The 72,089-nt window shown below is 44.8% G+C and overlaps 1 protein-coding gene across 1 annotated transcript; it reads left to right on the top strand.

Annotated features, from left to right (window-relative positions):
- Positions 1-12,237: 12,237 nt before the first annotated feature.
- On the top strand, positions 12,238-65,693 carry adamts18 (ADAM metallopeptidase with thrombospondin type 1 motif, 18). The gene is made up of 23 exons (XM_014126501.3): positions 12,238-12,641; positions 12,754-12,832; positions 13,584-13,903; positions 31,074-31,341; positions 31,862-32,061; positions 32,278-32,361; positions 32,469-32,619; positions 33,480-33,585; positions 34,642-34,779; positions 34,922-35,075; positions 36,039-36,134; positions 36,663-36,811; positions 46,035-46,207; positions 47,929-48,059; positions 48,288-48,411; positions 49,196-49,440; positions 55,340-55,460; positions 56,000-56,126; positions 60,641-60,845; positions 61,607-61,801; positions 62,205-62,438; positions 62,790-62,976; positions 63,080-65,693. The coding sequence occupies exons 1-23, from the start codon at positions 12,540-12,542 to the stop codon at positions 63,196-63,198; spliced, it is 3,708 nt and encodes a 1,235-aa protein (XP_013981976.1). The 5' UTR covers positions 12,238-12,539; the 3' UTR covers positions 63,199-65,693.
- The last annotated feature ends 6,396 nt before the right edge of the window (positions 65,694-72,089 follow it).

Genomic DNA, 72,089 nt, shown 5'->3' with positions numbered 1-72,089 from the left:
ACCAGCTTGCACAGCTAACTGGTCATTCTGGGAAAGCTGCAACAACAAGGGTAATATACTTCCTGTATAATTGTCAGGGTATCAGGGCTCTGGGGTGATCAGTTTCTATTTCTACAGTTAGCTATAGGCATTCAGCAAATGCAGCTTGCATACCAAAGAGACCCATTGACTAACTGGGATGTTACCCAATCCGGAATGATGCTGGGGATACTCCAGTAGCGGAAAGGTTGGATGTCTGGTTGTGAAGTAAAGTCTGTGAAAGGGCTGTCACAGACAGACTTGCCTTTAGATATTTCCAATGCCTAATTGGCCTGCGGGTGGAGTTTTTTTTTATGTTGAATGAGGCAAAAAGACATAGCACAGCTCCACAAACATATACATTTGAAGATGATCCCTGGGCTTTGATGGAAAGTAAAAGGGTTGCAGAGGATCAAGCATGGTGCACAAAGGCCACTATGTCACAGTCAATCCCCAGCCACCATAAATAATCACATACAGCAAGTTGTACCTCTTGTTTGCCATAAATGGCATACTGTACAGTACCAGTCAAAATATTGGACACACCTACTCATTCAAGGGTTTTTCTTTATTTTTACTATTTTCTACATTGTAGAATGGTAGGGAAGACGTCAAAACTATGAAATAACTAAAGGAATCATGTAGTAACCAAAAAAGGGTTAAACAAATCGAAATATATGTTACACTTGAGATTCTTCAAAGTAGCCACCCTTTGCCTTGACAGCTTTGCACACTCTTGGTATTGTCTCAACCATCTTCATGAGGTAGTCACCTGAAATATATTTCAATTAACAGGTGTGCCTTGTTAAAAGTTAATTTGTGGAATTTCTTTCCTTCTTAATGCATTTGAACCAATCAGTTGTGTTGTGACAAGGTAGGGGTGGTATACAGAAGACTGCCCTATTTGGTAAAAGACCAAGTCCATATTATGGCAAGAACAGCTCAAATAAGCAAAGAGAAATGACAGCCCATCATCAGTCCATCAAGACATGAAGGTCATTCAATCTGGAAAATTTCAAGAACTTTGAAAGTTTCTTCAAGTGCAGTCACAAAAACCATCAAGTGCTTTGATGAAAAGGGCTATCATGAGGACCGCAACAGGAAAGGAAGACCCAGAGTTACCTCTGCTGCAGAGGATAAGTTCATTAGAGTTACCAGCCTCAGAAATTGCAGCCCAAATAAATACTTCACCGAGTTCAAGTAACAGACACATCTCAACATCAACCTTTCAGAAGAAATTGCTTGAATCAGGACTTCATGGTTGATTGCTGCAAAGAAACCACTACTAAAGAACACCAATAAGAAGAAGAGACTTGCTTGGGCCAAGAAACATGAGCAACAGACATAAGACCGGTGGAAATCTGTCCTTTGGTCTGATGAGTCCAGATTTGAGATTTCTGATTCCAACCGCAGTGTCTTTGTGAGACACAAAGTAGGTGAACGGATTATCTCTCGCATGTGTAGTTCCTACCGTGAAGCATGGAGGAGGAGGTGTGGTGGTGCTTTGCTGGTGACACTGTCAATTATTTATTTAGAACTCAAGACACACTTAACCAGCATGGCTACCACAGTAATCTGCAGCGATATGCCATCCCTTCTGCGCTTAGTGGGACTATCATTTGTTTTTCAACAGGACAATAACCCAACACACCTCCAGGCTGTGTAAGGGCTATTTGACCACGAAGGAGAGTGATGGAGTGCTGCATCATATGATCTGGCCTCCACAATCACCCGACCTCAACCCAACTGAGATGGTTTGGGATGAGTTGGACGGTAGAGTAAAGGAAAAGCAGCCAACAAGTGTTCAGCAGATGTGTGAAGTCCTTCAAGACTGTTGCAAAAGCATTCCAGGTGAAGCTGGTTGAGCAAATGTCATCAAGGCAAAGTGTGGCGACATTGAAGAATCTAAAATCTAAAATATATTTTGATTTGTTTAACACTTTTTTGGTTACTACATGATTCCATATGTGTTATTTCATAGTTTTGATGTCTTCACTATTATTCTACAATGTAGAAAATAGTAAATATAAATTAAAACTCTTGAATGAGTAGGTGTGTCCAAACTTTTGACTGGTACTGTATGTCCTTATAGGGTTGTTGGAATTACTACACAGGACGCCTACACAAGATGCCATATTGAATAGGGAATCAAATCTAGGGGGGGCGGGGGGGGGGGGGGGGGGGGCTAACCAATGTTCCCTCTGAGCAAATTTCAGGTCTGTTGAGTGCAAACTTTAACATGAAAATTCTGTGCAACTTCCAGGGCGCATTTACTGCCCTGATGCTGAGCTTGCCTGCCGTTCTGTACCTTTCGAACTCTGCTCTGGACTACTGACCTCTGCCTGCCCTTGACCTGTCGTTCGCCTGCCCCCCTATTTCTGTAATAAACTTTTGTTACTTCGAAACTGTCTGCATCTGGGTCTTCTCCTGAGTCTTGATAGTACAAACTGGCAATGATGGACCTAGCAGACTTGAACCATCTCCGCAATACCGTCTCTTCCCAAGGAGCCACCATTGGAAGGTACGAGGAGTTGCTTTGTGGTCTTATGGAACGGTTCCAGACCTTGGCCGCCACACATTGCTGGAGTAATTCCGTGGGTTGTCTGCACTAAGTGGTAGGCGTTTTCTCGAACGCCTACCACCTGGTGCAGATACATGGCCAGCAGTCACTACGAATATCTGATCATGCCATTTGGCCTTACCAACGCTCCAGCTGTGTTCCTTGGCCCTGGTCAATGATGTTCTCTGTGACATGTTGAACCCGTTGAATCTTCGTCTACCTCGGCATCATCCTCGTGTTCTCCCACTCAGCCCAAGAACATGTGCTCCACGTCCGACAAGTCCTCCAGCGCCTCCTGGAGAACTAGCTTTTTGTGAAAGCGGAAAAATGTGAATTCCATCGATCCACCATCCCCTTCCTTGGTTGCAACATTTCTGTAGGGAATTTACAGATGGATCCCGGGAAGGAGAGAGCGGTGGTGATTGGCCCCAGCCTATGTCCAGAGGGCAGCTGCAACGTTTCCTGGGATTTGCCAACTTTTATCGCCGGGTTACAGCATCCTGGCTTCCCCCCTGTCTGCACTCACCTCTTCCAAGGTTCTGTTCACGTGGTCCCCAGCTGCGGACCGGACGTTCCCGGGACCTCAAGCACCGCTTCACCACAGCTACCATGTTGGTTCATCCTGACCCGTCCCGTCAGTTCGTGGTGGAGTCCGATGCTTCGGATGTCGGAGTGGGGCATGTCCTGTCTCAGCGTTCTGCCCTGGACCTCAAGTTACATCCCTGAGCCTTCTTCTCCCATCGCCTCAACACCACGGAGAGGAATTACGATGTGGGGAGCCATGAGCTTTTCGTGGGGAAGATGGCATTGGAGGAGTGGAGACACTGGTTGGAGGGGGTGGATCATCCGTTCATTGTGTGGACGGATCACAAGAACCAGGAATATCTCTGCAACACCAAGCGCCTCAATTCCAGGCAAGCTGGGCCCTGCTTTTCACCTGGTTTAACTTCTCCCTCTCCTAACAACCGGGATCAAGAATATCAAGCCGTATGCGCTGTCAAGCCGCTATAGCCCCGTGGCTACAACCTTGGACACCGAGACCATCCTTCCCACCTCGTGCCTGGTGACGGCACTCAGCTGGGGAATAAGGAAGCAGGTCTGTGAGGCGCAGCGTTCCCAGCCGAACCCCGGGGGGGGGGGGGGGGGGGCAGATAATCAGATGTTTGTTCCTGATGCTGTCTGCTCCTTGGTCCTGGAGTGGGCTCACTCCTCCAGGCTTGCCTGCCACCCAAGCTTCTGTCGGTCCCTGGTCTTTGTGTGGCAACGCTTTTGGTGGCCTACCATGGTCCCGTCTCCGCATTTGTCGCCGCCTGCATGATCTGTGCACAGAACAAGACTCCTCGGCAAGCTCCGGCTGTTCTCCTTCAACCACTACCTTTCCCTCACCGTCCCTGGTCTCACATATCCCTGGACTTCGTCACGTGTCTCCTGCCATCTGATGAAAACACAGCCATTCTGATAGTAGTGGACCGGTTTTCCAAAGCCGCCCACTTCATCCCTCTCCCCAAGCTACCCTCTGCCAAAGCGACGGCTCAGCTCATGGTCCGGATCCATGGACTCCCAGTGGACATGGTCTCCGACTGGGGTCCTCAGTTCTCCTCCCGGTTCTGGAAGGCGTTCTGCCCGCTCATTGGGTCATCGGCCAGCCTGTCCTCCGCACACCTCAGTCTAACGGCCAGTCGGAGCGAGCCAAGCAAGACCTGGGGACGACTCTTCGCTGCCTTGTCTCCGCCAACCCCACCACCTGGAGCCAGCAACTCGTGTGGGTTGAATACGCCTGCAACACCCTCCCCTGCTCTGCTACTGGGCTCTCGCCTTTCAAGTGTTCCCTGGGTTATCAGCCCCCACTCTTCCTGGAACAATAGGAAGAGGTCGGCATACCCTCGGCCCAGATGTTTGTCCCCTGCCGTCGCTGTACCTGGAAGAGAGCCCGGTCGGCTCTTCTCAAGACCACTTCCATGTATCGACAACAAGCGGACCGCCACCGGACTCCGGCTCCCCGATATCATCTCAGGCAGAGGGTAGGCTGTCCACTCGATATCTGCCCTCCGGGTGGAGTCCAGCAAACTTTCCCCCCATTTTATCGGCCCTTTCCCCGACTCCAGGATTATTAGCCCCTCTGCTGTTCGTCTTCTGTTGCCCCGTACCCTACATATACATCCCACTTTTCATGTGTCTAGGATTAAAATCTATGTCTCACAGCCCTTTGTCTCCTGTTTTTAGGCCCACCCCTCTTCCCCGTCTTATCGACAGCCAACCGGCGTACACGGTGAAGTGCCTCCTGAAGGTTTCGCCGCGGGGCAGGGGATTCCAGTACCTGGTTGACTGGGAGGGTTATGGCCTGGAGGAGAGGTGCTGGGTCCCCGCTAGGGTCATCCCAGACCCAGGCCTCACCGCTGAGTTTCAATGCCAGCACCAGGTTCAACCAGCTCTGCGCCCAGGTAGGATGTCAGGTGGCGTCCCTAGAGGGGGGAGGGGTACTGTCACACCCTGATCTGTTTAACCTGTCTTTGTGCTTGTCTCCACCCCCCTCCAGGTGTCACCCATCTTTCCCATTATCCCCAGTGTACTTATACCTGTGTTCTGTTTGTCTGTTTCCAGTTAGTTTTGTTTTGTCAAGCCTACCAGAGTTTTCCCCATGCTCCTGTCTTTCTCTAGTTCCAGTTTTTTAGCTGTCCCGGTTTTTGACCATTCTGCCCTGACCCTGAGCCTTGCTGCCATTCTGTACCTTGTCACACCACCCTGGATTACTGACCTCTGTCTGCCCTGACGCTGAGCCTGCCTGCCGTTCTGTACCTTTCGGACTCTGCTCTGGTGTCAGTGGCGTCGTAAGGAGTGGACCAAAACGCAGCGGGTAAAGTGATCATTTTCTTTCTTTATTAAAGAAAACACTTAAACAAAATAAACTGACGACGAAAACAGTCCAGTAAGGTGCACAGACTATACTGGAAACAACCACCCACAAAACACAAGTGAAAACAAATCCAACTAAATATGGCCTCCAATATTGGTGTGTGTCATTTGTATTTATTTGCTAGTAGTAGTATTGCTGTTGATTGGAGGTCATTGCCAAAACCCCAACATAGAAATAGAAAACTAGATATACACATAGAAATAGAGAACATAAACCAAAAACACCGAACCACACAAAACAAACACCCCCTGCCACGCCCTGACCAAACTACAATAACAAATAACCCCTTTTACTGGTCAGGACGTGACATCTGGACTACTGACCTCACCCTTGACCTGTCGTTTGCCTGCCCCCCTGTTTCTGTAATGAACTGTTTTTTACTTTGAAACTGTCTGTCTGTATCTGGTTTTTCTCCTGAGCCTTGATTAAAAAAAACTATGGAGAAAATGCCTCACATAACATTTTAACATGGAAATAGCACCCAATGTGTGGTGTTCAATGTAGGCTTTTGAAAAAACATGCTGGGCTTAACATTTATCCACTTGTCCTTCAGACAAGGAGGTGACTGAAAATGTTGTTGTGGTGTTTGATGCAAGAAACCACTTTACAAAATAAAACACATTATTATTCCCATACCATTATTACAGAGAATCAGACAAATTATGCCTGTCTATTGGCTACTTACATTATTCAAGCCTGTCTCCCATTACACCACTGCCCCTTTAAGTTTTTCAAAGATGTACATGTGTTGTGCTCTTGCAGGAAGGAATCACTTGTTGACTTCAAATGATCTATAACTGGGCTAATAACTCACTAACTAGCAAAGGATATTAACAAAATGTGTGCACGTAGCTACATGCAGCTCTCGCTTTGATCTCAAAACAAGCACATCTACTCATGACTGCTCATGCTGTAAACAGTCCAGTTCAAAGTAAATTTCACAGAAGCCATAAATAGCAATGGTGTATTTAAGTGATAATGCCCAAGAATCTGGTGTTTGGAGGATATATTGGTACGGCAAACTGTGCCAATATATCCTCCAAACACCAGCTTCTCTGGGATTATAACTTTTATATAACGGGTTACCAACATATTAAAATAATGATTTAGATATTTTCATTAAAAAATATATTTTTATGAATTTATTCATACTATTTCATCCTTCCACAAGATATAGTCCCGAAACAAATGTAGGGTTGCTACCCAAGATGGCTGGTCGTTCATTCTACTGGTTCGGTTGCCAGAGACGTGACCCAGTCGTTCAGTCTTTTTGTTCTGTATCTATGGACGCGACCCGGTCGTTGTTTCTAAATGTTCCAATGCCATACTGGCTGGCAGCGTTCTTATCCCTTGATTGCTAGCTAGCCAACTACGGCTAACATACAGTCATGTCAAACAGTGCAGACAGAATAACAAAGTAACTGCATTTGTGTAAGCTGTTTTCTAGAGACATTTATTTGTATGCATCCATAACAATGAGCTGATGAGGCACGATTTCACCTGGCAAAGAAAATTCATTAGGGCACTGTTGTTCAGAGGAGCTAGCCAACAACACAACTAACACAATATCTTCAAACTGAAGCTGGAAAGACTGCAAACTAGCTGCACTTTGTTTTGTTTGACCTTTTTTCAATTGAGATTTCTTTGTTTATATCCATAAAAATGATGCCAGCTGATTCATGGTTTCGACTGGCTGAGAAACGCTGCCTGCCTCTCTCGTCCCGACTCCTGAACCCTACACGTTCATTACTCTGTGACAGTTGGAGATCGAATGGCCAATATACCACAGCTAAAGGCTGTTCTTAAGGACACAGCCCTTGGCCGTGGTATATTGACCATATACCACAAACCCCCGAGGTGCCTTATTGCAATTATAAACTGGTTACCAACGTAATTAGAGTAGTAAAAATAAATGTTTTGTCATACCCGTGGTATACGGTCTGATATACCATGGCTGTCAGTCAATCAGCATTCAGGGCTCGAACCAACCAGTTTAAAATTGCATATAGGCCTACTTCAGCTCTGATTGTTTATACCGCACCGGTCTGTGTAGATTACGGGCTGAGTCGTGCGTGTCAATCCAATAGAATCCTACAACAAAATATCCTGCATAGTTAGTTTTGCATACTAAGTCTTGCATAGTTTGTTTTGTTTCAGTATGATGCATTGAAAGTGGCTAATAATTGAGTTGATTCTATCACAATTGCCACAGTAAACGGAAACGTTGGTAGTGTTAACTAAACTAACATTAAATATTGTGCTTCTCTCCATGGGTTGATACTCTATTTATTCTGCGCGGCAGTCCCGGGGGAGCTGCGCGGCAGTCTCGGCGCTATATGGAAGGCCAAGAGTTTCAAAACGTCTTAATACATGTAATTATCATTTTTCACTTGCTTTTTTCAAGATTCAAATGTTGTTTTTTGTAAACATGATTTTTTCACCTGTCCAGTGTGTGTGTTTACAGGTGATTTAAATGCTTGTTATGGTAATTTTTTACATGCGTTCATTACACCTGTTCAGGTGATTCGAACGTTTGAATATTGTACTTTCAGACACATGAAATTGTGCCACTGCACACGTTCTGAACGCCTGTGTAGTAACGGGTACATTTCATGCGTCTGAAAGTACCACATTGTAGCCCCTCTCACATAAATTTCTGTGAGTTTGACTTTGTTTGACTTCCAGCCTGTTGCGACGAATCGCTTACTCAGGGAGAGAGGAGATGTTTCTAAATATGGATCAAATTGTTAAAATGAGTAAATTACATTTACAGAATGTAAACGCTACGGCAAGGCGTTGGTGAGAAAAATGGAGGAAGAAATTAAAACAACTATTTCCACATAGCATTACAACTACTAAGCTGACACTGGCTAGATAGCTTATTTTCATTGAAATAGCATGGCTAGTTAGCTAGCTAGCAATATACTTCTGTTTAGCCTGTAACTAATGGTTGTTACGTTGTGGATCAGAGCAATAGTTCTTTGTACTTGTCATTTGGTTGAGACTATCTTTATTTTGGAAAATAATTGTTTACTTTGTGTATATTTGTTGTGTAATTGGTTGGCTAGGCTAGTTAGCAAGCTGAGATTTATTTGCTCAACTTGGCTAACTTAGCTATAAAGCACGACACTACGCGGAGTGCCTGGATACAGCCCTTAGCCATGGTGTATTGGCCATATTTTATTTTATTTTATTTAAACTTCATTTAACTAGGCAAGTCAGTTAAGAACAAATTGTTATTTACAATGACGGCCTACCAAAAGGCAAAAGGCCTCCTGCGGGGACAGGGGCCTGGGATTAAAATAAATAAATAAATAAATACAATATGAATATAGGACAAAAACACACATCCCAACAAGAGACCCAACACAACACTACATAAAGAGAGACCTAAGACAACAACATAGCAAGGCAGCAACACATGATAACACAGCATGGTAGCAACACAACATCACAACAACATGGTAGAAACACAACATGGTAGGAGCACAAAACATGCTACAAACATTATTGGTCACAGTCAACAGCACAAAGGTCAAGAAGGTAGCGACAACAATACATCACACAAAGCAGCCACAACTGTCAGTAAGTGTCCATGATTGAGTCTTTGAATGAAGAGATTGAGATAAAACTGCCCAGTTTGAGTGTTTGTTGCAGCTCGTTCCAGTCGCTAGTTGCAGGGAACTGAAAAGAGGAGCTGCAGTAGATAGGGCTGCAGTAGATATCTCAGATAGGGGGTAGTGAGGCCTAAGAGGGTTTTATAAATAAGCATCAACCAGTGGGTCTTGCGATGTGTATACAAAGATGACCAGTTTACAGAGGAGTATAGAGTGCAGTGATGTGTCCTATAAGGAGCATTGGTGGCAAATGTGATGACCGAATGGTAAAGACCGTCTAGCCGCTCGAGAACACCCTTACCTACCGATCTGTAAATTATGTCTCCATAATCTAGCATTGGTAGGATGGTCATCTGAATCAGGGTTAGTTTGGCTGCTTCGGTGAAAGAGGGGTGATTACGATAGAGGAAACAAATTCTAGATTTAACTTTAGCCTGCAGCTTTGATGTGTGCTGAGAGAAGGATAGTGCACTGTCTAGCCATACTCCCAAGTACTTGTATGAGGTGACTACCTAAAGCTCTAAACCCTCAGAGGTAGTAATAACACCCGTGGGAAGAGGGGCATTCTTCTTACCAAACCACATGACCTTTGTTTTGGAGGTGTTCAGAACAAGGTTAAGGGTAGAGAAAGCTTGTTGGACACTACGAAAGCTTTGTTTTAGAGCATTTAACACAAACTCTGGGGAGGGACCAGCTGAGTATAAGACTGTATCATCTGTATATAAATAGATGAGACAGCTTCCTACTGCCTGAGCTATGTTGTTGATGTACATTGAGAAGAGCGTGGGGGCTAGGATTGGGCCTTGAGGTACTCCGCTGGTGACAGGCAGTGGCTGAGACAGCAGATTTTATGACTTTATACACTGCACTCTTTGAGAGAGGTAGGCCAAAGACCCAGGCCAAACCAGGCCAAAGACCCCTAAGAGACACCAATACTCCTTAACCAGCCCACAAGATTGGAATGGTCTACCGTATCAAAAGCTTTGGCCAAGTCAATAAAAATAGCAGCACAATATTGATTAGAATCAAGGGCAATTTTGACATCGTTGAGGACCTTTAAGGTTGCAGTGACACATCCATAACCTGAGCGGAAACCAGATTGCATACCCGAGAGAATACTATAAACATCAATAAAGCCAGTCAGTTGATTATAGACAAGTTTTTCCAACACTTTTGATAAACGGGGCAAAATACCGTATACCACAAATCCCCAAGTTGCCTTATTGCTATTAAAAACTGGTTACCAACAGTAAACAGGTAATATTGACTCATACCCGTGGTATACGGTCTGATATACCATGCCTTGCTTACTTGCTATCTGTCTCATGTTGTACCGATCATCAACAAGAACAAGACTGAATTCTGTTGAATTGTCTAGTCTAAATTGTTGTTAGGAAGATGTTGATGTTCACAGGAATCTCCAAATGCTATGTTGAACGAGCACCACGGATGAAGGAGGGGGAGGAAAATGGACAGCTTCTTTCTACCACACCTTCACCAAGTAATACAATGTTTGCTTCATGAACAATTGTTACATCAGAAATAAAGACAGAATTATTTTAGTTTATTCTGTTTCTAATGTTTTTTATTCCTGATGTGAGTAATTTTGTATTGTTTTGAAACATTTATTAAATATATATTCAGTCAAAACTCACTTATTATTTTATGTTTGCTAAAATAATGTATGTTTTGTACTGTTACTTTTTACATACTGAAACAGTCTCATTATTTTTGAGCAAGACTATGGTCAGGGAAATGTCTCCTGTAAAGGTCTACTACCATTTTTAAAATGTTGTAGATGAATGAAATTAGCACCTTTTTTTAATAGTTTGTTGCTACTGTCTGGTTAGGAAGTGGGCAATATGGAATACATTGGAGGAGGATGGGAGAATTCATGAGAAACCAGAACTTGCACCCTGGTCCTTTCCTCCTCTGCCTCCTTAACAGTTTATAAATTCCTTTTTAGAAAACATTTTAATCCAGCCTTTGTGGTTTGGAAAGTACAGTGACTATTATTGCTTTAATTTATTTATCAAACAAATGGGGTTTTGGAAAAGTAGGTACTTTTCTCAAAACAATCCCATCTGGTGGATGGAAAGTGTCATCATTTGTTTTTTCACATGGACTTAAACCTCACTTCAGACAAGGAAAAATGATGGATAGCTAATTAAAATGAAGCTACATTTATGAATTATGAAGCCTTTATGTGTTTTTTTTCCAATACATAAATGCTTAAATTCTAGCAAATAAGTTTTTTTTGGCAATTATCCAAAAACAACTACAAAAACGCCATTACTTACCTAATAGGCTGAACAGGTATAATAAACGTGTGTAAAAATGACCATAACAAGCGTTCTAGTCACCTGTAAATGCACTCTGGACAGGTGTAAAGAACACGGGAACAAAAAATGCCATTTGACACTTGGAAAAAGCAAGTGCAAAATGATCATAACAAGTGTTCAAATCAAGTGTAAACACACACTGGACAAGTGAAAAAATATCACGTTTGCAAAAAATAACATTTGACAATTCAAAAAAGTAAGTGAAAAATTATAATTACATTTCATACAAAGGTCAGTCAGGTGGGCAATTTCTTATAAGACTCCAGAAGTGGAATGAAAATCTGACCTTGAATTATAGGCTACACAATTCGCATCCAATCAAATACTTTCTGTATCTTCCTTGATGTGGAAAGTTGCTTCTACCTGCAATATTCATTTAAAATCTCTATATCATTTCCACTGGGCATAGACGTCAGTTCAACGTCTTGTTTTGATTTACATTTGGCTAGTTGTCAACTAAGGTCAATTCAACGTGAAATCAACAACAAAAAAATCATCATGTCATTGGATTTAGCTCTCAAAACTCGGTGACAAAAATATGAAATTATCTTATGATGATGACTTTTTGCAAATTACATTTGTTTTCCACGTTGATTCAACATTATCACATATATTTGTTTGGGTTGAAATTACGTGGAAACAACGTTGATTTAACCCGTTTTTGCCCAGCGGGGTGTGTAGGGAGCACGAATTTGTTCAACTCAACACTGAGCCAAAGAAAGTTAAGAGCTTCCCTACACAACAGTAGGCTACTTATCTCAGAGAAGATGATGCTCTTTGCTGATTGGCCCCGCTTCGTTTCCACCCGCGGGTGCTACTGCTGCTTTACAGTCTGCCGGAGCTGACTGTCACTGTTCACTATAGAGAGCACAGTCAGCACTCCGGCGATTTGCTACCTGTTTCAGAAAGACGCACGAGTGCGCTTTACCTCTCCATGCACAGCCAAATGGACCCGGCGGACTTGACGTGATTATATGTAAAAGGCACCTAAAGAAATTAGCAATGTCTTACAGTTGCATTATCCGCTGCCACAGGTTATTACTTCTGTGTTTTCTGAGGAGGTAACAGAGGAGGTATTGCATGCCAACATGGATTGCCTTTTTCTTTTGATATGGACTTTGCCTATCCCACTTGTCAGCTGCACATCAGTGAAGATTTTATCCACTCTGTGGTTCTGGAACACATTGAAGGCAGGTGACAACTGTATAATCAGATATACGTTTAAATTGCAGTAGGCTGCCTGTTACACTAAACTGTTGCGCATGCTGTGCCATTAACTTGTTCCTACCTGTCGTTTTGCAGACGCTGCATATCTACTGCTCACATTCCATTTACTCAGTTTCGTCCACTTTTGCCAGTGACACCAGTGGACTGAATCACGGTTCGTATTTTGCACGGGCCGGTTGTTTACTTCTCTCCATAACTGATAAGAAAATGTTTACTAACAGCATTGTAGTCTGCAACAGTCTGTAACTTTTATAATCCTTTAGAATGAAACAATAACATAGCTACTGTTCAGAACTAATAAAACGCATTACTTGTATTTGGTGTGTCAGGTTTATCGATGAGTCGCCAGGTAAAGCGCTCATGGTGTCTTGCGCTCATGGTGTCTTGCGCGCATACTGCCTCTCATCTTCTTGGCTGGTAAACTTTAGCCACGCGCCGGTGAAGGAATTCCCTGCAGAAGCGGCAGTTTCCTCCTTGAGCAGCCGGGTACGGGGCGGGTCTAGTTTAGATGATTTACATTCTTTGATTTACCAGTGAGAGTGGATGTGACTGTAAAAAACTATCTGGATTTGTTTCTGGGCGTTCCTATTAGGCCTACGTGGCGTCTGATACGGTTCCTCAATAATGGGTGTCTTCGTGTTCTTATTGAATAAATGTTTATTCGATCGATATAGGCTTTGATTGGGGAATAACGTTAACGACTTTTGGATCTGAAACATGATTTGATGATGTCTAATACTCCCCTCATAAATCAGTTAAATATTATGACACTGTTTGACCAATTACACTGTGATCAGTATAATTAGACTAGAGGGAATTGAGATTTGTGCAAATGCTTTGTGCAAATAAGATGAACCCATTGGATGTGGGTTTGGTAAGTGACCTTCTCTGTGGTTCTCCTCCAGATTATGTGTTTGTGACGCCAATTGAGGTGGATGCTCAGGGTGGGTATGTGTCCCACGATATGCTGCGGCGAGGCCGGAATAAGAGGTCCCTACCGTCCATGGGGGGCCCTGTACACTACAGACTATCTGCATTCGGGTGGGACATGCACCTGGACTTACAGCCTTCCATGGTAGTGGCAGAGGGCTTCACAGTACAGGTACTGGGGACAGAGGGCATCACCACATTGGCACAGGAGCCAGCCCATCAGGACTGCTTGTATCAGGGATTTATACACAACCTCACAGCTTCCTCTGCAGCCATATCTACATGTTCTGGCTTGGTAAGTGTCCCCTTGAGTCGTTACACTTTATCCTGTGTCAGGAAACATACACCAGTTTTTTTTTCTTGTGATTTAGACTTTTCATGGATTACATCTTGTGTCAAACCACCTTTATAATATGCAATGTAAGCAATGAAAGAGGAAAATAATGTGTTTGTGGGGGGGGGGGGGGAGTGGAGAAGAGACAGTTCTGTTTTTTAAATTGCTGCCCTTAGTGCCTCTCTCACTATTTCCTCCCTCAGGTTGGACACGCAGATCACATGTCCCACCCCGGACACTAGGCCTCCATAAAACATACCTTTATTTTTGCCAATAGCCTCTACCTCCTCTGCTGCCTGCTATTTTGTCCCTTGTTTGCCCTGCTTCCCCATTTCCCTTGTTCAGTGCAATTAAACCCAGGGTGAAGTTTCAGCCGCTTGGCTGGCAGTGCTAATCTTTGTATTGTCCCTTTCATTAGTAGTAGCTTCTCCACAATAAAACAGCAGTGACCCATTCTTTTAAAACTGTGCAAGGACACAATGTAATTTGGGAGCAGTAGCATTTGAATAGACTGGAAGGACTCTTTGATCTGTTTTCTCCTTCCCATTTTCTTTTTTTCCCCAAGGATGACCTGAGGGCCATCAGAAATTCACTTAGTCCATCGTTTCTTAAAATGTGCTTCTACTTTTAGATTTCAGACGGACAGGAGGGAGAGCTACATTCAAACACCTACTTTTACAGTAGTACATTAAAACTGAAAAAAGGGGAAGATCGAAAAAATGCACCGGAAAGAAGGTTTGTCTGTTACACTAAAAGAGTGCATAGCCTGGAGGAGTTTAACCCCATATGTCATTTCCCCTTCACGAGGAGCTTTGGATTAAGTACAAATGAGGACCCATTCATCCCCCATTGATCCTCAGCAACTTCTTTTGCCTGGAAACAGAGGATAACTGGCAGCCAGTTTGGGTGAGAGCTTGATTGTTTTTGTGCAAGAAGAAGAATGTTCATTCCAAGTTTGGAGTGGCGCTCCTAGGGGGGATGGTTGATCTCTCTATGGGCCTATGGAGGCCCTCTTTGTGGTAGTGTACAGTAGGTCCCCACTGCTGGCACACAGACAGACAGGCTCACGGTCCGTCAGTCTGCCCACGCTGGTTCTCTTAACTACTGTTTGACAGCATCATGCCCCTAGCAGATGGAGGGGGATTCTGTTTTTAAATCAAGAACAGGCAGACTCTGTATTAAGACCGGGGATAGGGGATTTGCTTAGTAAATCCTGAATAATTTAACATGGTGTTTTTAATTACATTCCTCATGAGAAGGACATGTACTTCCTTTGTGTGTCAATAGTGTTTTCTCTTTTTCTCTTTTCTGCTGACCTCAAATGACTTAAAGACACCAGTTTTTTTTAAACTAGTACAGCTATTGCTGGTTGCACACAGGAGTTCTCTGCCTGCATTCTCTGGTACCAGAGGTCACGGTGGTTGACGTCAGTCACTCTCTCTTTCAGGGTCGTGCTGGTCTCAGTTCCTCTGTAGTGCAAGTTCAAAACTGCTCTCCCATTCCTCTGTGATGCAGGGAGAGATCAATTAGAGCTCTGCTGTCCTCCTCAGGCCATCGCTCCGGACACTGGGTGACAGAGCCAGCCCTTCCTCACAAGGACCAGTCCCCAAGAGCTGAACTGAACTCAACAAGAACTGTTCCAGCCCACGACCAGTAGGCTTGGATGCACTCTCTGAGACCTTCCTTAATATGTCATTTATTATCTTATTGGACGGCGGGAGCATTGGTGTGTGGACCAGCTATATTGTTTGGCTGTTGAGCCATTAGATTGCCCCTTCAGCGGATTCCGGCTCTCTGGCTAAGCGTGTCCGACCATGACAAACTCGACCAGGACCTTTCCCAAGCCCCCTCTTCCACATTAGGGTGCGTGTCTCTCTAGTCTATACAGTTACAGCCACACCCTTTAAAGTTGAAGTGTTAGCTGAGAAAACGATGAAACACGCTTCTGATAAGACTTCACGTTCGTCTTGGGCGCATATTTTATGTGGTTGAAATAGTCTGCTTGCATAACAGCGTCAAAGATAACACGTTACGCACGCATTCACGTTTTCTCAAGAGATGCTGAAAGAAAGAAATCCGATTTCACCACTCCTGTTGCCGAGACAAAATTAACATTTGTTGTATAATTTTACAGCAAGAAATGCATAATTCTGCAAGAGTTAATGTTTTATTACTCTACATGTGAGAGGTTATAGGCCCTACAGTCAGTGTCCATATTTCAGTTAATATTCCATTTAACCCATATGAACCAATTAGGAATATTCTGTTTATTTACAGATACAGGGATACTCGTGAGTGGGTGCATGTAAACAGCTTATCCCGAGTAAGACCAAAACCGGGATATGAGCTATCATCCGGAATACAGGGTGCATGTAAATATGGTCACTGTGTGTCATCTCTCCTTTCAGTGTTTCCTGTGGTATTAAAGCAGGTCACTTTCTCTTAGGTAACCACATATATTCTGAGAACACGTTTTTTGTTGTTCTTTGCTTTAGAAATTAGCCTGAGAGGGCTAGGTGTATTATTTTCCCACAACCCCTGTGGAGTTGTAGACCTGTTCTAATTAGGGGGGTAATTGAGTCTGTTTGGATGTGTACTAGGGGTCTTTTTAATGACCCTCAGGTACTAGGGGATGAGTGTGAAAACAAACCTCCCCCTTTTCCGTTTCTTTCTCTCATTCCCCAGCTTGTTGCTCTCAGACACCTCAAAGCAAGTTGTTTATTTAGTTTAGTGCCTTATTGTTGTCGTTGACACCCTAACGCGTGGAATACCACTCAGGGACAGTTGTGATGTCCATTAACAATGATCTGAGGGAAGGAAACATTTCAGCAAACATGCACATTTGTCTTTCTCGACGAGGTGTAAGTCGCAAGACGTTTCTCTGTGTGAAAAAAATACACTCATTCTCTTCCCGTGGTGTGGTATTGGTCATTTAACCGGTTTATTGGGATTTTTAAAGTCCTACATATATTACAAAACATGAGTTATAGGTGATGTGGTGGCCATAAATGATTGTCCTGAAGTTAACTTTTCTCTGGAGAGTATCATATTTAAATGCTGTGCACAGGCCTGAAATAAACAAGATGGCTGTAGATCAGTTCTTTCTCAGCACCTCATATGACCTACTGTAAACCACAACTCTCTCTGCTCAGTGTCCCATGGGCTCCATCTCCCCACAATGGGCTCCATATGGATGCAGGGCATACAGGGAGTAGGGCTGAGCCTGATACATGAGGAGGGATTCTTAGGTAGGGCTTTGGGCATTTGTACTTGTCCATTTTCATAAGAGGACTGGACAAATTGGAACGTCTGTTGGGCCTCTGTAGTTACAATGGCTCCCTCGTCCCTCTCATAACTCATAGGCTGTTATGCCACATACGACGTGAGCCGGTCGTGTTGTGAGCGCTGCAGAGGGCGATTCCCTGGTGGTCTCTGTGGTGACAGTGATGTAGTGCCCACTGCTAGATGCCAGTAGGAGAGGGAGCCAGGCCCTCGCCATTCTGCTCTTGTCACAGGCTTGGGTTTTCTCACGCAAGACGAATGAGAAGCGCTGAAGTGGTCGTCACTTCAGAAAGCAGAATCCATACATATTCCTCGACCCGTCTGTGTCAGCACAGTAGATGCAGTACAGCTTTTGTTAGACAATATGTTATTTTCCAACAGTGGTTCTGGCTTGTCGTCAGATGAGGATAGTGTTTTGACCGGTATGGCTGCTTTAGTGAACATTTTTCTCTGTGTATAAGACGTGCACAAACATGGTTGCAGAACAAATCAAATCAACGTTTATTGGTTGCGTACAAAGATTTTGCAGATGTTATCACAGGTGCAGCTAAATGCTGGTGTTTCTAGCTCCAACTGTGCAGCAATACGATGCAATACAAGGCAATACACACATAATCCAAAAAGTAAAAATAAAGAAATTAAGAAATGTCATAACGAATCCAATTAACAACCCAAATAGCACTGTAACAGTAATCCAAATGCAATCTCTACGTATCTACACTGGATACATTTACACAAGATATTCTAGGAATTATATGTACAGTTGTAGATATACTAGAGTGAGCTATGTCAAGAGTCCAGTATATAAAAAAATATGCGGTGTGCATAAACAGTGTAAATAAAATGAAATGTACAGTATTAGAAATATTAGAATGAGAGAATAAATGATTGAAATAGACAGAACAAAACCCAATAGTAAAATGGACAGAGTTGCAGGAAATTAGCTTCCGGATGTGAGTCCAGAATCGAAATAATATATATGTATGTGAATGGTGTGTATTGACAGTATGGACAGTATATGAATAGAAAAAGTGTGTATAGCAGTAAATATTTATTTTAATTTTATTTAACCTTTATTTTATCAGGGAGTTATACTGAGACCACGGCCTCTTTTACAGAAATTACAGAAAATACACACATCAAAATATAAATACAAAATGCAAGCAGAAAGAAAAAGCACATTCATCAGTAATAAGGTCCCCAATCAGCTATATAGGATGAGCCATGACTAGAATACAGTATATACATATATAAAGTGGGTAAAACAGTATGTACACATTATTAAAGTGACCAGTGTTCAATGGCTGTACAAGGGCAACGGTCTCTAAGGTGCAGGGTAGAGTACTGGATGGTAGCCGGCTAGTGACAGTGTCTGAGGTTCAGGGCAGGGTACTGGAAACAATGGAAATAGTAAAGGTGTTAGCTAAATTGAACACAGAACCATATACAGTATATCCCATATTTACTTTAAGATTCTATCAATTTCTCTTTTCCCCTCATATCCTTTTCTTCTCTCTATTTCTGACCTCTTGTGAGTTTGGGAGTGACTGAGTGCCAGAAATAGTGGACTTCCCAACTTGGCCACCTGCAGAGAGTCATCATCCACTGTCAGAGGAAGTTACTTGGTCGCAACTGGTCTGACAGGAAAATGAGTTGAACCTTGCCCATTCGATTCAGCTGATAAGGGGGCTGTATAACATCATTACCCATGGTGTTTCCAGGCCCACCTCTGCTTTATTTGGAGAACAAGGGCTGCTCAGTGGGTGTCTATGCTCTTTAAAGGCAATTAGTGACGCCACACACTCTGTGGAATGCTCTATGCTAACGCTGAGGCAAACTCAAATCATTATGGGCCAGGTCGAATGATAGACATGGAGACATAGGCCGCTCACACAGAAGTGGGCTGTATTTTGGACTGATAATGGCCTGTATCCTTTTACCATAGCTGACAGAAGCTGAGTGATGTGGATGCTCTGGTCTGCATTCGCCGACACTGTGGTCACATGTAACGCTGAGCTGGAGTGCAGATGTGTTTTAGAGCTTTATAATCACTGGCTTTGGGTTTCTCACACATCTCTCCCAGTCTTTAACGGCATGTAAGCACTTACTACTTTAAAATATAATGTCATGGTTGGGAGCCTTAAAAGCAGCTACAGTTTACACAAAGACAAACTAATTACGTTTTCCCCCGCGACAGATCCTAAGGAACGAGCTATAAATTGTGTCCCGTACTTACACTGAAAACATGCATGGTCGAAATGTGTAAGGTTACAGTATGTAGTCACAGGCCTCAGAAAACCACATGAAAGCAAAAGCAAAGTCATGTTGTAATAGCTTCCATAGGGAAGTCCTCTGAGACCATTGGTGTATTAGCTAACTCTCAACATGTAGACTGTTGGGTTCGGAAAACTGTCGACTCAGAGTAACCATGTGCATGTTATCCTGTGATCTGAGAATGGTGGTGGGGGGGAGAGTCGTCTGATGTCTGCAGGTCTGAGGAGAAATAGACTGGCATTTAACAGAGGACATCTCCCTCTAATCTGTGTAACTCTTACAAGTGTACATTTAAGGAGATCACTAGAGGTCTGCCACATCAATGTGCCAGCTTTCCCTGAAGTCTGAGGACCTGGTGTCTCTCTACTTCCTGTGAAATTCAATACATCTCAAGTTCTTTTCAGATGAAATATGTTGTCGTGAATATCATCCATTTAACAGCATGTTACTATACATAGCAAAACATGTATTAAATGCATTGCCAGAAAAAATACAGTATATTGAGGTATTAGTATCTAATATGACTGATATTTTACGGCTACGAGTATGTTTATGTTTTCTTTGCATGTTGTCCCTTCAGTGTTGTACTTTTACATTTCATCTTACAGTTCTACTAGTCTTCGCAGGACTCTCACATACATACAGTTCAGGCAGAACAAGAAGAGAGACGCACCACATCTCGACAGATGGAACCAATTTCCTCCCATTATCAAGCATACTGCTAACTGCTGGAAGATGTTGATAGATATTTTATAGTAAAGTGTGGTATGTTTCTGAGACAAATGGAATACATGTGTGATAATTGAGTGGGAGGTAGTGTGTGGGGTTGGCAGACAATGGGAAGCACTAGCTAGCTAACAGTGGATTTGCTCCAGGGTGTTTGTTAACTTTTGTTGTGGGTTAAAGGGGAGGAGGCACATTACAACAGGAAGTGGCTAGCGAGATTCCAGGCTAATCTGCTAACAGACTGTACACAGATAGAGGTTAGAACCTGGAAGAGGTTCTTTGTCTCCTCCATCTCTGTCTCTTTTACAGTTTCAGTCTGTGTGAGTAATTCTGTCGCTGACAGATTTGTTAATGCCACAAGCTTAGTTCAGGGAAGCTTTACAAAACAAATGCAAATGTTAAAAATGGGTTCACCTCCGATGAACTACTACTACTACCACCACTGCAAAAATGAGCAGAAAATATATATCTTTATTGATGTAATGCATAGCAGAGATTTATACAAATAGCATCCATATATCCATGCATAGGCCTATATTGCTTGACAGTTTGCTGTGAGTTAGTTGGTGAGATCCCTAAACTCGTCAGTTCAAAGGGCTGGAGCAGGCACCAGACTGACCAGGCTGCCAGATCTTTACAGTGTAGTGGAAAAGTGTAATGAAATGACAGTGAGGGTTGCACTCAAGTCTTGTGGCTATTCAGTCAGTGGAATAGTTTCTAAATCCAGTATAGCATTGTGTATCCTCACCATGTTTGTCAGTGACTCCCTGCTCTCTGTCCTCACACTGTCTACTCCTAGATTATGGCCTGTGTCGAGGGCTAGCTCTGGCTGGTTCATAGGGAGGGGTCCTGGCTGTACGGTTATTCTTTCTCTGTCTGGACACAGTGTTTTAAGGCCTGTGGGGCTCTGCCGAAGTCATGTTGGTGAACGAGGAGGAAAATGTGACACAGGAAGGCAAGGCACACAAGGTACCCTGTGGCTAGGCCAAAATAGACGTCACTGCATTTAGTGTAAACCCCCTTTTGATTGAAACCCATCAGTCGGAAAGAGAAATCACTCTGCCTCAACAAAGCACTGGAGCAACACAGAGAACGAGGCTGACAGACATCGACGGACGCCCGAAGCCATTACTGCCCATTACTATCATGGGAGAAACAGAACCAAGTTTGACAAGAGCCCCTGGGTCACACACAGGGCCTTTTGATCCTCATCAGGGGAGGAATGAGCGATACGGGGTGGTTTGGTGGTTCTGTCAGGTCCTGGGGGAAGAGAGATGGATGGGATTATGGTGGACTTGGCCTCCCCAGAGTGCCCCCGTTGTCCCCCTGTCCTGTCCCAGGAGGTGGGAGTCTGGGAGCGGATGCCTGTGCATGGTGGCAGTCTGCCATGACCCGCCACTGTTTTCACAACAAGAGCTTCTGCATGGCTCCCCCTTTGTGCGCCTGTGTTTACTTTGCCACCTGCTAGTCTGGGGAAATGTGGATCAGGAGGGTGAAGGGGGAGGTGGGTGTCACACATAGAGAATGGACAGGGGTCATGGGGTGTGAGGGGTTTGGGGGGTGTGGATGACAATGCACAGCTATTTGGGCTGGATTTGGAGAGTAGGAGGTGAGATTAGATGGCATTCCATGGCCAGACGGAATGTGTGAGGTTCAGCACTCTAGTCAACGATCTCAGACATGGTCAGAGAGTTGAATGAACTGCTTAACTTGGTCATCAAATGGGAGAAAGGACAGAGGTTTGGGGAAACCAAACAAAAATGAAATGGCTGCATTCACCTTTCTTCACTCAGTTCTTTCTCTGTCTCATGAAATCACATCATCACATAAACGAATGACTAGGTAATTCATAATAATAGTAGTGCTGACCAAAATAAAATATTTTTTCCCCCCTAGTCTGCCAATGCTTACAGTCCATTCACCATTATCCCTCTGTTTGTAAGGCCAGGTGGATACATCCTGCTCCCCAGCGCTGTCTAACGCTCTCTTACCCTGCTGACATAAACATCCACAGCAGTGAACTGATGGTCTGTCAGAGGCCAGGGTGTTTATCAGCCTGTCTGTTTGGTAGCTCTGCCAGGCGGAATAAACCAAACCACTGCCTCTTCATTCTACAGCAACATGACACATTTCACGGACTGCGATAAATGCATGCTCAGCTAGCACAGCACAGGGAACTCTTCCAGAACTCTTGGATGCGGTCGTTGCTGCCAGATTAATGTTAACTGTGTTCTTGTCTTATATTGCAAATCTTAAACTAGAGTGCTGTTGCAAATTGCTCAACTTTAACTCATTCAAAACTACACTGAACAAAAATATAAACGCAAAATGTAAGTGTTGGTCCCATGTTTCATGAGCCGAAATTAAAGTTCCCAGAAATGTTCATATATGCACAAAAACCTTATTTCTCTCAAATGTTGTGCGCAAATTTGTTAACATCCCTGTCAGTGAGCATTTCTCCTTTGCCAAGATAAGGCTCGGGGTCAGGGCAGGCAGAATGGTCAGAACCGGGGAAACTAGGAAACAGAACTTGAGAAAGCAGGAAGATGGGAAAACACACTGGTAAGACCTGACAAGACAACATGAACTGGCAATAGACAATCAGAGAACACAGGAATAAATACACTGGGGAAACTAGGAAACAGAACTTGAGAAAGCAGGAAGATGGGAAAACACACTGGTAAGACCTGACAGTAGATATGCAAAACCTGGAGTAGGGGTCGAGACAAGCACAAAGACATGTGAAACAGATCAGGGTGTGACCGTAACAACCCCCCCCCCCCCAGGGGCGCCACCTGGTATCCTACCTGGGTCCATAACTGGTTGACCAGGGTGCCAGCGTTGGAACTCAGCGATGAGGCCTGGGTCCAGGATGTCCCATGTGGGGACCCAGCACCTCTCCTCCGGGCCATAACCCTCCCAGTCAGCAGGTACTGGAATCTCCTTCCCCGCGGTCGAACCTTCAGGAGGTGGCTCACCGTGTACGCCGGTTGGCCGTTTTTTTTTTTTATTGAATCCAAAACATACAATATACTTGCAGTGAAGCCGCTCAACAACTACATCACACCAGTCATCTAACAGACTTCTATTCAGAGCGACAGTATCCTGGGTCAATGCCCTGCTCAAGGGCATGTTGACAGATCTCCCACAAGGCCAAAAACGGGGACCCGAACCCTCCAAGATCCCCCCACAGTTCCCCAATAGCTGCCCCTCAACCATCCGAGACCCCTCCCACAGCCCCCCCAAGAAAACAAATGTAATAAAAAATAATTTAAAAAAAATGATTTCCATGCACCATCAACCAAGACAATTAACTAAAGAGAAAAAAGAAAAAGACAACGGAAAATAGAAAACAACAATGCAAAAAAAACAAAGGACATCAAGGACAACTACAAGCGGGAGGAAAGTTTGCGGGACTCACGAGTGGACAGCCATACCATCTGCCCGAGACAATACCAGGGAGCCAGGGTCCGGTGGCGGTCTGCTTGTCGTCGATACCTGGAGGTGGTCTTGAGAAGAGTTGACCAGGCTCTCTTCCAGGTATGGCGACAGCGGCGGACAAACATCTGGGCCGAGGGTATGCCAACCTCTTCCTCTTGCTCTGGGAAGACAGGGGTCTTATACCCCAGGGAACACTCGAAAGGCGAAAGCCCAGTGGCAGAGCAGTGGAGGGTGTTGCGGGCGTATTCAACCCACACAAGTTGCTGGCTCCAGGTGGTTGGGTTTGGCGGAGACAAGGCAGTGAAGAGTTGTCTCCAGTTCTTGATTGGCTCACTCCGACTGGCCGTTGGACTGCAGGTGGAAACCGGAGGACAGGCTGGCCCAATGACCCAATGAGCGTGCAGAACACCCTCCAGAACCAGGATGAGAACTGAGGGCACCCGCCGGAGACCATGTCCACCGGGAGTCCATGGATCCAGAAGACGTGCTGAACCATGAGCTGGGCAATCTCTTTGGCAGGGGGTAGCTTTGGGAGAGGAATGAAGTTGGTGGCTTTGGAAAACCGGTCCACTACTGTCATGATGGTGCTGTTGCCATCAGATGGGGGAAGACCCGTGACGAAGTCCAGGGATATGTGAGACCAGGGACAGTGAGGGACAGAAAGTGGTTGAAGAAAACCACCCGGAGCTTGCCGAGGAGTCTTGTTCTGCGTACAGACTGTGCAGGTGGCAACGAACACAGAGACGTCCGGGACCATGGAAGGCCACCAAAGTGTTGCCACACAAAGGCCAGGGTCTGACGGGAGCATGGGTGGCAGGCAAGCCTGGTGGAGTGGGCCCACTACAGAACCGAGGAGCCGACAGCGTCAGGCACAAACATCCGGTTATCTGGCCCCCCCCCCGGGGTTCGGCTGGGAACGCTGTGCCTCACGGACCTGCTTCCCTATTTCCCAGCTGAATAACGTCGCCAGACACGAGGTGGAAGGATGGTCTCGGGGTCCAAGGGTGTAGCCATGGGGCTATATCGGCCTGACAGCGTATCCAGCTTGATGTTCTTGGATCCTGGTCAGTAGGTTTAACCGGGTGAAACGCAGGGCCCACCCAGCTTGCCTGGAATTGAGACGCATGGCATTCCTGGTTCTTTTGGTCCGTCCACACAATGAACAGATGTTCCGCCCCCTCCAACCAGCGTTTCCACCCCTCCAACACCATCTTCACGATTCCCCACATCGTAGTTCCTCTCCGTGGCATTGATGTTATGGGAGAAGAAGGCGCAGGGATGGAACTTGAGGTCCAGGGCAGAATGCTGGGACAGGACAGCCCCACTCCGACATCTGAAGCATCGGCCTCTACCACGAACTGACGGGACGGGTAAGGATGAACCAATGTTGAAGCAGTGGTGAAGCGGTGCTTGAGTTCTCAGTTGGGGACCATGTGAAAGGAACCTTGGGAGAGGTGAGTGCAGACAGGGGGGAAGCCAGGCTGCTGTAACCCAGATAAAAGTTGGCAAATCCCAGGAAATGTTGCAGCTGCACTCTGGACGTAGGCTGGGGCCAATCCACCACCGCTCTCACCTTCCCGGGATCCATCTGTACATTCCCTTCATCGATGATGTAACCAAGGAAGGGGATGGTCGGGCGATGGATTTCCCCGCATTTCCCCGCTTTCACAAAAAGCTGGTTCTCCAGGAGGTGATGGAGGACCTGTCAGACATGGAGCACATGTTCTTGGGCTGAGTGGGAGAAATCGAGGATGTCGTCGAGGTAGATGAAAACAAACCTGTTCAACATGTTGCTGAGAACGTCATTAACCAGGGCCTGGAACACAGCAGTTGGTAAGTCCAAATGGCATGACCAGATATTCGTAGTGGCCACTGGTCATGTTGAATGCAGTCGGCCGAAGCGATGAGTGGTAGCGGGTAGCGGTCCTTCACCGTGATGTCATTTAGGCCCTGGTAGTCGATGCATGGGCGCAGAGTTTTGTCCTTCTCCACAAGGGCTCGGTGCGGAGGGTCGGTGCGGAGGAAGTGAAGTGGCCCGTGCCTTACTGAAAACCTCCCGGAGGTCCTGGTACTCGGGGTACGCGCGAATGGCGGAGAAGTATGGGGCAACATCCGAGCCCACAGGAAGACGTCCCTGGGCTGGCTGCGCTGACTTCAGACAATGGGCGTGGCGCCCATAATGGCACCAGCAGTCCAGTCTATGATGGGATTGTGTCTTTGGAGCCAAGAGAATCCTAATACCACAGGAACCTGAGTAGACTTAATCAGCATAAATTGGATAGCCTCGCTGTGGTTCCCTGACACTCGTAGGTTGATGGGAGTGTTATTGTGAGTGACCCGGCCTATAGAGCGCACATCCAGCATTCTAACGTCCATAGGAATGGAGAGGGGCTGAGTGGGGATGCCCAGCTGTTATGCCAGGTTAGCATCCAAAAAACTCTCATCGGCCCCAGAGTCGATGAGTACCCGAAGAGATTTCGACTGGTTCCCCCACAGCAGGATGGCATGGAAAGGGGTGCGAGTAAGGGGAGAGGAAAAGTTATCCGTATGGTCCACCAGAGTACTCGCCCCTTCTTGATGAGCCTGGGTTTTTAATGGGCAGGTAGCTACGAAATGTCCCGTAGCTCCACAATATAGACAACTCTGGGTGTGGAATCGGCATAAGCGCTCAGCCGGAGTCAATCTAGCCCTGCCCAGGTGCCTGGACTCCGAAGGAGCCCTCGGCAGCCCTCGGTGATTCCAGAGAGAACTCGGGTGACGTCGGGTTCACTCGGACATGTAGACTTCGGGGTCTCCAGGATTCTTCAGAGGCGAGGTGGGAATCAAAGGCGAACGAGGGCGACAGGGCACAGATTCCCTCTCCCTCCTACTTTCTCGAAGCCGCCCATCGATCCAGGTATAAATACACTGGGGAGAATTAGGAAGATGGGCGACACCTGGAGGGTGGTGGAGACAAGCACAAAGACAGGTGAAACAGATCAGGGTGTGACAATATGATCTGGAACAGTAAAATCTTTGAAATTGTTGAATGTTGTGTTTATATTTATTTTCAGTATAAATAAAACTGTCAGCCTGTGGTGATGTTTGAAATAATATTTTACACCACAATATAGTGTAATGGTATAAATAAGGAATCTACAGTTGATGCATTATAAATGTTTTATTAATTGGAAAGTTGTTCTGTATCTATATGTCAAACTTTCAAAGATTGATCATATTGCTATGGATTTCCAAATGTAGGACTTGGTGCTGAAGCAGTTGCACATGACCCATAGACAGAAAGCTGACTAGTGAGTAAGTCAAATGCATTTTCAGAGGTGTTACAGTAGCTTGGTGCCTTATGTTCTGTTCTTGATTGACCTTTGCCTAATTTATGAAAGAATATTATTACTTTTGAGTTGAACCTAAACCCCTGTCTCCCCTACCTATTGCTCCATGCAATCATCAAACTGCACACACACACACACACACACACACACACACACACACACACACACACACACACACACACACACACACACACACACACACACACACACACACACACACACACACACACACACACACACACACACACACACCACAGGGAACGATGGGTGTTGAAGAAAAGCCTAGCTATCTGCCTCGAAGGAAGACAAAGAGACAATATTGGATCTTTTCAATCAGTTGTTGTCTTGCTGAAAGGGTTCCATAGAGAGGCTATCTCATACATTGTAGCCCTCCTCTAACATGTAAAGGAAATGCCGCTGTGTTCGGCTCTTTTCACTAATCAAATTGATTCAGTCCCCTCCAGTGCTAGCTCCGTCAACAGGACCATGCTGATGCTTGAAGAGTAATGGCCTCCCGCCTTAATGTGTTTTTACAGGCAGTCTTCGAGAGGTTGACTCAACACTTTATTCCTTTCTTTGGAGTGTAATGGAATCCTTTACTTGAAGAGCTGGTTAATTAAAGAACCGTTTCTGGCAGAGGTCTGTTCAAAAGGGACTTTTTCACTTTGGGTTGTTGTTTCTGTTGACCTGCAAACATTTTAGACACTACTAGTTAGGAACTTCTCTGACAACCTTTTACCAGCTACACTCTGACTGCACTATCATCTATAAAGCTGTCTTGCATCATGCTACTTTATATTTTTTTTCACTGTATCTGACCGCTGTATCCATGGTGACTGGCAGTACTTAGGTTGTGCACTGGAGTTTTTTTATGGCCGTGTTTGAGAGGTAAACTACACTGTATCTGAAATCTGTAATTTATACAGTATTGTGGGGTATTATCAACAGTAAAATACTCAAACATTTTACTTACTTCAAATTATGGTCCATTGTGGGAAAATGTTGTGGACGAGGAAAGAATTGCTGTATTTAGAATGGTACTGTCCCTAGAATACTAGGGCAAGGACAATACAAGTTTCACAATACTAGTTAGTATCGTGGCAAGGAAACAAAACACGAAGCGGATTTAACTTCTTTTGGAAAACAGCCCAAATGTTGGAAACAAACATTATGTTGTCATTCAGAGTCACTTGTATTTATTTTCCAAGCTATAGCACACAATATTTTACTTACAGCAAGTTTTTAACCTCTAGGGGACCCCTTCCCATTCTTATCCCGTTAACGGGATTGATTTTGACAACAGCCAGTGGAAAATCAGAGCGCCAAATTCAAAACAGCTAAAATCTCATAATTCCTACTATTTTACACAATTTTAAAGATAAACTTCTCGTTAATCCAACCACATTGTCCGATTTCAAAAAGGCTTTACGGCGAAAGCATAAAATGAGATTATGTTAGGACAGTTCCAACACAAGAAAAACCACACAGCCATTTTCCTAGCAAGGACAGGCGTCACAAATACCAGAAATTCAGCTAAAAGTATGCACTAACCTTTGACGATCTTCATCCGATGACACTCCTAGGACATTATGTTACACAATACATTTATGTTTTGCTCGATAAAGTTCATATTTATATCCAAAAACAGCATTTTACATTGGCGCGTAATGTTGAGAAATGTTTTCCCTCCAAACCCTCCGGTGAATGAGCACAATGAGCACACATATTACAGAAATACTCATCATAAACTTTGATCAATATAGAAGTGTTATGCACAGAATTATAGATACACTTCTCCTAAATGTAACCGCTTTGTCAGATTTCCAAAAAGGTTCACGGCGAAAGCACAATTTGCAATAATCTGAGTACAGACCAGAAGACACCAATAACAGGCAAACAGAATCCCGCCATCTTGGAGTCAATAAAACTAAGAAATTACATTATAAATATTCACTTACCTTTGATTATCGTCATCAGAAGGCACTCCCAGGAACCCCAGCTCCACAATAAATGTTCGATAAAGTTCATATTTATGTCCAAATAATCCATTTTGTTCGCGCGTTAGGTTCACTATCCAAATCCACAATGCGCATGCTTACTTAGTCCAGACGAAAAGTCAAAAAAGTTATACTACAGTTTGTAGAAACATGTCAAACGATGTATAGAATCAATCTTTAGGTTGTTTTTATCATATATCTTGAATAAAATTCCAACCGGACCTATCCGTTCTCTTTAGGAGTGAATATGAACTCAACTCGCTCCCAAGTCCTTGCGCGTGACTGAGCCCATGCCTTATAATGGGACACCTACTTCCTTGGGCTGTTATTCCCATCAAATTCACCATAGAATCTTCAAACACTGTTATAAAGACTGTTGACATCTAGTGGAAGCTTTAGGAAGTGCAAAATGAACCCTAAGTCACTGTATACAGTCAAGGCAATCACTTGAAAAATCTACAACCTCAGATTTTTCACTTCCTGCTAGATTTTTTCTCAGGTTTTTGCCTGCCATATGAGTTCTGTTATACTCACAGACACCATTCAAACAGTTTTAGAAACTTCAGAGTGTTTTCTATCCAAAGTTCTATCTAGTTTCTGGGCCAGAGTAGTAACCTGTTCAAATTGGGTACGTTTTTCATCCGGCTGTGAAAATACTGCCCCCAAGCCCCAACAGGTTTTAAAGGACCAACAAGTTTGGTCTGCTTCATGTTTTCACTTTAGGGTGCTGTATCTTTGTGGAATGCCAAAAACCTTTTGGGTGCATAGAATTGTTGTTAATTTTCATTTTAGTTTTTATTTCACCTTTATTTAACCATGTAGGCTAGTTGAGAACAAGTTCTCATTTGCAACTGCGACCTGGCCAAGATAAAGCAAAGTAGTTCGACACATACAACAACACAGAGTTACACATGGAATAAACAAACATACAATCAATAATACAGTATGAAAATCTATATACAGCATGTGAAAATGAGGTGAGATAAGAGAGGTAAGGCAATAAATAGGCCATGGTGGCAAAGTAATTACAATTGAGCAAATAAACACTGGAATGGTAGGATGTGCAGAGGATGAATGTTCAAGTTGAGATACTGGGGTGCAAAGGAGCAAGATAAATAAATAAATACAGTATGGGGATGGGGTAGATTGGATGGGCTATTTACAGATGAGCTATGTACAGGTGCAGTGATCTGTGAGCTGCTCTGCCACTGGTGCTTAAAGCTAGTGAGGGAGGTAAGAGTCTCCAGCTTCAGAGAGTTTTGCAGTTCATTCCAGTCATTGGCAGCAGAGAACTGGAAGGAGAGGCGGCCAAAGGAAGAATTGGCTTTGGGGGTGACCAGTGAGATATACCTGCTGGAGCGCATGCTACGAGTGGGTGCTGCTATGGTGACCAGTGAGCTGAGATAAGGCGGGGTTTTACCTAGCAGAGACTTGTAGATAACCTGTAGCCAGTGGGTTTGGCGACGAGTATGAAGCGAGGGCCAGCCAACGAGAGCATACAGGTCGCAGTGGTGGGTAGTATCTGGGGCTTTTGTGACAAAACGGATGGTACTGTGATAGACTGCATCCAATTTGTTGAGTAGAGTGTTGGAGGCTATGGTAAATGACATCGCCGAAGTCGAGGTTCGGTAGGATGGTCAGGTTTACGAGGGTATGTTTGGCAGCATGAGTGAAGGAGGCTTTGTTGCGAAATAGGAAGCCGACTATCCCACTATCCTTCTGGGTTTAGAATCCTGTGTTGAGGAGCAGCTGCCCCAGAATACCTCTGATACCCTGTGCTATCATCCTGACAGACAGTAAGTCACATCCCTGTGGGTGCCTGACCTATGGAAACACCTATGGAGACAGCACCTTGTCCCAGGGTTTCTTGTGTCTGTGTCTGGTTTGAGATGACTCCTCTCTATTTTTATGTCCCTTCAGGCCTTATCTAAGAACTGCTGCCAGACCTCTTACTTACACCATTCCTTAACACATGACAATCTACATGACTTATTACTGATCCGACTCTCATCTTCATCCCCCATGATGAATGTTTAATGTTGATGAATAAATCTAATGCCCAGGGATATCTGTGCTCTCCAGTCAGGTCTGATCCGGATGTCTGATGATGAGTACTTCATCACCCCCTTGCCCCAGCACCTAGCTGCAGAGCACAACTACAGCTCCCCGAGTGGACACCACCCACACGTGGTCTACAAACGCTCGGCTGAACACAAAGTCCATGGTGGCCAGGGATCTATCCACAGCTCCCAACCTGACAACCCATATCTACAGCACCATCACCAGCATCACCACGACTACCAGCACGGGAAGCTGCAGAGACAACACTTCTGTGGACGCCGCAGGCAATGTATGTAAGGGAACTTCCTTATTATTATGACTGCCTTTGATTGGCTCACATGAGAAAAACACATTATAGTCACGTGGGACTGTTTGTACAGGACAGTGATAGTAGAGATGGTAGAGAGACATGCATTGTAGTTTTTTCACAGAAACAGAACGATAACAGTGCAATAACAAATATAAAATAAAGGTCAAAATGTCAAAATGTTCCACTACTGATTGTTTATGATGTAATGTGTATAATGTACTATGAAAGAAAAAGCACTCAGATAGTGTAGGGTATAAAGTAGCTGGCCTTTATTGAAATGAATACTCGCAAGCAGCTTGAGGAGTGAATGACTTTGAATATTTCCTGCTCTTTCAACGCTCTGCCGGCCCCGTGCTCTTATCAGGGAAAGGTCCAGGAAAAAGGAGGAGCTGTCATTTGAGATCCTTTCCAAAGCATTTCCCCCCTGTCTCCTCTTTCTCTCTCTTCATATCTCTATCCCTCCCTACCTGCCCTCTATCCCTCTACCATATCTCTGCAGACACTCCCAAGCCCCCTGCTAAGGATCGTCTCATCATGCCTGATGAGTTTGAGCTCCCAGGCAGGGCGAAGCGATCACCCATCACATCTAACAAGGTGGGGGGCCTGAATGTGGAAACGCTGGTGGTGGCAGACAGGAAGATGCTGGAGAAACACGGCAGAGAGAATGTCACCACCTACGTCCTCACTGTTATGAACATGGTGAGCAGGGGAGGGACACCAGTCATTCAGTCAGTCAGTCATCAGTCATGTAACATATCCCGAAGTAGGTTTTCCTAAAGAAAAACCCTGGCCTAATGCTTAAAAAACAATGAATGTCATGATTTATGTATTTATTTCGCACAAAATGTTAAGCAACGATTAATTTGAACCAGACTGTTAATCTCAAACTTCCAATCTGGGTTTGTTTTGTTTTAGGTTTCCAGCCTTTTCAAAGATGGCACCATCGGAACTGATATCAACATTGTGGTGGTCAGCCTGCTTCTTCTAGAGCAAGATCCAGTGAGTCACATCGATCTGAGTGCCTGACAATAAAATCACCAGCCTCCCCAACGTCATGAATCCTCCAGTCTCCCCTTATGATCTATTCCTCTCTGTCTCCTCCCCAGCTCGGCCTGTCCATCAACCACCACGCTGACCAGTCTCTCAACAGTTTCTGCCAGTGGCAGTCGGGCCTGATCGGAAAGCGCCACGACCATGCTGTGCTTCTCACCGGCCTGGACATCTGCTCTTGGAAGAACGAGCCATGTGACACCCTGGGTAAGGTCTCACCCCAGGAGGGAGGGGATGGTGGGGGGTGAAGTAGGTCAGCCAGGGCCCCTGAGGTGACTATTGGAGATTAGAGCCCTTAGTCACGGTGCTGCTGGGGGATTAGACAGCACCAGAGGTCATGGGGTCACTTCCAGGGTGGGCGGGATCCTACATGCTCTGCCTGGACTCCCTCCGGCAAGGGATTTTACCTGCACTAAATACACCCTTGTCAAAACTCACAAACACACACTTACAAAAGTATAGCCATGCATACATGCACGCATGCACTAACACGCACATACATGCACACACCCACCCACCCACATCTTACACCCATCCCGTTCTCTCCTTCTCTTCAATAGTGTGAACGATTGGCAGCATTGTCAGATCAGTTAAAACTGAAGCATCAGCCAACTATAATTAATTAGTCTCAATGGCCCTAAACCACAAGTATGCACTTTGGGACGTACAGTATGAGGAGCAAGCAAGGCCTTGATTTAAATATGCTCTTTGTAACACAACCCACAGCTTTCATGCTACAATACATAGCGTTCATGCTGTCCGTGGACCAATTAAACTGTAAAGACTGCATTTATTGCCATGTAACAGCAGTCTTGGCTCACTCTAAAAGCAGGATTTGCATTTTTGAGGTTGGCGATAGTAATGCCTGAATCGAAATTAAGTTTGTCTTGTAACACTGCCTACGGCCTTCCTTCTCCCAGAACAGTTATTTTGTCTGATGGTTTTTGTAGATAGACATAGTAGCTTTGTATGAATACATATTTGAGCCTGATATCTCCCTTACAATACTCTTTAACTTTACACCTCTCCTCCTCTCCTTCTCCCTCTTCCTCTGCTTATCTCTGCAGGTTTTGCTCCAATAAGTGGAATGTGTAGTAAATACCGGAGCTGTACGATTAATGAAGACACAGGACTGGGCTTAGCTTTCACCATCGCTCATGAATCAGGCCACAAGTAAGTCCATCAATGCCCTCGCTATTAGCACTAGCCATTAGCTTTACCTTCACAAGGAGCAGAATAGACCGCCATATATTTTAGGAGAACAGGAGAACACCTAGTACAGGTGATGAACTTGTTACAATATAACAGTGTATTCGTGCGACAAGCTTTGTTGTTATAGAAAGCTATGCTTAGTTGCAATGTGATGGCTTTAATTTACAGTGCTACATCAAAGAAGGTCCAGTTAAAGCAAGAAATACAGACCGAAACAATAGCATTACGCTAGCAAAGCACTTCATTTGCTCCATGACAATGTGTGAAACCATATAAAGTGCCACAGGCGTTGGGTATGCTCTGTTTGTGTTTACACGTTTCCATCGAGATAAGAGGCTGTTTATATTTGACATTTGACATTGAATTATTATGGTAAAGCCCTTTGTCTGCTTGGCACTCTCTCAACACAAACTGGAAAGAACCTGTTCCTTCGATACGCCGAGCTGGCGTATGTCAGAATTCCTGTAATTTAATGGCTTAATCACTTTGGTCAAATTAATAGGAATCATTCCCAGAATTTGCACATTGTTGAGATGAAAACCACTTCCAGGCCAAATACCATTAATCACTGACAAATTGAGGAGATGTAATTTCTAAATAGATGACGTCGTCTTTTACAGACTAGTGAACCTTTACAGACTAGTGAACCTTTACAGACTAGTGAACCTTTACAGACTAGTGAACCTCAGCTATGTACTGTAGTGTAGGAGGGTAGCGTTTTTAATGCTATATCAACACATGCCTGTTGATAACACATGTTTCTAAACCAAGCGTGAGGCTATGTCAGAAACGTGTGACCCATCACACTCCATGGAGCCTAACGAGTTTTATAAAACTAAAATGTTTTAAGGTTACTAGGGTAAGAGTTCCAACCTGACCAGTAGATTTCTGACCTGAGGTTGGACATTTACAGTCTCTCTTTCTCTCTCTCTCTCTCCCGTCTCTCTCTCTCTCGCTCTGTCTCTCTCTCTCTCGCTCTCTCTCTCTCTCCTTCTTAATGATCTGTCTCTATGGCAGTTTTGGGATGATCCATGATGGAGAGGGGAATCCTTGTCGGAAAGCGGAAGGAAACATCATGTCTCCAACCCTGGCAGGAAACAACGGGGTCTTCTCATGGTCTGCCTGCAGTCGCCAATACCTCAGCCGCTTCCTTGGGTAAGCCTTATAAATTGACCTCTGATATGGCTGCCATGCATGTAATGATGTAGTGTGGTTCTCATGCACCTGTTCGTGTTTATTAGTCTTTAATGATAGGTCCCTGTCTGATTGTTCAGTGTTTCTTGGTTTTACTCCACAGAACAGCTCAAGCATCGTGTCTGGTGGATGAGCCCAGGCAGATTGGGCAGTATAAATACCCAGAGAAGCTCCCAGGCCAGCTTTATGATGCTGACACGCAGTGCAAGTGGCAGTTTGGCTCCAAGGCTAAACTGTGCAACCTGGACTTTGTCAAGGTACCTGACACTGAAAGGCACATTCGTTAGTGGTTTGCACGAAACTGTTTGACAAGTGTGCTACTGGGAAACATAGGTAGGGTTTAAACCAGTATTATCTCATTTGCATTATCTTTGTGGGACAAACCATTATATGTTCGAAACAGCCGTATTTAACCTCCAATTACAGTATTCAAAACGGGTCCAACAGACTTGAACACAACCCTAAGGGAATGGGCCTCTATAACCTTCCACTATACTACATTCAACAAGACATGCATTGACATGCAAATCCAGCATGAATAAGGAACAGGTCAAGAATAGGAGGTTGTGTGTGGGAAATCAACATCCACGCCAGTCCATCTGTAGGATTAGTGCTCATGGTATAGCCTGAGCCATTGTATATCCCCCATACAACCTTCTGTGTTCTCCTGAACCCCAGCCCTAAGTTTGAACCCGTCTCCTAAACCTCGATGTAGGTGACTCTACATCTTAATTAACAAGGATTTGGGATGTTTGCCTCCCTGTGTTTCTTCCCTCTGTTGGGATTCTGCGGTCGTTTCGCATGGTGCAGAGGAGAGCTAATTAGCCACGTGCTCTGCTCTTACGGCTGGCCGTGGCACACTAGCCCAGTCAGTCTGCTGCAGAGCTAGATTAGCACGGGGGGACCAGCTCTCTCATAACCCCGGTCTCGCTAGCTGTCTGCCAGATGCAATCGGGCGGCAGGCCAGCGTGGCACAGGTCCACTGCCTGGCTCCCAATGCCTCATCTCTCCATACTTACTGCTGCATTGTGGGAAGGAATAAAAGATACATGAATAGCGTGTTTCAGGGAATACAATGATTGGTTTTGACAGGTTTTTTGGAAATGGGGGGGTTATTGCTTGTAACCATGGCAGTGGGGTGTTGTTAGTGTAGTGGTAGTGTTCTGATGAGGGGAGGCAGATGCTGGACTCACTGTTTGGTGTGTCTGGTCACTCGACAGGACATCTGTAAATCACTGTGGTGCCACAGGACAGGTCACCGGTGTGAGACCAAGTTCATGCCCGCTGCTGAGGGCACCAGCTGTGGGACTGACATGGTAAGTGTACCATCTGTTTCCATGGCAATGTTGCCCATCGTGAACGGGATGGAAGGAGACAGGGATTTCCATCTAACAGTATCACTCAGTGTAACACACGTTTTAACACACACAGACGTAAAAACACACAGGGACGCTTACAGAAATGCCCAAGGTACAAGCACAAGCACAAAAGACAGGTTCACTCACAAATCCACATATGCACACACCTGCAGGAGCGTTTTGTGCATTGTTAAATGTCCCATAAGAACACAATGCTCCTATTCTTTTTCCGCAGTGAAAGATGATAGTGGGAGAGAGAGAAAGGTGGTGATGTGTGTGAGTGTGTGGTTTGGCTCAGATAGGCCTAGGTCTCCAGGTGTGGTGCTGGGCATTCACCCAAACCAGGAACCTCAGCACTGGGGCAAGCCAAAGATCCTACCACCGATACTAACTCAACATTTTCATTTTTTCTCTCCACCCCGCCCTCATCCTCCCCCTCATCTCTCTCTCTCCCGCTTTCTCTTTCTCTCTCTCCTCTTTCAACAGTGGTGTCGGCGAGGCCAGTGTGTGAAGTATGGTGACCACGGTCCGAGAGCTGTCAACGGTCAGTGGTCAGGATGGTTTGAGTGGTCGGACTGTTCCAGGACCTGTGGGGGAGGGGTTATGTACAGGGAGCGATCCTGCACCAGCCCCAGGTACAGTACTATTAGCCATACTAGGGGGTCAGGTGGGGTCATAAGAGTTCACTGCTAATTTAGAATCTCACTCTGGGCTATTTTAATGCATAGCCTACTAGGGGTGAGTTGAGAATTTTTTTACATTTAGTATCACTCTGTCACAGGAAATATAGTATTCTTTTTAACAAATATACCTACATATTTATTTTACCTGGAGAAACACCTGGAGACCTAGGCATGTCAGTTAAGAACAAATTCTTATTTTCAATGACGGCCTAGGAACAGTGGGTTAATTAACTGCCTTGTTCAGGGGCAGAACAACAGATTTGTACCTTGTCAGCTCGGGGATTTGATCTTGTAACCTTTCGGTTACTAGTCCAACACTCTAACCACTAGGCTACGCTGCCGATGTTGTGTATCCCTAAAAATAATCAGAATTCATGTAAGAATTACAGTTTTGAAAACCTAGCTTGTCCCAAAAAAGTGGTATCTTGGCAGAACTACAGGGTAAGTTAAGCCGTTTACTAATTAACATAGGCTAGGCCCTGTTGTTACCTCATATCCCAGTGATAATGCCTTGCATTACACCTGTGACGAAAATAGAAAAATTTGCTCAACTTTCCCTTGGCGCGACCATTGGCTCAACTTACCCCATTTTGACTATATTAGCCCACACAGCTACAAGGATGCACTTTCATGCTAGGTTTAGGACCTCATATTCACACTTATAGAGACCCCAACTGGTGAATAAAACAGTCTTAAAAATATCTACTTGACACATCTAACACACTAAATTAATTTCACTTGGTGAAAATCTTTTTTTTTTTTTTACCTAGCTTGCTTACCACTTTTTCCATGACTCCTTGAAATTATGTTTGGTCGAAATATTTGGTCGAATAATACATTTTGTGTACAAGGATGGCTCAACTTACCCATTTGGCTCAACTTACCCCACTCTCTCCTACCATAACAAGCCTAGATTTGCACTGGGTGAACTCAACATCCCCTGGTAATACCCCAGAGAGGATTCTTACTGTGATAGTTACTTCTCCCTCTTTTGAGGCACTTTACCTTGTCTGGCAGGGGTAATGCTCCATACAAGACGGCTGATGGATAGATGAGCTTGAGGCATGATTAGCCACATTTTACCTCAGCTGTTGCTTGTCTTCGCTAAGTCTCTACCAGCACTACCATAGAACACATGAAGTGTGTCTGCTCTGTGCAAACAGAACAGGGTTGGATTTGGACAGGTAAACATGGCCTTCCTCCCAGTCAGCTCCCCCTGACGTACTAACTGAGCACCTGAGAGTGTGGCCTGCCTGGCTGCCTGCCTGCCAGTTGGCTGTCAGCCCAATAAACGCTATTATCTGTCAGTCTACAAAAAGACAGCAGTCCAGATTAAAGGGATCTCTCTCATGCCAGTTTAACCTGCTCAGACCACAGTGCTACTCAATTCTCTGCCTCAAGCTACTCGCCCAATCTTCTGACTTCCCTGGGCAACACAAACCTCTTATTCTTCAAGCATTCACAGCCGAGGCAGACACCGAACACACACAAATGTAAATATAGAGACGTAGCACACAAATGCCCCAACACTAGATACAATTCTCAGGTTCATATTAGTTTGTCAGTTAGATCTTCTGTGCACTATGTCTCTTTGCTAGATTGTTCTCATAATACGTCTGGTTGATGTCAGACTTTGGGTGCTTGTTGCATGGTACTCCCACTAGTAGTCAGATTGATGTGAAACCTCAAGTAGAGCCAGATTGCATCTGACCTTTGGCTTCTGGATTAATTTGAGATTACAAGTCCCCCTGAGGACAGGTTTGGCTTCAGAGGGCTTGGCTGCTTCAGAAAAGGACAAGGAGCTGAAAGAAGGAGGGCCATTATTGATGGACAGGTGGCTTAGATATCTTAGCATCTGGCTTGTTCTCAGGTTTGTGTCTTGCAGGATGGGATGTGATCATGCCTATTGGATAACATCCAGGCACTCAACCACTTTGATTGCATCAAGGATATTGAAGACTTTTAACTCAAACCTTTCCAGTGTGTTGAGAACACTGATTTCTTTGTTCCGTAATTTTGATGAGTAAGACGATCTGTTAGCCACACCAATTAGACTATGATCGAGAAATATAATTTAACAAGACTGTGATTTAGAAATGTAATGGCAGATATGATTTCCAGGACAGTTTAGTGTGTGTGTGTGTGTGTGTTTGTGTGAGTGTGTGAGTGTGTGTGTGTCTGATGGTGTAAGCCCAGGTGTTTCCTCCCAGCAGTTGCAGCAGGTTGATGGAGGATATCTCCTCTCAGCACAGGCAGGATAGAGTAACCTTCCCAGGCACAGGTGTCCCTATGCTGTCCCTGTGTGGAAACTATGTGGCTTGGGAAGTCCAACTTACCTTCCTCACTTACGTATGTCTCTTTTTGTTAATGGCGTAACGTCTCAGTGGGTTTTTACTGTTACCTCAAATAAATGCATGCAGACAAAGCAACAAAAAAAAAAGAATCTAAAAATCCCACATGCTACAAGGGGGAACCCTAAATTGGATTGGATGTAGTGCCTCAGCAGAGAATTGGAAACTACTTCTCCCTCTCCCCCAACATTCTGTCCAGTCAACAGGCTGTGTTGGAGGACTGGCATTGGTGAGGTGCTGTCCTCTCTGTTGTACCTGATTGTTCACTTAATCCAGCCTGGACCAGCCTGGGAGATAGAGCCAGAGGCAGACAGAACCTCATATGATGCACATTATACAGTCAGTGATTAGCATACATGGAGCTATAGAATTATAATCCACTTTAAGAGTCATGCAGATTTTTTTTTTTTGGGGGGGGGGGCAATAAAGAGGTATTTTTAGTAAGAAGCAGATGCTGAATCTTGGTTGATGTTGCGAATTGGGAATCATGGCGAATCATGACCTAAAATTGTTCCGAGTCAGTTTACCTACAGATCCTACAGGATCTTAATTTGATTACCCTGTTGCAGGAGAACTTTCCTGCAATGCAGGAAATGTAAAACTTGTATTGTATTTGATGTTTAAATTGTGATTTGTAATTTCCACTTAAAAACTACAGACTGGATTTTCCCTTACGAAAAATGCATCAACCCCTACACAAATGTCCATGAATTATAATCCAGATAATAGTTTACATTTCCTCTTGCTGCAGGATTCTTTTCCTGCTATAGCAAACTGGCTATATATCCATTACAATATTAGAATCATATATAACTCCCTTCTGAGCACAGTGTCTTCCATTTCACCATTGGACTGTTGGATCTGTTTGTCCCCTTAAATCACATTTTAGCTCTGATCCGTGAGAACAGGAGAGTGTTTTTGAAGCAACCCGTCAGATTATTTTGGCAGCCCCCTCTTGGTATAATCTGTGGTTCTGAAGATGGATTACCCTCAATCTGCCCACTTGTTTTGGCTATCAGACTGTAACATCCCCGTGTAGTTTACAGATTAGGGTCGAATATGTTCTCTCCTCAAAAACAACAGAACATATTATACAATGTATTATGCAATTATATTCAGTAAACATTATTTGTTTGAAGACAGTTTCAAAAGTTTCAAATCGATAGCTACCTAACATACATACTTTGCAGGGGTTGTAAAATAAAATAAAATGTAGCGAGGGAATCCTCTCTGAACACAGCAATCACCTGGCAGATTAAATACATTTACAGTCCTGATTAATATGGCAACATAGGTTGGTGTTTGATGGTAAGACCCTTTATAAGTTGGTGTTTGATGGTAAGACCCTTTATAAATTAGTGTTTGATGGTAAGACCCTTTATAAATTGGTGTTTGATGGTAAAACCCTTTATAAGTTGGTGTTTGATGGTAAGACCCTTTATAAGTTGGTGTTTGATGGTAAGACCCTTTATAAGTTGGTGTTTGATGGTAAAACCCTTTATAAGCTTGCATGGGATTGGAGATGATCAGATTGCCTGTTTCACGACAGCATCTGACAGGCTCTTAAAGATGCTTTACAAAGGTTAAAACACAGCAGTTATTGACAGCATGTGCAGCCTGTGATGCTATCAGATTGCAGAGCCCTGGGTTAATCGCAGCCTGGCATAGGGGAGGTCCAGTAGGCCCTGAGGGGATAGGTCAGTAGGGCTCATTGGGGGCTCCGCACCGCACAGAGGGGAGTGTGATCGAGCAGGGAGGCCCAGGTCCCAGCAGGCCTTTGATTCAGGTGGGAGTACTGATGTGGAGTGACTGGGGAGGAAGCAGGGCAGCAAAGTAGGAGGTCCAGTGGTGGTTAAGGGTGGTCAGGAGCCTGAGAGAAATGACCCTGTGCAGTGGTGGTCGCTGTGTGGGGACAGGGAGGAGGATGAGAGAAGGGAGGACAAGGAGGGGGAAGGGAGAGAACAGGTGATGACTAGCCAGACAGGATGACCTCTAGTCCACTGAAGTTTGGACTCATTGCTGCCGCTGGGAGATTTAGTGTCCCTCTGGGATGCTGGAGGTATAGGATCTGTTGAGAGAGAGAGAAGAAAAGAAAAAGGGTATAACAAGAAGTGAAACTTGGCTGGTACCACCCTTAGGCATGTGAGTGAGTAGTCAGCTATCCAAAAACTTTTTTTCAATCTACCGAGTAGGGGGCCAGATACTGTACTGCAGGGTCCCCCAACTGGCTGCCCGTGGGACGAATTTGGCCCGCGTGTGGTTTTATTTGGCCACCCCAAGTTTTCTGGAAATGTCATATATATAAAAAATGGAATTGTTTAACATAAAAGACTATAAAAACACCAGCAAATCAGCTCCAAGTGATTTTAATTTTTTTAATCTGTTCCAAAGTATTCCCACGCATAATAGAAAGATATATGTGATCGCATAAAAATGTAAGCAAGGTTTGAAATTATTATGTTTTAGTCAAATATTATATTTGTTTGGGCTTCTTGCGGTCAGTTTGCAGACTACAAATGATTTGTAATTATGTTCCGGTCCCCTGACTATCCGCTCAAGAAAAAATGAGCCAGCGGCTGAATGTAGTTAATGATCCTTTACTGCATCTCATCTCCCTGAATGAAACAAGTAGCACCCGAACCCCTGTTAGAACCCGACAACGTCTGGTTGTCCGCATCTCTCACAAGCAGTCTAACATATGGGCCTATATGTCTCCATTCCTAAGCCCTAATAGGAGCAGACTGGGAGCTCAGGCCCAGATCTTTTCACACAAAATGAGAGGTGCTCTGCAAACAGGAGGTTTGCACTGATACCTTTAATAGAGCCTGTCATTCTGGGCCTTTCTGGCAGCTCCGGGACGCACCAGAAATACGTTTGCCTTCCGGGTTTTATATGTAACAATCCACTGTTAACAGCACATGCTTTTCTCTGTGTAAGCTCTGCTCAGATAAGTGTTGACAGTAAAATATACTATGGAATGTGTGCCGCTTTGATGCTGAACATCATGCACGTAAAGTTTTCGCTGAGTGTGGTTTGATAGGAGTTAGTGGTATGAGGTCTTTTTTTTCTTTCTTTTTTTTGTGTTTTGTTTTTATAAGTTCTGTGTTGCTTTGCTGTTTAGTGTCTGGGCTGATATTGTTTTGTTCGATTAAATATTTGATCTTGGCAATGAAATCCAATAATATTTCTCAGAGTTTGTCTGGGTGACTGTGACGAGTGTTGTGTCTATTTGGTTGGCATTTTAACACAGACTGTCTACTAATGCACATACAGTTGAAGTCGGAAGTTTACATACACCTTAGCCAAATACATTTAAACTCAGTTTTTTACAATTCCTGACATTTAATCCTAGTAAAAATTCCCTGTCTTAGGTCAGTTAGGATCACCAGTTTATTTTAAGAATGTGAAATGTCAGAATGATAGTCGAGAGAATGATTTATTTCAGCATTCCCAGTGGGTCAGAAGTTTACATACACTCAATTAGTATTTGGTAGCATTGCCTTTAAATTGTTTAACTTGGGTCAAACATTTCGGGTAGCCTTCCACAATCTTCCCACAATAAGTTTGGTGAATTTTGGCCCATTCCTCCTGACAGAGCTGGTGTAACTAAGTCAGGTTTGTAGGCCTCCTTGCTCGCACGTGCTTTTTCAGTTCTGCCCACACATTTTCTTTTGGATTGAGTTCGGGGCTTTGTGATGGCTTCGTGATGTCCTTAAGCCATTTTGCCACAACTTTGGCAAAATGGGACATTTTGAGGACAAAGAGGACATCCAGAGGACATTTCTCCAAAAAGTACGATCTTTGTCCCCATGTGTAGTTGCAAACTGTAGTCTGGCTTTGATTATGGTGGTTTTGGAGCAGTGGCTTCTTCCTTGCTGAGCGGCCTTTCAGGTTATGTCGATATAGGACTCGTTTTACTGTGGATATAGATACTTTTGTACCGGTTTCCTCCAGCATCTTCACAAGGTCCTTTGCTGTTGTTCTGGGATTGATTTGCACTTTTCGCACCAAAGTACGTTCATCTCTAGGAGACAGAACGCATCTCCTTCCTGAACGGTATGACGGCTGCGTGGTCCCATGGTGTTTATACTTGCATACTGTTGTTTGTACAGATGAACGTGGTACCTTCAGGCATTTGGAGATTGCTCCCAAGGATGAGCCAGACTTTTGGAGGTCTACAATTTTTTTTCTGAGGTATTGGCTGATTTCTTTTGATTTTCCCATGATGTCAAGCAAAGAGGCACTGAGTTTGAAGGTAGGCCTTGAAATACATCCACAGGTACACCTCCAATTGACTCAAATGATGTCAATAAGCCTATCAGAAGCTTCTAAAGCAATGACATACCTTTCTGGAATTTCCCAAGCTGTTTGAAGGCACAGTCAACTTAGTGTATGTCAACTTCTGACCGACTGGAATTGTGATACAGTGATTTATAAGTGAAATAATCTGTCTGTAAACAATTGTTGGAAGAATTACTTGTGTCATGCACAAAGTAGATGTCCTAACCGACTTGCCAAAACTATAGTTTGTTAATAAAAACGTGTTTTAATGACTCAAAAACAACTTCCGACTTCAACTGTTTGTCTTCCCAGGGCTTTTGAAATAAAGACATATCACTCACTTACTTGAATGAATCATGGAAGACTTTCATTCTCATTGAACAACACACTGTTCCCCATGTGTAAAAACACAAGCACACACACAAACACCAACACCCACACATTCCCTTAGCTGTAAGTTAATGCTGGCTCTGCTCCAGCAGGAAGAGCTTAACGGAGATTCATTTGTTTTGAGGTTAGGCAGTGGAAGCCTGCCCAAGATGTGCACTGCTCCACTTTAAAACAGCCTGTCAGGCTCACAACAGGGAAACGGTGTGAGTAGGTTTCACAGGAGGTTGGTGGCACCTTAATTGGGGAGGACGGGCTCGTGGTAATGGTTGGAGGGGAATGAGTGGAATGGTATCAAATGCATGATGCCATTCAATTCGCTCCATTCCAGCAATTATTATGAGCCGTCCTCCCCTCAGCAGCCTCCAATGTTAGGTTGTTTCTAAGAACAGAGGCCTTTTCTATTCATGTGGCTGAGTGGAGATACTTGTGGCTGCTGTCTTCACAGGAGTGGTTGGGAACCTGGATGAAAACCCATTAAGCTGAGTTGTAGGGTTGTTTTGAGGCTGTCATTGTACACTGCGTGCACAATTATTAGGCAAGTGAGTATTCTGATCTTATCATTGTTTCTATTCACATTTTCGAACTCCAAACCATATAAACTTGAATGCTTATTGGATTTACTCATTTTCAGGTGATATGTATTTGTGTAATGAGGGATGGTGTGGCGAAAGTGAATAACACCTTATATCAAGGTGTGCATAATTATTAGGCAGCCTCATTACCTCAGGTAAAATCGGCCAAAAAAGAAATTTAACTGACACTGAAAAGCCAAAAATGTAAAATGCCTTTCAGACGGATGCGACACTCTTTAAATAGCTAAACTATTGAGGTGTGACCATCGGACATTCAAACGTTTTGTTGCGAATAGTCAACTGGGGCGCAAAAAACATATGGAGAAGAAAAGGCGCAAATTAACTGCAAAAGACTTGGGAAGAATTATAAGGCAAACTACCAGGAACCCATTATCCTCCAGTGCCACCGTATTCCAGAACTGCAACCAACCTGGAGTGTTCAGAAGTACAAGGTGTCAAGTGCTCAGAGACATGGCCAAGGTCAAGAAGACTGAAACAAGACCACCACTGAATAAGATTCACAAGTTGAAGCATCAAGATTGGGCAAAGAAATACCTGAAGACAGGTTTTATGGACAGATGAAATGAAAGTCTTGATGGACCAAATGGATGGGCCTGTGGCTGGATCAGTAATGGGCACAGGGCACCACTTTGAGTCAGGTGCCAGCAAGGTGAAGGAGGGGTACTGGTATGGGCTGCTATCATTGAGGATGAGGTAGTTGGACCTTTTCAGGTTGAAGATGGACTGAAACTCAACTCCCAAACCTACTGCCAGTTTCTGGAAGATTCTTTCATCAAACAGTGGTACAGGAAGAAGTCCTCAGCATTCTAGAAGGCCATGATCTTTATGCAGGACAATGCTCCATCACATGCATCCAAGTACTCCACTGTCTGGCTAGCCAGCAAGGGCCTCAAAGATGCCTGAATAATGACCTGGCCCCCTTCCTCACCTGACTTAAATCCTATTGAGAACTTGTGGGCCCTTCTCAAACGTGAGATTTACAGTGATGGAAGACAATACACCTTTTTGAACAGCATTTGGGAGGCTATGGTTGCTGCTTCAGCGAAAATTGACCGTGAACAGATCAAGAAACTGACAGACTCATTGGACAGACTCCACTCTAAAAATTGAGAATAAACAAGTGAGTTGAGAGAAATTATTTTTGTAATTTAGTTGCCTAATAATTCTGCACACTAATAGTTGCCTAATAATTGTGCACACTTATATATTTCCCTGAGAAAGACAATACTCACTTTTCCTTTGTTAAACATTCAGGTTTGAGGTTCAATAACATTTTGGATTGACTGAGAGCACTGTGTTTGTTCAACAATAAAATTAATCCCGAGGAATACAATTTGCCTAATAATTGTGCAGGCAGTGTATACTTGGTCTTGACTTGATCTTGCTGAGTCTTAAATGTGATTTATTTCTTTCTGCTTTGAAACTGTCAAAACAGGGCCCTAGAAATGTTGGCTTGAGTCCCTTCTCCCCATGTGTTGAACATGAGAAGAAGAGAACGCCTGCCCTAACCTATGTCACATCTGTGTCGGGTCTACATGTGTTAATTGTGTGTTTCTTTAGGCCACAACACAACGGGAAGTTTTGCCAGGGCTCCGCTCGTCTCAACCAGCTGTGTAACACAAAGCCGTGCCAGCCAAGCGGAGTGGACTTCCGTGCCCAGCAGTGTGCTGAGTACAACAGCAAACCCTTCAGGGGCTGGTACTACAAATGGAAGCCCTACACCAAGGTGGAAGGTATGGCAACTATTTGTTCAATTCCCCCTGTAATTAGGAACAGGGTAAATGTTGAATGAGCCAGCAGAGTACATCAAGAATGCACCTCATTCAGCCAGATTTTATAGATTCGCCGTACCCCCAAGAGGGACATTTATAGGAAATCCAAAAGTATGAGAGCGACTTTATAAATCAAGAGATGTAAGAAAACACAGTCGAGTTAAATACAGTGCTTGTTAAAAATGCATTTAATTAACATTGCAGATTGATCAGAACTTTATGTCCTGTTTATACTTGTAAAACTCTCAAATTAGGCTATATGTTGGATGACTTTGCAAATCTTTTTAAAACTTTTGTGACAAACCTTGTTTACTAATTTGAATAATGAAGCCAAAAATGTGCCTCATGTGCACCATATCAATGTGTCAGTCTACTCATGCATGGGAGTGCTGTGGATAACCTTTCAGTCTAATCTACATGGGAAACATGTAGCCACCCGCTCTCTCTCAGGGAGAAAGAATATATTATAAAGGAAGCCCTTAAGGCAGGTTTTACCTGTGTCTACACCATACATACTGTATGAGTGAGAGATAAGGGATGGAGAGTGAGAGAGATAGATAGAGAGAGAACGAGATAGAGAGTTTGGCTGTCACCCCATTCCCTTTGCGAGACACTGACTTATGAAGATGCCAGCAGCAGATCCTGAAAAGCCTCCTGGGGCCTGAGGTGAACGGTCGCCTCCGTTAATTAAAGGCTGATTGTAGAGTGCTTCCACACCGGTCTCCCTCCTCTCTCTCTCTCCCTGTGGAGAGACACTCCCTATGGTGTCTGACCTTGGCATCTTTTCAGCTGACAAGCCGAGGTACCAGGAGGTAAAGGCAGTCTTACCCTGGTCTAACTGGGCCCTAAGCACCAGATCCAATACACTTTATGAAATCAAGTGCCTTGGCCTACGGATGTGAATTACTAACATGAAATGTCAAATAGAAATCCGTAAGATGCTTCTGGAATGCGTTCAGTGGTACACATCCTCGGTAATGTAAGAGATTGGCATTAAGAAAAGATGGAAGGAATCTGAACAGCCAGAGACAGTCTCAAAACTGAAGCTGGTCAGATAATGATGCCCTTGTGTCCCCAGGCTGCCATGCTGCTGGTAACACCCCTGTCATTAGACTGTTACTGTGTGTTGTACAGTAGAACCCGGGAGCCTATGTCTGGAGCTCTGTGTGAGGTTTGTGGAGAAGCTGCCCTCTCTGCATTCCCTGTTTCATGGGCTCATTTGTAACAGCCTTTCAGGTCTGACGTATGTGAATTGTGCCAGATGTCTGCTACTCCTTCAGTCCCCAGAGGGTCTGCTACTCCTTTAGTCCCCAGAGGTTCTGCTACTCCGTCAGTCCCCAGAGGTTCTGTACATTGCGCTGCAGTGGACATGCACCATTAACACAATAGTACCCTGTATACACTCTTCACCAGTACTCCATCGATTGGCTCCTATCTTGCCTCATCAATTGCCGAGTACGGCTCCTTCATTACCATAGCCCTGTCCTAATCCCCACATTGTAATATGGAGTGTACCAGTGACAAAGAGAGAGGCCATAAGGAGGTTTGTGCTCTCTATACAATCCTGGAGACTCACACTTGGGAAGGAGGAATTGGCTAATGCACAGGTGCAGAATTACCATCATGATCTTGTTTATAACACAAATGTTACATAACATAAATCTTCTCTATGTCCTCTGTAGCTGAGGATATCTGCAAGCTGTACTGCATCGCTGAGGACTTTGCCTTCTTCTTTGCCATGGCTAGCAAAGTCAAGGATGGGACATCCTGCTCAGACCACAGAGGTGACGTGTGCATCGAAGGAGTCTGTGAGGTAAACTACAGATTTGAGGAACGTGATGTACTGTACAGCAACACATTAACTACTGTTCCTAGGTCGTCATTGAAAATAAGAATTTGTTCTTAACTGACTTGCCTAGTTAAATAAAGGTAAAATAAAATTTAAAAAAATAAAACTACATCTAAGTCAACTGAATGTGATATAGAACACAGGATGCTTTCTGTGTTATCTAAGTTCCTTCTGTTTACTTCCATCCTGCAGCCGGTGGGTTGTGACCAGGTCCTGGGCTCTAAGGCAACTCTGGATGCCTGTGGAGTTTGTAGAGGGGACAACTCCACCTGCAAGTTCTTCAAAGGCCATTACGTCCTCCAGCACAGAGCTAACGGTACGTCAAACAAGAAGACTGACAGGGTCATATGTTTCGGTGGGCGAGAGGGGGAGCTCTGTTGTAGGACAGTTCTGGCACAGTGTTATTGGGGCAGAGTTATCTGAACATGACAGGGTGAATTCTCTAGCAGATGCTAGAGGGGAGACAGTCCCTTCTTCCAGACCTAATACTATACTCTCACAACTGGCTAATAGCAACCTTTCCAGATCACTGTGTGTGTGGCCCTTTAAGGGTCCAATAGACAAAGCTTTGTGACTGAACCGAAAAGTGACCGCTTGGCAGACCTAGATGTTGGGTCATGGAGCACAGGCTGGGGTTGCTTCTAATATAGTGGAAAGTTATTTATGTGGCAGCTTGCATGCGTCGTTACACCAGGGCAGCTGTGTACTGCAGAGAGTTATAATGGTTTATGCTGTCTCAGTGAATTAAGCTTACTGTCTCACCTCTTTACTGAAAACATGGCACCATATGATCATGTTATATAAAACACTCTGTAATTCAATGCACAAAGGTAAGATTAAAACCAGGGAAAGTTTTTCGTTTGAAGGTGTTTTTTTGCACTGGTAATCTACTTTTTTGGTTTGGTCTTGATGAGAATTCATCCCAATAAAATACTTGAAAATACCCATGACAGTCTGTTGCTTGTATGGGATTATTATACAAATTGTGCTCTGTGTATCCACTGTAATGAGTGTTGCCAAGTTGAAAAAAAAGATGAATCTCTAATAAATCAATTTCCTGACTCTCAGAAGGTAAATGAGCTCTTTCTCTCCCTGTTCAGAATACTACGCCATGGTGACCATCCCACCTGGAGCTCGGAGCATCCATGTTCAGGAGATGGAGATCTCTACCAGCTACCTGGCTGTACGCACCCTGAAGAGGAAGTACTATCTGACAGGGGACTGGACGGTGGACTGGCCCGGAAAGTTCCAGTTCGGTGGGACGGTGTTTGACTATCAGCGCTCTTTCAACCGCCCAGAGAGCCTGTACGCGGCTGGACCCACTAATGAGACCCTGGTCTTTGAAGTAAGCTGCCCCTCCGTCCCCGTCTGCCCTGACGTCCGTTAGCGAATTAGCGGTGACAGGGCCTTGGCACAGCGCTCGGACGCTCACTCAGATGAAAACAAGGCCGGGCTGTAGTGCAGGGTGGGCGGGAAAAAAAATTGAAAACTCCCAACAACAACGAGTGGTACAGGGGAGTAACGCTACTGTTCAGGATTAATTGTGTCCTGATTCTGATGTCGTCGGGGCTTTCATCTCTAAAATCAAGAGGTCTGGGGTTCAAACAGCTCGCCATGCGCTTTGAACTTCCAGAATCGTGCACGTCATGCAAAAGAAGAAACAAAATCTGCACATTCCGCAAAATTGATCTGAAACCGGGCCGGCGGCTTTAACTTCAATAGAGTAGCGGGGAGAGGTGTCAGGCATCTCAGAGAGAGAGGGGGGTGGGTGGGGGGGGGAGGGGGGGAGACCGACAGAGCGAGAGAGAGGAAGAGAGAGAAGGGAGAAAAAGGTGTCCGTTAGGCTAAATGGGCCATCGTGCTTCCATATTCACCGTCCAGGTCAAAGCGGACCCCTCACCTTATGTGTCACAGGCCCTAGTATGTGATCCTGTGATGTAGTATTTTCCTTTTAAAACGTGCTGTTAATAAAGATGTAGACATAGCAGCTGGTTGGACACAGACACTGCACAGTTTGCACACGCTCAGCACATTCTTATGTATTATCTTTGTCTGTCAGAGCAGAGGCCTAAGCTCTGAGGTAAAAGCAAGCCATTACTTGTCGTCACACATTGCTGCAACTGATGGTCGAAACGAATAGAAATTAAGCTCCTGACAGTTGAATGTTATTGATTGTCCTTGGCGAATAAGTGACTCTCAAGGTTGGTCATGCTTTAGTTTGTATATTTAAGAGTTAGGGTGTTGAGAGGTAGAGGATATATTCCCCAGATAGCTATGTAAACGGTGGCAAGCTTTTTTCACATGCCCTTTGAACTTAGAAACAGAGGGGGAAAACCAGGTGAGTTTAGAAAGTTTGGTTTGTTATCTATCCACCAAAGGCAAGGTGAAAGTCATGTAAAAGCTAGTTTGGACAAAGCCCTCGGCCTCGGGCTACCTGTGACCTGAGAGCTGAAGTTTAAACGGCGCCTATAAATATACGAGAAATGCCATAGTGAAATCCCTGGAATGCCTTTTAGTAATTTTTGTCATTTTGCAGAAAGGGGGGATTTGACCGTGTAGTTCCAATGTAGACATGTGTTTTTGTTAGCTTTACATCACCACACACAGTTGAACTAACCTGATTTGATCGACTTTAAAGTGCTTAGTGCTCCATTCTCAGCGTGGTAACAGCATGCTGCTTGCTGCACTGACATGGTTTTCTCCCATGTAGCCTAAGAGTCATGTGTCCACTAGCAGGGTTAGCAGTAGCAGGTCGCTGATCTGCAAATGAGAGGACATTAATCTCTCTAAGTATGTTCCGTAATTACAAATAGAAGAGAGAGGGACACAGATTAAAAGATTTAAATAATTCTGCAATTGAACTGTATAGATCTGAAAAGCTTGGGTCAGGGCACAGAGAGAGAGACTTAAATACGTTCCAAATTAGAAACGCAACAGAAGGGGAAGGAAACTGATTTCCACTGAGCCTGGCAGATATTTTATGCTGTCGTGGAAAACTAGAACATTATTGAATGTTCTGAGAAACTGACTCGACTAGAAACAATTTATGAAAACAAATGTTGAAGAGTGGTGAGGGTAAACTCTGACAGTGTTCATATATATAGCCTAATCAGACAGGAGAATGGAAGGAGAAAGGCGGAGAGAAACGAGACATAACATATGGTGAGCTCTAGGGATGTTATTTGAAATAGAATAGGGCTTATTCTCTGTATTCACATTCTTGTGGCAAAGTGTTCGGTGGGGTCACGCCAGTCCAGAGCAGAGGATTGTGGACCTGGGCAGCAGGCAGGCAGCAGGTGATGCTGGGGAGTTGTAGCCATGTCTGCCACTCTGTAATTCATCATCATTTTCCCCTTAGCCTAATGAGAGCTACAGTGAAATGAATAATATACCCTGGGACAAAGTATTAATGATTATTTTCATAGGCATTAATCTACTCTAATTATGTGAGAATAGCAAGTTGAGATGTTGTTAGATTGTTGGTTTTTGTCTGTTTGAAACCACTGTGGCATATCAGAGAGCAGTCAAGCACCGCATTTTTCTACGCCTGGCCATGCTTTCCACCTGGCTACCCCTACCCCGGCCAACAGCTCTGCACAGCAACTTGCCCAAGCCTCCCCACTTCTCCTTCACCCAGATCCAGATAGCTGATGTTCTGAAAGAGCTGCAAAATCTGGACCCCCTAAAAATCAGCTGAGCTAGACAATCTGGACCCTCTCTTTCTAAAATTATCTGCCGCAATCGTTGCAACCCCTATTACTAGCCTGTTCAACCTCTCTTTCGTATCGTCTGCGATCCCTAAAGATAGGAAAGCTGCCGCGGTCATCCCCCTCTTCAAAGGGGGAGACACTCTAGACCCAAACTGTTACAGACCTACCTATCCTACCCTGCCTTTCTAAAATCTTCGAAAGCCAAGTTAACAAACAGATCACCGACCATTTTGAATCCCACCGTATCTTCTCCACTATGCAATCTGGTTTCCGAGCTGGTCATGGATGCACCTCAGCCACGCTCAAGGTCCTAAATTATATCATAACCGCTATCGATAAAAGACAGTACTGTGCAGCCGTCTTCATTGACCTGGCCAAGGCTTTCGACTCTGTCAATCACCGCACTCTTATCGGCAGACTCAACAGCTTTGGTTTCTCATATGACTGCCTCACCTGGTTCACCAACTACTTCTCAGATAGAGTTCAGTGTGTCAAATATGAGCGCCTGTTGTTCGGACATCTGGAAGTCTCTATGGGGGTGCCACAGGGTTAAATTCTTGGGCCGACTCTTTTCTCTGTATATATCAATGATGTTGCTCTTGCTGTTGGTGATTCTCTGATCCACCTCTACACAGACGACACCATTCTGTATACATCTGGCCCTTCTTTGGACACTGTGTTAACAAACCTCCAAACGAGCTTCAATGCCATACAACACTCCTTCCGTGGCCTCCAACTGCTATTAAATGAAAGTAAAACTTAATGCATGCTCTTCAACCGATCGCTGCCCGCACCCACCTGCCCATCTAGTATCACTACTCTGGATGGTTCTGACTTAGAATATTTGGACAACTACAAATACCTAGGTGTGTGGTTAGACTGTAAACTCTCCTTCCAGACTCACATTAAGCAAAATGAAATCTAGAATTGGCTTCCTATTCCACAACAAAGCCTCCTTTACTTATGCTGCTAAACATACCCTCGTAAATCTGACTATCTTACCGATCCTTGACTTCGGCGATGTCATTTACAAAATAGCCTCCAACACTCTACTCAGCAAATTGGATGTAGTCTATCACAGTGCCATCCATTTTGTCACCAAAGTCCCATATATTACCCACCACTGCGACCTATATGCTCTCGTTGGCTGGCCCACGCTTCATATTCATCGCCAAACTCACTGGCTCCAGGTCATCTATAAGTCTTTGCTAGGTAAAGCCCCGCCTTATCTCAGCTCACTGGTCACCATAGCAACACCCAACCGTAGCACGCGCTCCAGCAGGTATATTTCACTGGTCATCCCCAAAGCCAACTCCTCTTTTGGCCGCCTCTCCTTCCAGTTCTCTGCTGATAATGACTGGAATGACTTGCAAAAATCACTGAAGCTGGAGACTTATATCTCCCTCACTAGCTTTAAGCATCAGCTGTCAGAGCAGCTTACTGAGCATTGCACCTGTACACAGCCCATCTGTAAATAGCACACCCAACTACCTCATCCCCATATTGTTATTATTTTTTTTTTGCTCCTTTGCACCCTAGTATCTCTACTTGCACATCATCTTCTGCACATCTATCACTCCAGTGTTAATACTAAATTGTAATTATTTCACCACTATGGCCTATTTATTGCCTTACTTCCCTAATCATACTACATTTGCACACACTGTATATAGATTTTTCTATTGTGTTATTGACTGTACGTTTGTTTATCCCATGTGTAACTCTGTGTTGTTTGTGTTGCACTGCTTTGCTTTATCTTGGCCAGGTCGCAGTTGTAAATGAGAACTTGTTCCCAACTGGCCTACCTGGCTAAATAAAAGTGAAATGAAAAATAATAATAATAAAAAAATGTGAATTAGGTTGAGGCTTGGATGGAGGTGGAGGTGGGGAGAGGGCAGTTAGGGCTGTGGACTTTCACAGGCAGGCAGGGTCAGGGAGGGCTGTCTCGTGTTGTGTCTGATGTCAGGTGGCTTTCTGTGCTCCAGATGGACAGGGGAGCCCCTGGGGCCACGTTCTGGAACTTGTGTTTGCCGTGCCTGCTGTAAATTTGGACCGGTCGTGGACAGGCTAGCGTGAAGGGTCCAATGGCACAACTCCAAGGCAACATAGTTAGCCTGGAATCTCTGGGGGTCAGCTTAACTGTAACGATGTGCGCTGAGAGTCGGGAAGCAAGTTCAGTGAGTGAGTGTTTTAAAAAATAAACACAATGTAATACAAAAACAAGAAACACTAACAGCACACGGACATGACACAGAAACAGTAACGCCTGGGGAAGGAACCAAAGGGAGTGACATATATAGGGAAGGTAATTAGGGAAGTAATGGAGTCCAGGTGAGTCTGATGCGCGTAACGATGGTGACAGGTGTGCGCCGTCACGAGCAGACCCTCTCTGCAACGACTCCTCTGATAACGCTTTCAATCCAATTTGGTTCTCACCATGCCTACTGCCGAGGTTCTTGGTTTCTGCTACCTGTTGTGGACTCACTGGAGTGTGCCTTTGGAGCCCGTACAACTCAGTACAGAGCAGTCTCACGTTCTCATGTCCTGCTTCACTGAGCTTCGGAGAGCGCCTTTCAGCATCTATCCGGATGCACATAAAGTTCATATCGCTGACTGTGCCCACGGGACAGATGTACAGATGCACAGTAATTTTATCTGATCCCAGTACAGATGTATTTATGTGTAAACCCCCTGTCTTTACTCTAGTTGGACTACAATAGGGATCATCTACGGTGAGGGCTGAGGCTGTTAGCACATTTAGCTGGTAAAACTCTTAAAGCATGTGTGTGTGTATGTCTTACTGGGTCACATACACAACAACATTTGAGACAAATATTAGCGTTTGAAATGAGAAACAATTACTTGTCATAGGTAAAGAATTTGCTATTTGCTTACATGCCTAAATCTATTAAGTCAGTGTCACTGCTGCTGGTCATTGTCAACAAATCCCTGAGTTTGGTTTGAATATTGTCCCCAAAAAATTTTTGGCCAAGTCTATGGGGAACAAAGCAGCCCTTCATTTTGAGAGCTTTCCACTTCATTAGAAGCAACCCCAGCCTGTGCTCCATGACCCAACATCTAGGTCTGCCAAGCGGTCAGTTTTCGGTTCAGTCACAGAGCTTTGTCTATCGGACCCTTAAAGGGCCACACACAGACACACACATACAAAGACATGCACGCACACACGCACACACACACACACACACACACACACACACACACACACACACACACACACACACACACACACACACACACACACACACACACACACACACACACACACACACACACACACACACACACACACAGTTCCACAACGCCATTGTCACCAAGTCACTGGTTTCCTGCCACTTCACTTGTCTTAGTTTTTCATTGTCATTCTCTATGGTCCATTACTTGGAACCACTTCAGGGTATGCTTAGACTTGTCTATTTTGGCAGGGGAGGAGAATGACTGCTAACCACACTTGTCGAGGTGCTAAGACGGATCCATTACATCACTGTCATATCCCCCTCTCTCCCTCTCCCTCAGATCCTGCTGCAGGGTAAGAACCCGGGTGTGGTGTGGGAGTACACCTTGCCTCGCAGTGAGAGGAAACCCAACTACACATGGGGAGTGGTTCGCTCCGACTGCTCTGCCCCGTGTGCTGGAGGTGAGCCTTGGATGAGAGAAGTGTGTGTGTGTGTGTGTGTGTGTGTGTGTGTGGGGTGGTGTGTGTGTGTGTGTGTGTGGTGCATTGGGGTGGCAGGAAGTGCATTCTGGCTTATCAAAAGCATCTTTGTAAGCGACAGTGAAAAGGTTGCACAGTCTCCCCTTGGTCCTTTACAGACCTCCCTGAGTACTCTGTCCTATTCACTCATCAATGTATGTCAGCGAATGTGTGTGTGTTGTTATATGTGAGCCTGGATCAGTGGCTCCCTTACTCCATTCACTTTATCCCAGTAGGGAGGGTGACAGCAGACCGAGCAGACAGAGAGCTCTAGACAAGCTTAGAGCAGAGATCGCTATCTGCACCCTGTCACTATTTCGTTCATACTTTACTTTAGTTGTCAAGCCCTCCCATGTTGCTCAGACGGGAGAAGAGAGTGGGCTTTGTGTGACCTTTCAGTGGTTGTAAAACACAAGGAAAACTGAAAAGAATGATGTCTGTCTGCCTTGCTCTCTTTCTCTCTCTCTTTTTCTCTCTTTCAGGTCAGATCTCGACAAAGGCCATCTGTTTGCAAGATCAGCGGACCCAAGTCAACTCGACACAGTGCAACCCTCAGACCAGACCAGTGCTCAGCTCTCACCTGTGCAACACGCAGCCCTGCCCTGCCTAGTAATTAACTCTCTCTTTCTCGGTCTCTCTCGCTCTGTCTCTCTGTTTCTCTCTCTGTTTCTCTGTCTCTCTCTCTCTCTCTCTCTCTCTTTCTCTCTCTCTCTCTCTCTCTGTCTCTGTCTCTGTCTCTCTCTCTCTCTCTCTGTTTCTCGCTCTCTCTCTCTCTCTCTCACTTTTTCTCCTTCTCTCTCTCTTTCTGACAGACACATACCACAACCTCAGCCTACTTTCTGTGCAGTAGTTCCATTGGCGAGCTGCTGTGGCTTGGTCTGGGATGCTGGTGTGGTCTCTTTGCTGTGGGCAGGGACTACTCAGCCTTCTCTCCTTGTCGCGTCCTGCTGGAGAGCCCCGTACGTTCCCTACCCAAGGCTCCGGCTCCCAAACCAAACAGGATTAACATACCCTCCAGACAGGGGCAGGCCTGCCTGGTATTCCCAGCGCTGGCCCCTGCTCAAAGCCACAGCTTCTAGGCCACAGAGAGCCGCCCCAGCCCCACTCATGCTCAGTTTTACTCTGCCTGGCCGTTTGAGTACTGCTCGCACTGATAAGGTTCAGCACAGAGGCAGCTCTGAAGAAGACCACCACAGCATCTCGTTTCTCCTCAATGACCGGTCTTCACCGCAGGAGAGAAAGAATGAAGATTCTAGAAAAAGCCAGACAGAGATTACAGATGAATTTATTTGGCAATTATTAACGACTGTCTACTAAATTGGGATAGTCAACAATTTTCTGCAACCACGACAGACCAGTAAAAGTAATTTCCAGACACTTACTGGGCACCAGCAACCCTTTCAGACATTTTGGTTGGTCTCATCCTTCGAGGAATTTATTTCAGACACCAACCATTTTCTTCAGTCACTGGATATTATTCTCAACTTTGCAAATAAAAAGTTGGCATATTGAATGGACTTCACTTTGAGCTCTGCTCCAGTGACAATCCATTCAGTTCCTATGGGACTGGATCGATTTACGATGCTCCTGCATCAAAAGGAACAGCCATGAACCCGTCAGTAGAGAGACTCTTTGAGCCCGACACACTGACAAAGAGATGACAAACGTCTTCTCTCTCTCCACTCGCCTGTCATCCTCTCCTCATTGTTGTCTGCCTGTGTTGTCTGAAGTCCCACCCCTACACTCACGTTACAATACAGCGTATATGAGTGATGGTGGGTGAGGTGGAAATCAGGACCATATGACTTCCTTAAAGAAACAATAGTAACCAGTGCAGCTTTCCCTGTCCAAATCTTGACAAATCGTTCAATAACAGTGGGTAATTGAAACAACTCTAAGCCTGCTGGGAGTCAGTGAGTGCCTTTGCTGTGTGTGTTGTTGTGTGAGTACGGTACTGTTGCATCTTGGGGAGTGCGTTGGTACATCATTCTATTCTACATCATTATCGCTCAGACATGTTGTAGGCCTGGTGCTAGACCACTTAAACCACTCACTTTCTTCTGTGCTCAGGGGACTATCGTCATCAAATTTTGACAGCAGCACATACCACAGAGATCACCTTCTCTTCTTCTGTGGTATGTGCTGCTGTCACATTTTTGCCACGTCACATTTCCAAAGGCGGCTCCGTCGCTGTATAGAAGGCTAAGACCCGAGTCTGTGCTGCCCGCCTGAGAGGGTTAATAACCAGCCAGGGCGCTATCAGTTACAACTAAAACATGCTGCCACTGTTTTTCTGTGAGGCTCCCACCATTTGAGAGGGGGTTTCTTCCCTGTAATCTGGGTCAGACTATATCTGTTATCAGGGGAAAAGTTTAAATGGACCAGACCACTAATGACCTGCCCCCGTGTGAGCTGGAGAGGAAGTGTGCCGTCCAGGTGAATGATATCATCAACATAAATCCAAGAGCAGAGTCCTGTTCATCAGTACCAGACTCCTGAATCAGTGGACCCTGTTTCCCGCTGATTAAGTGTCAGGATTTATGGGATACCTTTTACAAATACTTCCAAACTGTATGGGCATGCTATCAAAACAGAAAAGGAGGAACGTAAAAGAGGCCTCTTTCCAGCGACTATCTGCAGTGCTGACAGGTCTGTCCATGTTTTATTATAGAGAGACAGTCTGGATCCCCACAGAGCCAGATCAGTCTAGCCAGCCAGGAATCCAGCAACTCCAGCCTGAGCACTGGTCTCGGGGCCCCAGCCCCAGCCTCAACCAGACAATGCAGGCTTGCCTGCAAGGGCCACCGGCTTCTGTGCAGTATGGGGCATGGCGAGATCAAACACCACGAGGCCCGCTAGCAGCCAGCCCAGGATGTCACCGGAAAGATAAATGTTAATGCCTTAAAGAGTTTTGCAGTTCCCCTGGTGCATCCGTTTCTACTCTCTCTCTTTCTCTCTCTCCTTTCTTCTGTCTGTCTCTCTCAATGTTACTTTTGTTTCCCTTTTTATTTATTTGACTTGATTATTTATTTAGTTTATAGTTTATTTAATGCTCTGGAGAAGATCCCTGTAGGCAGGCTGCAGCTGTAGAGTTACTTACCTGGCTCTTCCTGGGTAGTTGTGGCACGTGCACTAAACAATGGGAGAAACAGGGAGACAGCAGCAGGCAGGCCCAGAGCAGGGAGGAGGAGGAGAAGGAGGAGGTGCTCAGAGAGACTGCTGTTTAGAATGGTGCTTGAAGTTCTAACCTGAGGTGCTTTTGGTTGCTGTGCAAGATCTTTCACTGCTACGTTACACTTGAACAGATTGTTGGTATAGTAATTTATCAGTCAGATTATGCATCCGATGAAAAGTCAACGTATGCCAGCGAAATGCACCCCGTACCATGACAGTAAAATGTAACCAAGCCATCCAGTATTTCTCAATATTCCCTACATTTTTCAAGTTAAATTGTATGGCTGGATATATGCGAGTTATTGAAAGATTCCAGAAATACAAATTACAGCTAAGCCAACATTGAAGCACATATTTTTATTTATATTGCAGTGGGGAAAAAAAAGAGAATAGAAATCTGAACCGGTGCTTTGCTAGACGGGTTGTGTTTCTCCCCTCAAAATTGCAGTTTAGCCTTCTCTCTTATTTATCAGAGCTGGGTTTGAAGGGAAATGAAAGGTCTGACAGAAGGGCAGTAGGAGTGGCTGGTCGGCACCGGAGCTTCAGAACTCGACTGAGTTAGCTGTCCATCCTCCTTGCCCCTGGTCATGTGGTTGTCAGAGCAGTCATTTGCGCTAATCTCCCTTCGCCCCAAAATGCCAAGACACAGTCTATTTTCGAGGCAGGCTGCTTTCATCAGAGGCTGAGAATGATCCAGAGATACCAGAAGGCCACAACTAGTGGAAACACTGAGTGTAGCATCCTGTCCCTCCCTACGGCCAGACCAGACCAGGCCAGGGGAGAGGAGAGTCGGGCTAAGGGGTTAACTGAAGGTGAGAGTTGGCTGTATAAGGTTAGCCTAATACTGTATGGTGGAAACCTTGCAGTGTTTAAGTATGTTGTATACAAATCAAACCACATTTTATTAATCACATACTTCGTAAACAACAGGTGATGACTGACAGTCAAATGCTTACTTATGAGCCCATCCTAAAAATGCAGAGAGAGAGAAAAAAATAGAGAAATAATAGAAAAGTAAAACACGTAATAATAAAAGTAACAATAGTTACACAATTAGTAACAATGACTTGGCTATATACACGGGGTACCAGTACCGAGTTGATGTGCAGGGGTGCTAGGTAACTTGAGGTAGATATGTGCATATAACTAGGAATAAAGTGACAGATACTAAACAGTAGCAGCAGTGTATGTGATGAGTCAAAAAAAAAGTGAGTGCAGAAATTGTCACTGCAGATAATTTGGCTAGCTATTTAGCAGTCTTATGTCTTGGGGATAGAAGCTGTTCAGGGTCCTGTTGGTTCCAGACTGCATCGGTACCGTTTGCAGTGCGGTAGCAGAGAGAACAGTCTATGACTTGGGTGGCTGGAGGCTTTGACCATTTTTAGGGCCTTCCTCTGACACCGCCTGGTATAGAAGACCTGGGTGGCTGGGAGGTCTGCCCCAGGGATGTACTGTTTATGTTTAGATTCTCGTGTGTGTGCTGCGTGCAGAGGTGGGCACTGATGCTGTTACAGCACATGTGCAGTATGTTTGTGTGAGTGTGGGTGCGTGTGTATATGCCTGTATGTGTGTGCGTGTGTCTCTGTCCTTCCTGTGGGCATAGAGTAGAGAGTGATGGGTGTGTTTAGACCCAAAATAAATGTAGGAAATCTGTGGTTCCTTGCCGTGATTAGGGATCTGCGTCATGTGGTTGACACGCTTATGACAGAGGTTAGGAGGGGAAAGTATACAGCCGAATCATCTGTTTGGATAGGTTCCCTGCTGACTGCTGAGTACAGCAGTTATTCTGCAGAGTGTGTGTTTGTGACAGTGAGATTATGTGCAGGTTTATGAGTCAGTCTAAGAGGTTTACCGCCATTCTGTTTCTCATAATTCAGTCACTCTTTTTTGAGGAGCGTTTGTTGGTTTGCTACATGGGCTGACACATCTCTCTCCGTTTCTCTCCTCAGCTGGACAACAGGGAACTGGGGGCCCTGCAGTCAGTCCTGTGGAGGTGGCCAACAGACACGTCACATCCAGTGCTTGCGTAAGGTGACGTACCAGCGGGAGGAGGTGGTGGCTCACTCCCTGTGCCCCGTCATCGCCCCAGCCCAGGTGCAGCCTTGCCACACCCAGGCTTGCCCACCTGAGTGGAGCTCTGGGGCCTGGTCACAGGTAGGCCACACTGCACGACATGCCCATATACTGCCATTACATTATGAAAAAAATGTTTGGGGGGGAAATCTCTTAATTTGATAATATAGGACTTTGAGATATGTCAGGTAACGCTGCAATTAATAAGCAAATGTCTGCGGTGGCCTATTGCATGGAGAAAACACTTTACTGCCCTCTGCTGGACACATGGTTAATTGCGTACTCACTGGCCTGAGAACAGTACTATATAACATAACTATTTCAATCATATTATCATCATTAATCACGCACCATTATTGTGAGTCCCTCAGTTTAGAGTTGGCTAGGCAAAACTGACATGGCTGGATTTATAGAGGCTATGATACCTAGTCATGATCAGCGACAGTGTTCTCCGTCTGAGTCAGTGGTGACTGGGATCTCCACCTGCTGTTTCTGTAAACGCCTGTCTGTCAGCGATACTGCAGATACCTGGAGGGACGTTTCCTCTTCACTGCAACATACCTGACCTACGCTGTTATGTTGTACTGTTTTTCAGAGTTCTCAGGCCATCTCAAGATGAGTGTGTCTCTTTGTAGAGAGAGCCCAGAGTGATTTAGACACAGGTCATTCGGACTGTAGACAGAGTGCACTTTACAGTGCACTGACTACCTCCCTTACTGACTACATCCCCCTTATTGACTGCATCCTTCACAGGGTTCAGACGCAACTCATTCTGAGCATGCCTCCCAGTATGAGTTCAGGCTGAGTTTACCAGACCCTCTGTTCCTCTGCTCTCCTCTCAGTGTTCCAAGTCGTGTGGGCGTGGGATGAGGAAGCGTGGCGTGTTCTGCAGAAGCACTGACCCCGGAGCAAAGGCTGTGGTGGTGCCGGACAGTATGTGTAAGCCACACCTCAAACCCAAGGCCCAAGAGACCTGCGTTCTGCGCCGCTGCCCCAAGAATGACCGGCTGCAGTGGTTCACAACACCCTGGGGCGAGGTAGTGACTCACGGAGACAGACAGACAGACGCACATGCTGTACAAACACACCCACACATACTTTGTATAACCTTGTACACGCCGACGCACAATGAAACCAATACATGCATTGAGAAGGTCTAGACAGATATGCATTTGCGACAAACATACACATTCAGAGTGCTGATGCTGTGTCCCCTCTTCGGAAACAAAGCAAATAGCCTCAATACCAAATGTAAACGTTACAGACATTCAGACATTCACTTTATAAGTTGAGCTCCGTTGCCATGGCGATGCGGGGTGACCTTGTCTTGTTCGCTCCACTGGGGGACCAGCTGTATTTCTCTCTGAGGGTTCTCACGTTGTCTTATTCTCTCCGTTCTCTTTTTGCTAATGGTGCCTCCTCTGGCCATTCACTCCTCAGTGCTCCACATCCTGTGGTCCAGGGGTCAGAAGGAGAGAGCTGCGTTGTGGGGAGAGGGATTCACAGGGGGACTACACAGACTTCCCTATGAGAAGGTGCAGGAACCTTCCCAAACCCTCTGGGGATCTCCAGCAGACCTGCAGCAGGGGGCCGTGCCCAGAGCCTCGACTTGTCGCCCAAGGAAGGACAGCCAGTGCAGTGGTCCTGGGCTGGTACTCTTCTCCTTGGCAGCAGGTACGCATATTCACTCTCCATCCACCCTGCCTGTTCTCCCAGACATGATGGGGATTCATGTTGAATGGATGTGGATTTAGTGAAGCATCCTCTCGCTCTCTCCCTCTCTGTTGTCAGGCCCAAAGGGGGTGATATTCATGTATATGTATGTAGTATCTACCAAGGCAACCTCTTACAGTCTGACATCTGACTTCCCCTTGATCAGGGGGCCTGTGATGTCTGTATGCATGTAGGCTCTCTCTCCTCTCCCTAGACATAGCTTGGAGGTAAAGGACATGGTGTATGCATTCGTAATATATTCTATGTGCAATCTTCAACACTCTCTCTCGCTCTCTCTCTCTCTCTCTCCAGTGTTCTGTATCCTGTGGGGGAGGGGTACAGTCCCGTTCTATCCAGTGTCTGAGACAGGGACGTCCTGCAGCTGGATGCCTGAACCACCAGAGACCCGTAACATCCCGGGCCTGCAACACACACTTCTGTCCTGCTCCTCCTATTCACGTACCTGCCCACGTTCCTGCTCCTGCGCCAACACTCAAAGGTGAACTAATTCAACCACTCATAGAAACAATTGTAAAGTTCTGTCTGACATTTTTGTTGGTGCGCGTTTATTAACACTATCCCCCTGATCCTCTCTCCGTCAGACGAACAGTCTTGTGTTGACTACTTCAGCTGGTGTCACCTGGTTCCTCAGCACAGTGTGTGCAATCACAAGTTCTACGGACAGCAGTGCTGCAAGTCCTGCAATGGCAAAAAGCTATAAGATTGGAGGACTCCTTATTCCCATGAGCCTCTAGCTGCAAATTGGAGGGAAATTGCATAATATGCGCTACAACTCTAAAGGACACTGTGGTTCAAAAATACATTTTGGGCCATAATGCACAAGAGAACTGAGGCGCAGTCTTTGTTCCTGGAGTACTTGACTAACAGTGATTAGCAAAATAAAAGAGAATCATCTCCATGTTTGTGGACACGTTGTGCTAATGATGGCAATGTGGGTAAAGACATTCATGCTAAACAGCATCTTCTCAGAACTGGAAATACAATGCAACAAATTATTCCAGGACACTCTCTGTATAAATTCATGTGTTGTATGTCCAGACATTGTCAACATCAAAAAGAGCTCTAAGAATATATGCATTTTAGCTCACTAATGTTTTTTTATATTTAAAGGCATCTGCTTTCAGACAACATTTTAAGTTATTATGGCCCACATGTTATTTAGCATTTGTCAGGTGTACCATGGGCTTTGTGTGCTGCATGTGCGCCATGATTCAAGCTCTTTACATGTAGGGGTATGCCTACCACAAAAACTCTGCAGATTCAATCATTAGACTGTACATTATACATGTAAAACTTTCAAACTTGATCACAACTCTCATATGCACTTATCAGGCCTGGTCCCTCTATCTGTCATGGTTCATAATTGGTGCTTTATTGTGTAACGAGATACAGTACTTACAGTACATGTGTACATTCCATACATAGTCATGTTGTGAATACATGCCTATTTGTATATGAGAAAATAACATTTGCTTACCCATATTGTAATGTATCCTCCAAGTGTCTTGTGAAAATATTGGTGCAATTCTGACAGCTGCCGGGGGAAACCATATGTTCTTTCCCCATCCATCATAATGATAAGTAAACATCCTCTGTCTATTGGGCCAGCAGCACTGAACCTAGGTCCCTTCACACCGGGTAGATATGATGCCAAATCATTAACTAGCGCTGGGTATAGCCACAGAGGATCCCCCAGACTTCCACCACTCATTAATGAAAATCAATGTCTGCAGGCTAGTAAAGGGAGCTGTGGATGGGGCCGGGTCAGAGAAGATGCTTTATTTCCTCTGCCTGGCCAGGTGGGAGATGTGGAGAGAAGTGGTGGGCGAGAGTTGGCGGAATAGTTGGGAGGGAGGCGGGGGTAGCCAGGGGTTGAGGTTGTCGACTTTCTCTCGACATACTTTTTCAGAATGCTAGTTAGTCACAGAGCCTGGCGTGGTGGGAGCAGACAGACTTTAGGGGGGGGGGGAGCAGAGCAGACCAACAAATGCCTCTGAAAAGGACTGCTGCATACTTCACTCTGTTTACTTTGCCCCTTCTCTCACCATCCAGACCAGCTCTGTTTGGTTTGTTTGAGAAAATGTCAGCATCCCTCCACTCCCCCGCTCCCTCTCTCCTGACCCCCACCTTCATTTTTAGCATCAGTTAGTGCTATGAAATACTGTAGATCGCAGCTACATGATGGTAAATCCCATTTGCACTAGTGGCCCTGTGGAAGGCAATGGGATAGCCAATTGTACAGACAGCAAAGGCAACTTACTTCCAGCCAGCAGGGAGAGAAACAGGAAGAGCATGGCTAGAGTATAGGATGTTGTTTGCTATAGATCATAAAGATTCTACATCTCCCCCTGCTCCCCAGAGAGGGGTGGCCCCATACAGAGAGAGAGAGAGGTCTTGTCTGGTCAGGGGCACTCATGACCAGGGAGTTGTTTTTCCTCCTCCTCAGCCTGCTCTCCATCAGTGGCTTGGGATGAAGAGTGTAGAGGGACAGAAAGAGCAAGACTGATATGATTCTGAAGGACATTCCTGAACGGTGGCAGTGCTGGGCAGGGCTCTCTCTGTCTCTGGTCTGGCCTGCTCACAGCTAACACTGTCATTATCACGGGAGGTTACCATTCCTTCCAATACCACAGCTTCCTCCTCTGCCTTCACCAGGCCTCAACAGCATCCCTGCAACCTACGCTCACAAAGGGTCAAAGATGGACTGTTGACTGCTCCCTCTGCCTTTCTTGCTATACTCGCACGGTCATGTTTATGAACTGGTTTCCACCAGGAATGGTACTCTGTATTATAAAACCACTCAATTAGTCGCCATTTCCTGTAAGTTGTCTGTGTGAATTATCCCTGGTTTATGGTGTTGAACGAATGCTCTCAAAATAGACGTTCAAATATCACGTTGGACTGTAGGAGGATATTTGATTTTACGTGTGTTTTTCATCAGCCTTGCATAATTCATATTTCTATATGTGTCCTTGTTATTTTCCATGTCCTGTACAGTTGTTGTATGCTCTATTGTCTTTTCACCTGTAAAAACAGGAAAAGTGTGTAATTTATTACCTATTTCATTGGATCTGAGAAACTGAACACTATTGGTTGAGAGGGGAGCTGCTTGTAATATAGACCATGATCAGTGTAATATTTAATACTTTTTCTCAAAGTTTTATAATAAAACTATGACAAGATTTATTCCCCCTACCTCTCCGATGCTCCTAATACTTTTGTGCCACACTCAGCGGGAGGGATGATTGGGTATAATCAACACGTTTCTCTCAATCCAACCTGAATCATGACGGCATGATTCCCCCATCATTTCCACTGCACGCTTACAGTCCTACTGAGAGGCAGGCATGGCAGGGTGAATTATAAACACCTAGCGGATCAGTGCAGCCATTTTGTCGATTTTCAGGGGCAGTGATGGTGCTGGGAGTTGGAGGTTTTTCAGCTATGTTCTTCACTCGGTTCATGGGAGGATGTATGCCTTGTCATGGTCCTGTGCATAACAGTCCCCGTCTGTTTCATCCATGATCACCAGCCCGGTCTCTGTCATCTCCATCCTCCCTAAACACTCACAACAACACTCACAACAACACTCACAACAACACTCACATACAGACCTGTCACTGCGTTACAGTGCAGCCTTTGGTTATTTCTCCTCATTATGTACTTCAGTTAATTTATTTAGAAATACACTGTAGAGATGATTCATTCCAAAGAATATGGTACTGTATCTCTTTATATACTCTGTCAGCATCCAAATGGGTCTGTCACTGTTTCTGTGTTTTGATTTGAAGCTGAAAGTCGACAGTCTTTTTCTTTCTTTCATACTGAGCATTGAGTTAGTTGTCGTGGGTGTTTTTCAAGGCAGTGAAGCACAAGTTGCCATCTGACCAACTCCAGCTAAGTGGCAACTTGGTGGTAACCCCCACACTCCACGATCCTTCAGCCTCACTCAGGCAGTCACCTCTGAGCTCCCTGTGAGGTGAAGCTTTGGAGAGCTGCGTACTTCTGACAGTCACTCTAATCACATTTCAACAGAGCTCTGTCCGTAAGCGTCTCCTTTTCTGTGTGAGAGTGATCTCTCTGTGTCTCCCAGCGCTCAGGCTGCGGGCAGACTTCAATTGAAGTGAGAACTGTCATATTCCAATGCCACCTCTCCCATCCCCACTACAATGTCTGACAGAGTTCACTGAGCACGTACTTGTGTGAGCACATGTACGCACATACACACACACACACACACACACACACACACACACACACACACACACACACACACACATTCTTCTCTTATACACACATTCTCAGACAGGGTGTGTGGAGATTGTCTGATATTCCCAGTGGGGTTATTTCAGGGGGATTAGGGCATCAGATGGGTTTAGATCTGTGTGATTGTGCAGGAGCCCAGGCACAAGCCTCATTTGTTGCTGTCAGGTGAAGTTGCCCATTTTTTTTCTTCTATAATTTAAAGATGGCAGGTTCCATCGCCCCATTTGTCACTGGCAAAGATTTCTCGGATTATCGTCTTAAAGGAACTGACAGCTTCTCACCCGCCTTTATGCTGCCATCACATCAACTGAATCAGAAGCCAGCACAGACCCCCCCCCCCAACACCCCTCTCGCTTTTCACCCCCACCCTCCCTAGTACCCTCCAAATCCAGACCTGAGCCCTGACTCCTAAACCTTCACAACTTTGTAGAGGTTGACTCGCAGCATTAACCCCCCTGTCTGAAACACTACTTGGTTTGTGGAGTGACACCTATGCTTTAGTGCTCTCATAGGGGGATCCAGTGGTATTAGAGTGTCTCGCTGCATTGAGCACAGCAAGACAGGGCTATGAGAGAGCAGCGGAAACCATAGAGCCACCCCATGTAGTGTTAGTCAGTCAGGACTGGCAGATGGGAGTGGATCCAAGAGGTGATCTGTCCACATGGAGTGTACACTTCTATACAGCCGATACACTATGTTTCTCATGGTTGTCATAGTGAGATGACATGAGGTAATAAGATTAATGTGTCAATGTGACTTGGTTTGTAATTTATGGCGTAGTCTTGTATCAATTCAATTGGTTCTAGGGCCATGGTTACAAAACACAATAGGAGCATATTACATGACACATTTGTGGCCTTGCCTGTGTAGGACTTTGGATTACGAGCATACTCTATAATATCCCAATGAACATCTGAGCACAAGGTTGAACCAATAATTTCTTCAAAGGGCAATTAACCAAGCCATTGTCTATAGTAGATTTACAAATTCCAGGCTGAATGTGCATTAATATCCTAAACAGTGACTATGCAATAGAGTGTCCTAACAGCATAAACAACTACTGTAACTTGGAGGAGACAATAAGTGGCTCTGGATAAGAGCGTCTGCTAAATGACCAAAAACAAATGATGTAAATGTAATGTTATTATCCTGGTTTAATTATCTGGATTCGTAGTGAATCCTTCTCAAGATCAGTTATATTTTATTTCTAACAGACATTTGATATCAACATGAAAGCCAGACGTGTCTATGCCTTTATGTTTGTGTCCACCCGCTGCACATTTCTCAGTGTACTGTCATTTTCTTTCCACTCCAATTCCATTCAAGCTCATCGATTAAAATTGTTATTTATTGTATTTTGTCCTTTGGGCTATGCATATTATTGATCTGTATGTTTGTGGCGGCCCTCTCTCATCTATCTTCCTTTGAGCGACTCGTTCTCATCATTTCCCCCTTGAAATGTTCGAATTGATTACAATCCACTTCCCTGTAGACACCAGCTGCGGCCACCGAGCCTAGCAGAGCACTCTCTGACCTTGAGCAGAGGAAACAGCAGCAAAGTAGAAGCAAAGGATTTGGTCCCTCTCTCTTTCTCCCCTCTCTCTCTCTCTCTCTCTCTCCCCCCTCTCTCTCTCTCTCTCTCTCTCTCTCACTCTCTCCTTCACTCGTTTTCTCTCTCTCTGGCATTGCCTTCCCTCTCCTGCTCCAAGGCCACACTGCAGAATTTCATGACTCTTAAATTGTCGTAATGTACATTCGGGAAGACCTTCCTTTTGACACCTTTGAATTAATCAATGTAAAGCTGTGAGCGGATCCATTTCCGCTGTTGTATTTCAAAGTGCTGACGTGTACCTGACTTGTAAGACAGCAGCCCACCCCTCCTCCCTAGAGTCGCATGGCTTTGGAGGACATTCTTTTATTTTACATAGTAATACAAACACTGGGGTCACCTACAGTACTGCCAACAATGCGTCATTTTGTGGGCACATACGGGTCAGTGCAACCATTTAAGATTAATCGCAGGATACATTACTAATGTCGAATCTGATTGTACAGTCAGCTACAGTTCTTGTATAGGGATAAAGAGAAAATGTGGGGACAATGACACTGACTGCGTTCTGGTGGAGGCACCCCCATTATCAAATATTGTCTATTACTTTTTCGTCCACCAGAGGACAATGCTCACCAAAAAACACATTCCGACAGAGTTCACCACCTCCTCTTCTCAGTAGACCATTTCCTTTGCCAGGGTGACCTGTATTGTCTGAACGCATGATAAATAAGTCAACCAGAGATAAGCTATAAATATTTGAGAAACAAATCACAGTTTCTGGTTTTTATTACAGGCATTAAATCAGCAGTCAAAATATCAAAGATTTAACCAAACGCATGTTATCTCTGATAGGCCTACTGTAGATCCGAATTTTCATTGATAACATGCCACTTCGTGTTTGATATAATATGCATTTGATAATAATAACCTTTGCATACTACTGTACTTTATACCCCATTAATGTCTGGCCTCTTCTGACAAGCATCTGTATGGAATGTTATTGTGTGATTCCATTGATATAAATTCCTAAAACATTGGTTTTAAGAGCATAAGAGCATTTTTGTGCCAAGTGTTACCCCTGATGAATAAGGGAAAAACGGGCTTTGTTTTGGTGTGCCAGTGATCTAATAGGTAAATGGAGCACTACCCTGCCCGCTAAGGGAAAACATTAGTACGCAAGACAAGAATCACACAAGGTTGACATTTTTTTTGTTGCAAACAAAGCAACAAAGTGTTGTTTTGCAGGGCCAAGGTGCTCTCCGGCATCACAGCAAAACAAGGAGAGAATTTGTATGTAATTGGCCAAGGTTAGAAACCTCAATAAATCATAAAGGGTCTAGCATAGCTTCAAACAAGCAAGCAAAATGACTTGGCTTACTAGTCAAACGCTGTTTCAAAGAGAACCGTAAGCTGGCCAAATCGCATGCCCAACTGTATGTGGTGCATGGACCATGCACTGTTCAACTGTACATATCTTTTAGGTTGATTTAATGTACTATTGATTAAGCTATCTCATTATTTTTGCACATTTTAACAAGCCTTTAGCTTTGCATCCCTTCTGAACCTCTGCACTCCTCCATTGGAAAACAATGACTTCTGACAAGCCATTCTTCTAAGTATAGAACAATGTGAAACCCGCTTGATGCGGCTTAGGCAGCATCTAAACTAAACCCTAAACCATTGACAGAGATGCTTTACAACTCTTGGAACAGAACAGGAGCTATTTTTATGAGCAGCCTGTGACTCTCTGCGTCTCTGAAGATCCCTCATGCAGACGTGTGATAGGCAGGTATAACTCAAGACAACTCCCTAAGACAACAGCAGCAAACCATTACCTGAATCTCTGCGGCATCAGAGCTGTCAGATTATTCACTGAAATGGGGAAAGTGGGAGACGGCGTCCGTGACGGCGTCCTGCGACAGGCGCTCCTCACAGTCAATTCTTTTCACATCACCTCTGGTAAAGTGAGCATGAAAGCAACGAGGTATTGCAGCGACGCTATTTGCCGATGTTATTACACACAAAACAACTGTCACCAAAAATGAAGGAAACAATTCTGTTGGGGCTGCATGCCTTAGCTCAGCCCCGTTGGCTCGGCAAAACGCAAAGCAAATAAAGCATACACACCTCTTGAAACTCCTGAATAAATAAATCATATTTACAAATGGACCCGCTTATTAGACACAGCATCAGCGGGTGCCTCTAGCTCCCTATGGTCTACCATCTCACTGGAGCTGACGGAACAGCTGTCAACAACGGTAACAATTACAATAGATATCAGCATAAATTAAGCCAATCAATCAGCCCACCTGCTCCCCTACTTCTCAGAACAACAAAGAATAAACAATCATTAACTTTCTCGTAAGCCAATATGCACGGTTTGTTTTGGGGAGGCTCGGGTTTTCCTATATGAGACCTTGGGGGGAGGTGGAGGGGGTTGGTGGTGGGTAGGCATGTCTGACTGCGCTGTGGAGAACCAGTTACCCACTGTAATCTTCCTTCTCAGCAGTCCACCAACCCTCAAGGAGCCATTGATACCTTGTCTGTCCCCTGCGATGGCCTCAATTAGTGGAGAATTAAAGTCCCATTCCCTGGATGGGATTCACAGAGGATGGTGGAGCTTAATTACACAAGTTCCTTGCATGCTGTTGTGGAATGATTGCAAGGCAAGCACCCAAATACAGCTATTTAGAGCTTGAAACCAGCAGGAGATATAGATTAGTTACTCAACTAACTCAATGGTAAAGAACCAAAAGAGTTCCTTTGTTGTGTCAATTCTTCCTGCTGCCTCCAACGGGATGAGAGAAAGACAAACTGCAGCAAAAGTGATGCATGTTTGTACGAGGAGCCCACTGTGAGAACTCCACTGTCATTTGTGACATTTTCATAAGGGGATGAGAATAGCAACTCAATTCATAGATAAGTATAATCACAGATGATATCATGCTCCACAACGTATTTCTATGGCAAACCATTACCCACAGTATTAGGCAGGTACAAAATGACACCATTTTCTAATCAGAGATCTCAATACAGGTATTATAAGTGGGTGGAATGTTAATGTGTCTGTTCTCTCTCTCCATGGAACAAAAACCAAAGCACCATTGAGCTTTTTATAAAGTCCAAAGAGCCACTTGTGCTCTGGGAGATGGAAGTGCTTGCTATTCTGGCAGCATCCTTCATCATTGAATACCCAAGAGCTTTGGTGGTCACTGCATCCTTCCCCATATGTTATTTATGCCTTCTCCTCTAGAAGGTCAGCCTGGAACACAAAGAGGCGCAAGTCACTGAGAGAGGGCAGATACTAGGGGAAGGTGAATGTTGATTTAGACTGTTCAGACCACAAGGGACGATTCTCATTCATCGCCAATCCCTCTGTTGCCGCAGGTTCCCGATTTATAGCTAAGCTAGTCGCAAGAGATGACTTCCAGACGGCGTGTTAACATAGATGGAGATGTGCACATATGAACTCATACATGCATACTGTACATATCCTCACCATCATGCATACACTCCTCTGACAGTATCTGAAAAGAGAGAGAGAAAAAACTCCCATGTGGTTATGCACACTTAAGCATGGCAGTACATCAAAGACGGACTAGACTAGTACAGGTCGTAATAGCTGAATTGATGGGACCCGGAGTGGAATTGATGGCATTATCACGCTATATGCCGTTTCCATTAACTGTGTGCTCAATTGGGCTTCCCCAACACCTAAATCTGACAACAACAGTAGGACTGACAGACTACAGTGGTTCAGACAGTGATGCTAT

The sequence above is a fragment of the Salmo salar genome, chromosome 11, assembly GCF_965601325.2.
Source record: "Salmo salar chromosome 11, fSalSal1, whole genome shotgun sequence".
NCBI classification, from domain to species: Eukaryota; Metazoa; Chordata; class Actinopteri; order Salmoniformes; family Salmonidae; genus Salmo; species Salmo salar.
The sequence above is the reverse complement of the archived record's forward strand: the minus strand, read 5'-3'. Positions and strand labels throughout refer to the sequence as shown.

What these genes read in the sequence shown, in the direction of transcription:
- adamts18 (XM_014126501.3), top strand. Translation starts at nt 12,540, where the DNA reads ATGGATTGCCTTTTTCTTTTGATATGGACTTTGCCTATCCCACTTGTC. An exon ending in TACCTCAGCCGCTTCCTTGG is followed by an intron (nt 34,780 to 34,921) that starts GTAAGCCTTATA and finishes TTTACTCCACAG; the next exon opens with AACAGCTCAAGCATCGTGTC. An exon ending in ACTCTTCTCCTTGGCAGCAG is followed by an intron (nt 62,439 to 62,789) that starts GTACGCATATTC and finishes CTCTCTCTCCAG; the next exon opens with TGTTCTGTATCCTGTGGGGG.